At 41.6% G+C, this 72089-nt stretch overlaps 2 protein-coding genes and 1 pseudogene across 3 annotated transcripts; all 3 read left to right on the top strand.

The window, feature by feature from the left end:
* The first annotated feature begins 15021 nt into the window (after positions 1-15021).
* Positions 15022-17181, top strand: LOC147926875 (uncharacterized). Its single transcript, XM_087487222.1, has 3 exons — positions 15022-16113; positions 16918-17004; positions 17086-17181. The coding sequence occupies exons 1-3, from the start codon at positions 15022-15024 to the stop codon at positions 17179-17181; spliced, it is 1275 nt and encodes a 424-aa protein (XP_087343348.1).
* A 32615-nt stretch (positions 17182-49796) lies between these two features.
* LOC147926874 (uncharacterized) lies at positions 49797-63601 on the top strand (annotated as a pseudogene). The gene is made up of 10 exons (XR_015581658.1): positions 49797-49862; positions 50523-50840; positions 51703-52102; positions 52199-52347; positions 52431-52607; positions 52698-52847; positions 53630-53728; positions 61667-62503; positions 62836-62972; positions 63087-63601. The product of XR_015581658.1 is annotated as an uncharacterized LOC147926874 (transcript).
* Positions 63602-64396: 795 nt separating this feature from the next.
* On the top strand, positions 64397-65392 carry LOC104747187 (uncharacterized). The gene is made up of 2 exons (XM_010468770.2): positions 64397-64505; positions 64910-65392. Exon 2 carries the CDS (start codon positions 64912-64914, stop codon positions 65224-65226), a length of 315 nt encoding a protein of 104 aa, XP_010467072.1. The 5' UTR covers positions 64397-64505; positions 64910-64911; the 3' UTR covers positions 65227-65392.
* Positions 65393-72089: the final 6697 nt, after the last annotated feature.

Raw genomic sequence — 72089 nt, 5'->3', positions numbered from 1 at the left:
GCTGTTGCTGGAAACGAAGGGGGAGCTTCTGGGGGTGTTGTTTTCCACGTTTCTCAATTCAATCTTCCTGTTCTTGAGGTGAGTGCTTGACCATGGTTGATCTAAGCATGAGATCTCCTTTGTTTTTGTGTGATTCCTTGTTATTTGTGGTGTTTGCTTGCTTGGGTACATTGTATTTGTGATTTCTAGTGAATTCCGAGATGGTTAGACGTGTTTGGAAGTCGATTCTGTGTTGATTGGAATCGGAGTTCGTCGCTGAGTTTCGCGCAGATCGTGTCTGCAGAAGAGGCATCGTTCGATACCACTTTTGTGGAGCATCGATCGGCACCGTCTCGAGTAGCATCGATCGGCACCATTCGAGCATCGGTCGGCACCAGTTTCTGTAGCATCGGTCGACACCGATTGAGCATTGGTCGACACCGATTGAGCATCGGTCGACACTAGTACTTGCCGAGTCTTATTTTCCTGGTTTGATGTATTGATTATGTTATTGTTGTTTGTTGACTTGGGAGTCTCATATGCTTGTGTGTATAACCCAGTAGATGGGAGGACGGCCTCACTAAGTATTTATGATAATACTTACGCATCTCAATTGTTGTTTGTGGTGTGCAGGTAAAGGCAAAAGTGTGATCGTGGAATCAAGGCGATGATGAAGGGATGTTCTAGAGGCTTGATTGATTGTGGTCTAGCTGTTGTTAGGTTGCTAGATTAAGTCATTGGAACATTGTAGGATGTTAGCTTTTGGTTATTTCCTTGTTTGGATTATGATGTTTTTGGTTATTGGATTATATATGTTGGAATTTTATTGGAGTAATGGAATTGTTTTATTTGGTTATCTGCGGTTATTGATTGTTGTTAGGATGTTAGTGGGTATGGGACCACTAGTAAATTAAGGTATAAAAAAAAAAAAAAAACGGGAAGGGTTGTTTCATATATGATGATTTATTATATTTAAAATTTTAAAACTAAAAGTAGATGATAGGAGAATAAAACATTTAATATGAAACAAATCTTCTAAATATCTATATTAATTATAGAACATTATATATGGATAATTATAATATTTTAATTGTGTTTGGTTATTAGGATAGTAGAGAGTATTAACTAAACTTGTTTTGATATGAATATAAAACTTGTTTGGATATGAATATAAGCATTTAATGGCATTCACTGGTAAACATATTTTTGAGCAAAAAATGATATACTTTTATAGATACGTTTTAAAGTTTACCGTTGTTCTTATTAGACTCCTATTTTTTTTTTTTTTCAATAATTGAAATATCAAATTGAACTTGTTTTTAATTTATCAGACATTACCATCCTAAAAGTAAGGTTTAATTTTGTACTTACTATCACTCTCTCTGTTTTTTTTTTTGTCATTCTAGTTTGTTTCACACAGATTAAAAAAATAGATAAATAGAATATTATATCTTTGTTTGACTATTAAAATTATGTAATATTTAATATTTTATTTATTTAATAAACGGTAAATCAGATCATTTCTATTAAAAATGAAATTGAAAAACGAAAACGAGAACTATATTGAAACAAAAAAATTATGCCTAGAATGACAACTATTTTAAAACAGAGAGAGTAATATTTAATGTTTTTTTTAAGTGGGTGATGGAGTTATAACTCTATATTTATAGATGTATATATACATATAACCATTTAAATTCTTCACTAAGAAAATTATTTCAAGTGTTAATTAATATGTATATTAAAAATTAGTTCAAGTGTTAATTAATAAATATATTAAAAATTATTATAATAATTTATTGTGAAGTAATCTTATATAATAATGTGATGTGTTTGACAAAAAAACAACAGTAATATCATTTAAATTTAATAATATAAATCAAGGCAAAAGTTTAACGTTTCATAGTATAGTTTTAACAGTGTTTTAAACACAAGATCCCTAAATCTATAATATATAGAATTATTTTGTAAGAGATTCTTAGAAGACTATCCTTTAAATTATAATGTAAAATTCCATAATAATAAAGTTTCTTAGAATGAAAATATTATATGTGGAAAATAAAAATTTTAATACAAAGTCAAGAAATTATGTGTACATGTGTCAAGCTCTCAGTTGCTTATGTGACAGTCTATAAGAGAAAGTTTTAGAGTGATTCTCTATTTTATTATATAAGATGAATAAAGATGGATTTTATAATATTACTAGAATTTGATTTTAATTTAAAACTTTTTTATTAATATTAATTCTTGAACTCGAATATAATCATTCATAATTTTGAGGTTAAATCTTTATAAAAATATGTCATTTGGTAATATTAAGAAAACTAGGGATATTGATGACTACTTCAAAATCTTTTATCATTAAGAGAGTTTATTTCTTATTCATATTTCATCAAAACATTTTTTAAAGGTTTTGATGTTGATCGATTGTTGATCTAATTGTATATATTATTTATGATTAGATATTGATAATAACATAATATTATTCTGTATAAATTTGAATATACCGAATCTCATGAATATTTCTTAGAGTAAAGGTAAAATATAATACCATATCATATCATTATAACATCTTTACCAAGCTTGCTTTAGCCATTAAAGTAATTGCAACGTACCATAAACGACCAATTTATGAATGTGCCTATTTTATCCCACTTTCCATGATTATATGGTCAAACAGTTAAACCCGACTTATAATAATCTATTTAATAATGTATGTCATTTATTTTTCTACAAACTCATTTGTTTCACACAATTATGAGATGTCAGAGATTTCAAACACTTTTAACTATAATTCTTTTGTCATTATTGATGATGCACTCCTTTTGACATCTACTTTTTTTTCACCTTCTATTGACTCACATATAACACATATTAGACTGTAAAATGATTTTCAAGATATATTATAACTAGTTTCTCTTTAATTACTATCTTTTAATACTTAAATTTGGATTAGAAACATTTCATTCAATTTATGAAATAACAAATTTGTTTTCCTTTTGATCATGTTATAAAATAATATTTCACTTTTAATTTTATTTTTCCTGTTTAAAATTTTATAAATACAATTACATATCATTAATCAGGCTTTACGCGAACAATTGTGGTGGCAGGAAGCACAAATGGTCGTCAGGGTCAGGCCCGTGTTGCCGGAACCTTTGCATATTCCGGAAATGTTAATTTGTTGTCAAGTTGATGGTTCGTGGAAATCTACGGAACCGCATTCAGGTTTAAGTTGGTGGTGTGGTGATGGTGAGAGTAAGACTTTAGTCTTGGGTGCAAGACATCAACGTTGCAGTGCGTCTCCTCTTCATTCGGAGATGGAAGCATTATTATGGGCGATGGAGTATATCCTTTCCAGAGGCATTGCGTGTTAGAGGTTCGAGACGGATTCTGCAGAGGTATTTTCAATGGTGCAAGCTCCGGAGGAGTGGCCGGCCTTCTCTACGCTTCTAGATGAGTTCTAGGTGCTTAGTGCCTCCTTCCCTCTTTTCACCCTTTCTAAAATCTCAAGGACGTCCAATGTGAAGGCTGATTGTTTAGCTCGTTCTTCTAGATTGTTATTGTCGGAAACGATTTTTGTAAACAACTTTCCTCCAGTTTGGGCAACCAATCTAGGAGTTTTATTTTAATTAATGTTTGGTTGAAAAAAAAAGAAAAAACAATTACATAATTTTTTTTTTTTGTCAACCATTGGGCCACAACTGGCCATAATTTTTTTTTATTCTACCATAATTTTAAATTTTACTTCCATTCTAAAACTCAATAATACACAATGACATAGAAAAAATATGATTCTACCATAGATTTAATTTTACTTCCATTCTAAAACTCAATAATACGCAATTACATAAAAAATATTATTCTACCATAAATTTTAAATTTACTTCCATTCTAAAACTCAATAATACATTTTAAATTTTAAATTATGATCAGTTTAATAGAAAATTTTGATTATATTATTACCACTAATAAAAAATTATAGTATTGTTTTTTTTATTTTAATATTTTATTTATTTTCCATAATTATTTTTATTTAAACTTTCTATTAATTATAATTAACATAAATATGCACTAAATGAATATTTTAAATTTATTTTAAAGAAAATAAAATGCTTAGGTGGATGTTTTTGTAGCTAGAAATTGAAAGGACCGACCTTTTTTTAAAATAATAAATAATAATATAATATAATAATTATACTACAACTAGTGGTTCTATATCCACTAGCCACCTAACCATAATCACAACCAACAGCGGAATAACAATACCAATAACCAATAAATAATATCCAATAAATATAATAACCAATATATTATTATCCAGTATAAAATCCAATCATAAACTAATAATCCAACAGCATATATCAAATAACCAGCAATTCTAAACAATGTTCTAGGACTCAACTCTAGCAACCTAACAGAAGCTAGACAACCAAGCGAACCACTAGAACATCCTCCTCTTCATTGCCTTGATTCCACGATCACACTTTGCCTTTACCTGCACCACAAACACATATTGCAATGCATGAGTATTTGATAAACACTCAGTAAGGCAATCCTCCCATCTACTGGTCTATACACACAAGCAATAGAGACATCTCTAACCATCAAACAACATTCAAAATAAACAATAACAAACCAGGACTCTGCATCGACCGATACCAACATGCATCGACTGACACCAGATGGAGGTAGCGTCGACCGACGCAAGATCTGCGTCGACCGATGCAAGATATGCATCGACTGACGCATGCTCGACATAACACGAAAACCCTAGAGTTTACGCGCCATCCTCGCATTGCATCGGTCGATTCCTCCGAAGCTTCTCGCCGGATCTTCGTTCCTATAACCACAAAACTTGATCCCAAGCCACAAGAAAGCTTCCTAATGTCTAGAACAACGATCTAACAAGTCTAACAACACACAACAAACAAATTAGAGAGTTCTCTAGCTTAGATAAGCCATGGTCCTGCACTTACCTTTGCCAAGACGAATCTGAACCTAACACAAGAAGAAAACGCTTCTAGGAAGCTCCCACAACGATCCCAGCTACAAATCTCACCAAGAAACGTCACCAACCTCCAAGAATCTCCCAAAAACGCTCAAGAACTCTCACAAAGATTTTTCTCTCTTTCTCTTTCTCAAAAACGGCCACAACCAAACGAATGAGACAAAAATAGTGTTAAGGGTTTTTTCTTCACCCAAAACGCAGCGTTTGACTTAAGTCAAAACGCAGGAACCTGACCTTGCATCGACCGACACAAGATATGCGTCGACCAACGCAACTCCCAAACCGGGATTTTGGTTCACGGATGTTACAATTCTCCCCCACCAATCTAGATTCGTGCTCGAATCTTGAACAACCATCAGCCAAGGACTCCCGTGCGACCGTCTCCACGGCCCGCACTCCTCCGACCGATCTACAGAAGGTCACCTCTAGGCGATAGACTTACGCTCCAGGCGTCATTTGCTCTGGACTTATGGACTTTCCTTTTTCTCATAGGCCTAAACCTTGAGTTTCATTGGCTCCTCATCAGACCTAAGTCTGCATGCCAAATGTTGGCTCCTCATCGGGCCTAAACCTGCATGCCATAATATATAAGGAAAAATCCAAACTCGTCTCTTGGGTCGTCTCCCTAAAGCGCACCTCCAGACCGTCGTCCGAAGTCGATATACCAACCATACTCCCAAGCCAAAAAGTCTCTGAATATGGCAGTACTAGGAGAACCTAAGTCCTCCAAGAGCCGCGAGCAAACAATTCTGAACACGTTTGAGTCCTATCCCTATCAAGGTTTCCTTCCCGTGGCTTGCGTAAAACATCTCAATGTCCTACCAACCACATATCCCCTCACTGGAATACCTCATGACCACACAAGGATCATATACATGCCACAAGGGCCGCCACAAAGGCCAACAAAATGTCCTAAAGAGGACCGCCACCAAGGTTAAACAAAATATCCTAAAGAGGACCGCCACCAAGGCCAAACAAATGTCCTAAAGAGGACCGCCACCAAGGCCAAACAAATGTCCTAAAGAGGACCGTCACAAAGACACTCTGGCTAAAAAGCTCCTCACAAAGACCATCTGTCCCGAAGGACCGTCACAAAGACCATCTGCCCCGAAGGACCGTCACAAAGACACTCTGGCTAAACAGCCCGCCACAAAGGCCAAACAAATGTACTAAAGAGGACCGTCACCAAGGCCAAACAAATGTCCTAAAGAGGACCGTCACAAAGACACTCTGGCTAAAAAGCCCGTCACAAAGATCACACAATGTCTAAAAAGACCGCCACACACTGGCACACTGACTCAAAAGTCCGCCACTAAGGCCACAGACAAGCCCCTCCAAGGCTCTCCACCGCTAAAATGGACAAATTCTAACTCCCGTAAAACTTTCCATATTTAGCACTTTCCATTTTTGGAAACTTTCCACTTTTGAAACTTCTATTTCAGGAAACTTTCCTCCAAAACCCCGCCTCACGGGAACTTTGTACCCTGAACACCACCTCATCTTGTTACTGAGTCGCACAACCAACCATCCCAAGCGACCGAGTAACAAGAGAGATGGGCTGGAATACTCCATTCCCGCTCCAGCCACGGATTACAGTTGGGACCAGGCTAAACAAGCTCAAGTCGCGGCTTGCTTCTCATACCACTTCTTGAACCTTGCCTTCATCTTTGCCTCAGGTTCCCAAGTCTGCTCCTCAACACCATCACAGTCCCACAGGACTCTCATCAAAGGAATCTTCTTCTTCCGAAGTTCCTTGATCCTCCTCTCGAGAACCCTCACTGGTCTCGCCTCCAATGTCATGTTAGGCTGAAGATCCTAAGGAATCTTAGCCAACACCTGCTCACCCTCACAGAAACACTTCCGCAACATAGACACATGGAAAACCTTATGGAATGCATGCATCACCTCAGGTAACTACAATCTATATGCCACTGGTCCAACCCTCTCAATCACTCTGAATGGACCCATATACCTCGGACTCAACTTAGTCTCTGACAATGACCTGTTCGGACCCCGCAACATGGCCATCTTGAGGACACTCTGTCTCCTACCTGAAACTCAAGATCTCTCCTCCTCCTATCGGCATAACTCCTCTGCCTATCCTGAGCCTGCTTCATATTCAGCTTGAGAACCCAAATCTTCTCTGAGATCTCCTGAACAAAACTAGCACCAAACATGCTCCTCTACCCCACCTGAGTCCAGCATAATGGTGTACGACATGGTCTCCCATACAAAGCCTCATAAGGAGCCATCTTAATACTCGCCTGATAACTGTTGTTGTAAGCAAACTCTACCAGGTTCAGGTGATCTGCCCAATGGCCACCCCAATCCAATACACACATCCTCAGCAAATCTTCCAGCGTCTGGATCGTCCTCTCAGACTATCCATCTGTCTGGGGATGATAAGCTGTACTCATATGCACCTTAGTGCCCATCTCTGCCTGAAATGTCTTCCAGAACACCAAAGTGAACTTAGAATCTCTCTCAGACACAATGCTCCCTGGCACCCCATGCAATCTGACTATCTCTCTCACATACTACTTAGCCAAGACCGCTGCTCCATCATCCTTGGGCACACAAACCCGACCGTGCACCAAGATAGTACCATTATCTGAGACCTGATACTCTGAATCCACATCCTTAGAGGCATTCACCAGCTCCAAATCCTTCTCCTGAGCCAACCACACCCTACTCAGAAGATCTGCTTTATCTACTGCTTCAAAACCCAACAGTTCCTATGAAACAGCACACAAGCTCAAAGCACTGATCTCCCCTACCAGAGACTCCATCTCCTGCTCCTGAGCCGAGGCTACCCTCTTCCGACTCAGAGCATCTGCAACCGTATTAGCCTTACCAGGATGATAGGCTATCTCCAAATCATAATCCGCCACAAGCTCCATCCACTGCCTCTGTCTCAAATTCAGCTCAGGCTGAGTGAATATATACTTCCGGCTCTTATGATCTGTAAACACCTGTACCTTTGCACCATAAAGATAAGATCTCCAAATCTTCAGGGAAAAAACTACAGCACCCATCTCCAAATCATGAGTAGGATAGTTGCCTTCATGCACCCGCAACTGCCGCGAAGAATAGGCAATCAACTTCCCATGCTGCATCAGAACACACCCCAAACCAACTCTAGATGCATCTGTATAAACCACATAGGGTTCTCCCTGCTCAGGCAAAGCCAACACTGGCGCAGTAGTCAACATCTCCTTCAGGCTTGCAAAGCCTTCCTCACACTCCTCTGACCAAACAAAAGGAACATCCTTCCCTATCAACTTAGTCATAGGACGTGCTCTGCTCGCAAACCCCTGCACAAATCTCCTGTAGTATCCTGCCAACCCAAGAAAACTCCTGATCTCTGTGGCATTTTGCGGTCTAGGCCAATTCCTGATAGGCTGAATCTTCTCTGGATCTACAGAAACCCCCTCTGCAGAAACAATGTGACCCAGAAAGCCCATCTCACGCTGCCAAAAACTACACTTGCTCAACTTGGCAAACAACTTCTGCTCCCGCAGCTTCTCCATAACATCCCTCAAATGCACTGCATGCTCCTCAGGTCTCTTAGAATAAACCAGAATATCGTCGATGAAAATGATGACAGACACATCCAGAAACTCCTGAAACGCGCTGTCCATCAATCTCATAAATGCTGTTGGCGCGTTAGTCAACCCGAAAGGCATCACCACAAACTCATAATGCCCATACATAGTCCTGAAAGCAGTCTTCCTCACATCCGCCTCATCTATCGGTATCTGATGATAACCCGACGCCAGATCTACCTTAGAGAACCAAGTAGCACCCCTCAACTGATCCAATAACTCATCGATCCTAGGAAGAGGGTACTTGTTCTTCACAGTGACCCGGTTCAAACCCCGATAATCAATGCACAACCTGAAACTTTCATCCTTCTTCTTCACAAACAACACCGGCGCTCCCCACGGTGATACACTAGGACGGATGAATCCCTTACTCAACAAATCCTCTAGCTGCTTCTTCAGCTCTGCCATCTCTGCTGGAGCCATCCTGTATGGAGCCTTGGATAACGGCATCGTCCCCGGTTCCAGTTTGATGGTAAAAGGATCCGACCGAGATGGTGGTAATCCCTGTAAAGACTGAAAGACATCCTCAAACTCCTCCACTATTGGAATAACCGTAGACTTCCCCACTGACTCTGGCATATATATAGTAACCAGATAAGCCTCACGGTCCTTCTCGATCATCTTCCCAGCCTTAATGGCTAAGATCACGAGACTCCCCGAAGTCGGTCTAATACCCTGAAAAACCAACTTCCCTCCTGAACGCTCAAACTCCACTTTACCTTGATGGCAATCCAAATGCACCCTATGCCGATGCAACCAATCTATCCCGAGAATAACATCATATAGCTCCACTGGACTAATAAGCAAATCCGCTGGCCACGACTCCCCTGCGATCTGAATATCAATTCCTCTAGCTCGCCCAATCACTCTCAGGAACTCACCTCCCGCAGCCCTGACAACTCCTACACGCTCTCCAGGATCCCCGCTGATCCCCGCACACTCTGCACTGTCCGGAGTAATGAAGCTGTGGGAAGCTCCAGAATCAAACATAACATGGGTTGAGAACCTAACACTTTATCACAGGAAATATATACAATTTGAACCTACTAAAATTCACAAAGTTTAAGTACCAGAAATTATACCTGTGATCGCCCCGGCATTGGTTTCACCAGTCTCTGCTATCGTGTAAACACGTGGCGTCTGCTCAATCCGCGCCACCTGCTGACCTCCAGGCTGCACCTGCTGCAACGCTGCCACTGCTGCCGGCTGCAACATGGGACAAAAAGGCCTGATGTGCCCTGTCTCCCTACAATGATAACATACCCGAGGCCCTGCCGTCGGAGCACTCCTCTTGGGACTCCTAGCAACCATGTGATCCTTGCTCCCACAACCGAAGCAACTCGCACCACTCGGCTTCTGCGTAGCCTCCCATCTCCTCTTGGTTCCCTCTGCAGACCTACCGCCCCTGCTGGAACCACCCTGCTGCTGAGCCTTACTAGGCTGAACTGCTGGAGCTACCGCCACTGACTGTGCCCGGATATCCTCCTCAATCTCTGCTGCAGTCTCAACCAGCTATGCACGCGTAGCATAACTCCGCCCTCTACAGTGAACTCTCAAATCATCACGTAGAACCCTCAAGAACCTCGTGATCTGAGCCTCCTCAGACTCCAAAGCCCGACCCCCATAACAAAGAAGTTGGCTGAACTCCAAGTCCAGCTCCCACACTGACCGTTTCCCCTGAGACAACTGAAGGTACTGCACCTCCAACCGATCCAATGCCTCTCTAGGAAAATACTTGCGGTTGAACTCCAAGACGAAGTCAGCCCAAGTCATCTCCCGCTGCAATCTCCTAGCAGCCACTGATCTCCACCACAACTCAGCATCACCACTCAAATAGTAGACCCCTATGTCCACCCAAAACTCCTCAGGACATCTCAGAGTATGGAAGTTACGTTCCACACTCGTCCTCCACGCATCCGCAACAGTAGGATCTGTACCACCCGAAAACCTCTCAGTGAACAGACCCTTCATCTCGTTGAGCATAGAAAAATAACGTCCATGAACTCCCACATCTGCAGCCACTGGCTGCCGCTCCTCCGCCACCACTGGTGGCACTACCTGAGCCTGAGCCGGTACCACTGGTGGTAACTGCTCCAACACCTGTGCTAGCAGAGCCGCAAAGTTAGTACCAGGGACTCCTCCCGCTGGAACTCCCACACCTGGAGCCCTAGCATCACCGGCCACTGGAGCATCAACACCGCCCTCTCCTGCCACACTCACGGAATCCCCCAGACCATCCTGCGACTTGCCAACACCCTCAGCTGTCACACTCTGGTCCTCGGTCTCACTAACCACTGGGACTCTGCCCCTACCACGACCACATCCGCGTCCACGACCACGTCCGTGTCCACGACCTCGACCAGCCACAGCATCCTCTCTAACCATCTGCACTACCATGAACAGAATTCTAAGCAAACAATTTCCAATACAACACAGAAACATAAACTCACCGTGGAATCACACAATCGGCTCGAAGAGGATGTTCTAGGACTCCATGCCACACACAATTGACTAACTCACATAATCAATCAAAAGCATTCAAATCCCAAACATCTACAACAGAAACCTAGTGAACCCAAACCTAGAACCGTAAGGGCTCTGATACCAAAATGAAAGGACCCACCTTTTTTTTAAAAATAATAAATAATAATATAAGAATATATTATAATAACTAAACTACAACTAGTGGTCCCATATCCACTAGCCACCTAACCACAATCACAACTAACAGCGGAATAACAATACCAATAACCAATAAATAATATCCAATAAATATAATAACCAATATATTAATATCCATTATAAAATCCAATCGTAAACTAATAATCCAACAGCATAAATCAAATAACCAGCAATCCTAAACAATGTTCTAGGAATAAACTCTAGCAACCTAACCGAAGCTAGACAACCAAGCGAAACACTAGAACATCCTCCTCTTCATTGCCTTGATTCCACGATCACACTTTGCCTTTACCTGCACCACAAACACATATTGCAATGCATGAGTATTTTATAAATACTCAGTAAGGCAATCTTCCCATCTATTGGGCTATACACACAAGCAATAGAGACATATCTAACCATCAAACAACATTCAACAATCAACAATAAAAAACCAGGACTCTGCATCGACCGATACCAACATGCATCGACCGACACCAGATGGAGGTTGCGTCGACCGACGCAAGATCTACGTTGACCGATGCAAGGTTAACTTGCATCGACCGATGCAAGATATGCATCGACCGACGCATGCTCGACATAACACGAAAACCCTAGAGTTTACCCGTCCTCGCATCTCCATCGACCGACGCACAAAGTGCATCGACCGATGCAATGCCGAGCATCGTTTTCCTCCAAAGCTTCTCGCCGAATCTTCATTCCTACAACCACAAAACTTGATCCCAAGCCACAAGAAAGCTTCCTAATGTCCAGAACAACGATCTAACAAGTCTAACAACACACAACAAGCAAATTAGAGAGTTCTCTAGCTTAGATAAGCCATGGTCCTGCACTTACCTTTGCCAAGACGAATCTGAACCTAAACACAAGAAGAAAACGCTTCTAGGAAGCTCCCACAACAATCCCAGCTACAAATCTCACCAAGAAACGTCACCAACCTCCAAGAATCTCCCAAAAACGCTCAAGAACTCTCACAAAGCTTTTTCTCTCTTTCTCTTTCTCAAAAACGGCCACAACCAAACGAATGAGACAAAAATCGTGTTAAGGGTTTTTCCTTCACCCAAAACGCAGCGTTTGACTTAAGTCAAAACGCAGGAACCTGACCTTGCATCGACCGATGCAAGATATGTGTCGACCGACGCAACTCCCAAACCGGGATTTTGGTTCACGGATGTTACAGAAATGATTATATATAATTACAATATCAATTGAGATTCTAATCATAGTTCTTGTCTTCATGACCTAGGAAAATATTTTATTTGTCTCTTATAATTATGTGTCTTAACCATATGATGCACATATATGTAAACGAACTAAGCATAAACGATACATGAAAGAAAGTTAGGTACGAATAGGTAATAATATTATTCCAAATTCAGTGTTTTACTTCATATATATCAGGTAGATACTCTATTCTTTTTTTTTTTTTTATTATAGTTTTTTTGTATTTTTTATGGTTGAATAATAAAACTAGAGTCTCGTTAATCCCTAATTTGTTTGCTCCCTACTTAATGCTTTTCGAATTATGATCGAGGGGTAGATGTTCTCTATAGATAGAATATTTGTTTTTGGAACAATATAATTAGGCCATTACAAACGAAGCCGTTGTACTGGTGATGCAAGACATGAAAGGATGTGTGAAAGTGTAGAGGAGTGGAGAAATTGAAATTGAATGGTATGCGTTACAACATCGGATGGTGAAACGACATGGATCGAGGGTCAAGGAGAAGAGAAATATGTGAAGCTGGAACGTCCTTTACACTACCGTCGAGAAGATTAATCATGTTGAATCCATATGATTTAAAAATAGTGCTGGGCCTAGAAATTTTGGATAAAATAGCGCTAGGCCTACAGAATTTGGAAAAAAATTAATGGATCAGTTTGTTATTTGTATGATTGTTTAAAGGGCTTATTAGAATCTGTAAAACCCACAAAAATAAAGAAGAAGTGGCTGACATGGCAGCACCAGAAGTGAGTAAAGGTAACTTTATATATATAGATCCCTGTTTTAAAATAGGTCAACAAATCAGAAAATTAAAAAAAAAAAAATTTGAAGATTTTTAAACTTCTAACTATGATTTCTTTTCATAGATCTGTTATGTGAAGGCTGAAACTATGAGAATAACAAGTTAAAAAGACTAATAGGTGAGAAAAATGAGGAGGCGGCTTTAAAATTAGGGTTTACAGTGGTTACAGATCGATATACAGAGAGAAAGAAGATGAAGGTATTTTCGTCATTTTGTATTAACTAAAAGACCTGTAAAAAAATAGCAAAACGAGAGTATGGGACTCGAACTCGTGAACTATGGGCTTTAGTTGTAGATAAAAACCGCTGGACTAACCTAAACTCTCGAGTATATGTTACAAATGCACATGTATATACATAAAACTCCTAAAACTAGTTCCCGATTAATTCATGATTTAAATCCGATTTTCCGATTAATCGCTAGGCCCTCACTCACCACCCGACTAAAGTCTAGCGATTTTAAAACAGAGATATAGATTATGAAAACAATGGTTTCACGATAAAACTATAGCTTTACAACACACTGTTTAAATAGTAATGCTATTCTATTTAAATAATCCGAAACAAAATCATTAATCAAAATTTGTACACCTATTTTTCCAAAAAAAAATATTTTTGATTGTCAGCTTAATTATTTTTTATTGTCAGCTTTATGTTGAATCTCTCTTAATTGCAACGAAGATAACTCACATATGACTTCGAGTACACCTTCAGGCATTAGCGACAATAATTGGAACAGTTTGTAAAATCATAAATGCAATCTGCTATATTAAAATATCAAATTGTATAAGATATTTTAATACATCACCGATTCACGTCCAGATCGGATCAGCTGGTTTGACCGGTTAATCCGCGTTCCAAAAACACCTCAGGTTTGGGATAGTGCTAATTGAAGATGCAGCATTTGAATAAGAGAATGTACTATTTCAGAAGAACAGAACACTAGTTTGAAATCAGAGTAACAAGTTTAGAAGAAAAGGAAACTAGCTATGACGGTTGACGACAAGGAAGGATCCATAAGCAAGAGGTTTCACAAAAGGCTTAGAAGGCACTAGATGCTTCTAGAAGATTGAAGAGTTTCCTTGTAACATCTGCGAACCAAATTTCCGGTTTAGGGGTGCATCGGTCGATGTAATAGGTGCATCGGTCGATGCTATTGATCAAGGTTATGTTCGAGCTCGGCCGTACTGTATGGACGTCCGTACACTCTTGCAATAAGGTCGAGCCTCTTGAAGACATAAGATCAAGGGAGGAGAGGAAGTTCGGTCCATCAAGCCCATTAAGTGTTCTAGAACACTCTAATCTAGCCGTTGGAGATCGGTGAGAAGAAGGAAGAGTCACGGGTGCACAAGTTGACTTAGGAGACGTCACTATCGCTAGGGAAACGTTCCTTCCTCTCTCTTAATGTCGACATCTTATGTTTCTATTCTTAAAAAGGGGTTGTAGACATGTGTTGTAAGAGATAATTCTATTGGAACCTTATCTTCTCATTATTCTCTTTGTTCTTCACCAAACTCTCTCGAACTCTATCATTCTCTTCCGCTAATTCTAACATGGTATCAGAGCTTGGTTTTCGTTCTTGACAAACCAACTCTTCTCTTCTATTCTCTTCTTTATTCTCTGCTTGCATTCTTGCTGTTCGTTTTTTGTTTTATCTCTTCTATCTTGCGTTTATCCGCTGGACAAAAGGTTTACCCGGAGGTCCATAGCACTCGGCGATGGAAAAATCTAAGCCTATCACTACACCAGTTGTTCTCAAGGGAACAAACTATTTGCTGTGGACAAGAACCACAAGAACTGCTCTTGGAGGTCGAGGACTTTGGAGCCATGTTGAAAAAGACTATGCACCTAGGGAGATCTCTAAAGAAGGTGGCAAAGTAACTTCCGAGGTGGAAGAAGAGGAGGCTGAAAGGAAGGAGAAATGGTTTCAAGAAGACCAAGTAGTGCTTTCAGTCCTCCAAAACTCACTTGATGCTCCGATCCTTGAGGCATACTCGTATTGCGAGACGGCGAGGGAGTTGTGGGAGACACTCAAGAATGTATATGGTAATGTCTCTAACTTGACTCGAGTTTTTGAGGTCAAGAAAGCCATCAATGAGCTCAATCAAGAAGATTTCAAGTTCACTAAACATCTTGGTAAGTTTCGAGCACTATGGTCCGAACTTGACATGTTGCGGCCAAGTACACTCGATCCAGCGGTGCTGAGTGAGAGGAAGGAGCAAGACAAGGTCTTTGGTCTTCTCCTCACCTTGAACCCATCTTTCAATGACCTCTTGAAACACATCCTTAGGGCTGACAAACTACCCTCCTTTGAAGACATTTGTTCTCAAATCCAAAAAGAACAAGGATCACTCGACTTGTTTAGTGGTAAGGGGGAGCTTGCTACGGCTAACAAAGGAGTGTATAGGCAAGAGGACAGGAAGGTGTGGATATGTGGCCACTGCAAGAAGCGAGGTCATATGAAAGACAAGTGCTGGATTCTCCATCCCCATCTCAAACCGGCCAAGTTTAAGGCTAACCTCTCGAAGGATGCGACTAATGACAAGGGAGCCGGTTCATCGAGGCAGGGAGATGAGGCAGCAATGACCGCAGCCTATGGAGAGGTGGTGAGGAAATCAGACCTTGAGGCACTCATTCGCTCCATTGCCTCACTCAAGGATTCTGGTATCTCTTTCTTTACCTCTAAGCCGAGTAACTCACTTGTTATTGACTCGGGTGCTTCTCACCATATGATTAGTAACCCAAATCTTCTAGATAACATAAAACCGGCCTTAGGTAACGTTATTATTGCAAATGGAGATCGAATTCCGGTAAAAGGAGTAGGGGACTTGAAACTATTTGACAAAACCTCAAAAGCTTTCTTTATGCCTACTTTTACATCAAATCTTTTATCGGTTAAGAGAACTACTAATGATTTGAACTGCTACACCATCTTTGGTCCTTATAGTGTTCATTTTCAGGATATTAAGACGGGAAAAGTTCTTGGAGAAGGAGATGGGAAAGGAGATCTCTATGTACTAGAGAAAACCTCACCAAATTTACCTACTTCACTTAAGTCTTGTTTTGTTGTTAATTCGGATAGTATGTGGCATGCTAGATTAGGCCACCCTCATTCTCGTGCTCTTGCTTTAATGTTACCGAATGTTTCTTTTGATAACTCAAGTTGTGAGTCATGTATTCTTGGTAAACATTGCAAGTCTATTTTCCCTAAGTCTACTACTATTTATGAGCATTGTTTTGATCTAGTGCATTCTGATGTGTGGACTTCACCATGTCTTTCTAGAGATAATAACAAATACTTTGTGACTTTTATTGATGATAAATTTAAGTACACATGGATTACTTTGTTACCATCAAAGGATAGAGTGTTTGATGCCTTCATTAATTTTCAAAATTATGTTACTAATCATTTCAATGCCAAAATTAAGGTACTTAGATCAGACAATGGTGGGGAATATACAAGTCACAAGTTCAAAGAACATTTGCCTAAGCACGGCATCCTACAACAAACGAGCTGTCCATATACGCCGCAACAAAACGGTGTGGCCGAGAGAAAGAATCGACACCTCATGGAAGTTGCATGATCAATGATGTTTCATTCACATGTGACAAAGAGATATTGGGGTGATGCGGTGATGACTGCATGTTACTTGATCAACCGGACACCAACCAAAGTTCTTAACGACATGTCACCATTAAAGGTATTAAACAAATTTAAACCATCTCTCGATCGCTTACGGGTTTTTGGTTGTGTTTGTTTTGTGTTAGTGCCTGGAGAGCAGCGAAGTAAGCTTGATGCTAAAAGCACAAATTGTATGTTCATTGGCTATTCCACGACTCAAAAGGGGTACAAGTGCTATGACCCAACCACAAGTTGATTATATGCCTCTCGAGATGTTCGGTTCATGGAAAACGTTGGCTACTTCGATAACAAGGATTGGAACAGCCACAAGGATCTCTCCGACTCACCAAATGACCGAGCCTCCAGCTTAAAGTTTCTCCTAGAAAATCTAGGTAACACGTCTCCACCGACGGGTTCTACGCGGCCCGACCCACCTCCGACATCTACCGAGGGTGAGCCAGACATTGCTAACGTCCCAGAGGACGCCTTATCTCCAGACCATGTTCTTCCTGAGCCGGACTCAAATATGGACGGCGACCATGGTGCTCCTCTACCAGCTACTGAGGAACCCTCGGACATCGCCTCTACGGACGAAGGCACTCTTGGATCACATGAAGTAGTGCCATCTACTCTACCTGTCTTACGAAGGAGTGAACGTCTACAGGGAGGCGTGTCGTCTTCACAACCTATCTTGCGAAAGAGTGAACATGTTAAGAATAGGCGCGTCTACTACAACAGTCAAGCCGTAGCTCACCCTATCCAGGCTGTTTGTTCGCTTGAGCTGCTTCAAGGTGATCACTAAGCTTTCTTTGGCCAAGTTGATGCTCACTGGGTTCCCCAAACCTATGACGAGGCTAAAAATCACAAGGAATGGATAGACGCTGTCGAAGATGAACCGGTGCCATGATCCGGAACCACACGTGGGACAAAGCCGATCTTCCCAAAGGCAAAAAGGCTGTGAGCTCTAAATGGGTTTTCACCATCAAGTTATTAAGCATAGGCGCCATTGAACGACATAAAGCTCGGCTGGTCGCCCGTGGCTTTACCCAAACGTATGGCGCAGACTACACGGAGACCTTCGCACCAGTGGCCAAACTCCATACAGTTTGGGTTGTGCTCTCTCTCGCGGTCAATCTCTCGTGGGACTTATGGCAAATGGATGTCAAAAATGCGTTTCTTCAAGGCGAGTTAGACGAGGAAGTTTACATGACGCCTCCTCCGGGCCTTGAAAACTTGGTTGCTCCCGGGAAAGTCTTGAGGCTTCGCAAGGCTATCTATGGCCTCAAACAGTCTCCACGCGTCTGGTATCACAAACTGAGCTCCACCCTTAAGACTCAAGGTTTTCGAAGATCGGAGGCTGATCACTCTCTTTTTACACTTAAAACCTCTCTTGGCGTTGTGGTGGTGCTCATCTATGTTGACGACATCATTGTGACTGGAGATGATAAGGCTGGTCTCCATGACACCAAAAAGTCTCTCAAGTATGCTTTTGACATTAAGGACCTTGGAGAACTCAAATACTTTCTCAGGATTGAAATATGTCGCTCTCCGGAGGGGCTCTTTCTTTCCCAACGAAAGTATACGTTGGATTTGTTGGCGGAAACTGGCAAGCTTGGTGTGTCTCCGGCTCCTACACCACTTGATAAAGACTACCAGCTCAAGCGAAAGGGGGAGAGCATTCGGGCAAAAGAAGGCAAACCAAGAGAACCTATGGACGAGCCGTTCCTGGACGTCACGCGTTATCGGCGGCTTGTAGGTAAGTTAATATACCTTACCATCACACGACCTGACATATGTTATGATGTGAATCAGGTTAGTCAACACATGAAGGCTCCAAGCAAGTATCAATGGAGCATGGTCGAAAGGATTTTAAGCTACCTCAAGGGCAGTCCGGGTCAAGGCATTTGGATGGGTAAGAATGATAACACCGAGATAGTGGGATATTGTGATGCGGAATACAATGGAGATACATTGGATAGGAGGTCAACCACTGGATATTGTACTTTCATTGGTGGAAATCTAGTGACATGAAAGTCAAAGAAGCAAAAAGTGGTATCTTGTTCAAGTGCTGAGGCCGAGTTTCAAGCAATGAGGAAGTTAACAAACGAATTGACTTGGTTAAAGGGGCTGCTCAAAGATCTTGGTATTGACTCAAAGCAACCGATCACAATGCATTTCGACAATGAGGCTGCAATTCACATAGCCACCAACTCTGTCTTCCATGAAAGAACCAAGCACATTGAAAGTGAATGCCACAAAGTTCGGGAGAAGGTTGAAGAAGGAGTGGTATTACCGTGTCGCACTCGGAGTCAAGATCAGTTGGCTGATATCCTAAGGTTTGTGATTACATTCATAACAAACTTGGGCTTGTAGACATCACAAGAACTTGATCGACTTCTCTAATCCGTGGACAGCACACTCTTTTTCCCTTGGCTTAGTTTTGTCCCATGAGGTTTTCTAAGTCAAGGTTTTTAATGAGGTGCTGCTTCACGGGTTCCAAGCTTAGTCATTGCATTCGTCTAAGCTTGAGGGGGAGTATTGATCAAGGTTATGTTCGAGCTCGGCCGTACCGTATGGACGTCCGTACACTCTTGCAATAAGGCCGAGCCTCATGAAGACATAAGAGCAAGGGAGGAGAGGAAGTTCGGTCCATCAAGCCCTTTAGTGTTCTAGAACACTCTAATCTAGCCGTTGGAGATCGGTGAGAAGAAGGAAGAGTCACGGGTGCACAAGTTGACTTAGGAGACGTCACTATCCCTTGGGAAACGTTCCTTCCTCTCTCTTAATGTCGACATCTTATGTTTCTAATCTTAAAAAGGGTTGTAGACATGTGTTGTAAGAGATAATTCTATTGGAACCTTATCTTCTCATTATTCTCTTTGTTCTTCACCAAAACTCTCTCGAACTCTATCATTCTCTTCCGCTAATTCTAACAGATGCAAGGTTGGTTTTTCTGCGGACGAGTTAAGTTAAACGCTGCGTTTTGGGTTAGGAAAACCCTTAACTCGAGCTTTTGTCTCATTAGGCGAGTTTAGCCATTTTTGAGAGGAAGGAAAGAGAGAAAAGGTTCTTAAGTGTTCTTGAGGATTTTGGGTGATTTGAGACTGTTCCTGTAGAGATATGTAGCTGGGATCGTTGTACGAGCTTCCTAGGAGCGTTGTTTTGCTTGTTTAAGGTTCAGAATCTTCTTGGCAAAGGTAAGTACATGACCATGGCTTATCTAAGCTAGAGATCTCTCTGATTTGCTTATTATGTGTTGTTAGACTTGTTAGATTGTTATTTGGGACGTTAGGAAGCTTTCTTGTGGCTTGGGATCGAGTTTTGAAGTTGTAGGAACGAAGATCCGGCGAGAAGCTTCGGGGAAAACATGATGCTCGGCATTGCATCGGTCGATGCACCTTGTCCGTTGGTCGATGCAAGTGCGAGGACGGCGTGTAAAACTTAGGGTTTTCGTGTTATGTCGAGCATGCATCGGTCGATGCAGTGCGAGTGTCGATCGATGCAAGTGCATCTAGCATCGGTCGATGCAACCTTGTGTCGGTCGATGCATCTCCATCTGGTGTCGGTCAATGCATGTTGGTGTCGGTCGATGCAGAGTCCTGGTTTGTTATTGTTGATTGTTGGTTGATGGTTAGAGATGTCTCTATTGCTTGTGTGTATAGCCCAGTAGATGGGAGGATTGCCTTACTGAGTGTTTATAAAATACTCATGCATTGCAATTTGTGTTTGTGGTGCAGGTAAAGGCAAAGTGTGATCGTGGAATCAAGGAAATGAAGAGGAGGATGTTATAGGGACTTGATTGGTTGTTGTCTAGCATTGCTAGGTTGCTAGAGTTTAGTCATTAGAAACATTGCTAGGTTGATGGTTCTATGATTCTTGTTGTTTGGTATTTAGATATTGATTATGTTATAATACTGGTTATTATTCTATTGGTTATTGGATTATTGGATATTTATTGGTATTATAATTTCTGCTATTGTTTGTGATTATGGTTAGGTGGCTAGTGGATATGGGACCACTAGTTGTAGTTTTATTATACTTATTATTATTTATTTAAAAAAAAAAAAAAAAATACGTCTGCTCGTTTCAGTTTGGTATCAGAGCCCTTACTGTTCTAGGTTTGGGTTCATTAGGCTTTGTGCTGTAGATGTTTGGGATTTGCATGCTTTGATTGATTATGTGAGTTAGTCAATTGTGTGTGGCATGGAGTCCTAGAACATCCTCTTCGAGCATACAGTGTGATTCCATGATGAGTTTGTGTTTTTGTGTTTTTGTGTAATGTTAAGATTGCTTGTTGGCCTCTGTTCTTGGAAGTGCAGTGGTTAAAGGTGTTGAGTTGGTGGTCGTGGACGGGGACGTGGTCGTGGTCATGGTCGTGCGGGTCCCAAGGCTAGAGAGTGGGTGGTCTAGAGTTCCACGAGGAGGTACGTCAGAGGGTCGCAAGCGTATGTGGAGGGACCAGAGGGGGTTAGCCGGTGAGCGTGCCGGAGGTGCTGGGATCCCAGGTGTGGGGTTGCAGCAGGTGGAGCCCAGGGTCGAGATGATCGCTTGGCGGATCTGTTGGCTTGCTGTTGGAGCGGTTACCGATAGGGGTACCAGTGCAGGCTCCAGTTGTATTACATGTAGCGTGGTGCAGCCGAGGGCTGCGGATGTTGAGGAGTTTTCATCCTATGTTAAGAGGATGGAACCGTTGTAGATGACCGGTATGAGATTTTTCTCAAGAGGTATCGGGCCTAGAGAGGCGGATAGGTGGATATATGCAGTTAAAGCAGATATTTTGCAGCTTGGTGGTTCATCCAGTTGGATATTAGAAGTTGAGTGGGCAGGTATAACATTGCAATGTTATACTCGGACTACAGGAGGTACTTTTGATCGGGAGATGTTTATAGTCGTTAAGGATTGTTGCTCCTGAGGGGATGGTGATTCCCCTGAATACCGATAGCTCGAGGGGCTGAGGGCTCCGAGAGTGGCAGAGGGGATGATGTTCCCCTGATACCAAGATCTTGAGGATTGTGGTCCCAGAGTGAGACGGTATAACTCGAAGACGCTGGTCTGAGAGTGAGATCGGTATGGCTTGAAGGTAGCGACCTAAGGGTGGAAGAGTTGGGAGCAAGCAATCTGTAGAACGTGAGTATAAACACAATGACAGAATGTAGACCTCGAGAGTGATGGTGGTTTAATCTTGGATTTTAGGATTATGTTGGCCGGTGGGCCAGGGTTTTATGACCGGTGCGGTCATGAATGTGTGGCTGATGTGCCAGGATTGGGTGGCCGGTGGTGCTGGAGTCTCGGGGAGGAGAGCTGCAGCAGGTATAAGCCAGCAAGCGCATGGTTGCCAGGTACATAAGATTCACGAAAAGCCTTCATGGTAGGATAAACTAATCGTTGCGACGATGGTGGATGAAGTTCATTGGAGATGGACAGGGTTGCTCGATTCAAGGTTTTTGTAAGCTTGCTGGGGAGAAACAAGTCAAGTAGGTTAAGTTAGTCGGCTTGCAAGGCGTTTGATGTGGTGAATCGGAATATGAATACTTATGGTTTGGTAAGCTTACTGGAGGTTCTTATACGAACAAGCGGGTTGATATTCAGGTGGCGGCAAGTTGATGTCGGCATACTTGAGTTTTGTTAGTAGAGCTGAGGAAGTAACTAGAGGATTTATGGAGCAAGGGATTCATCCATCCTAGTGTATCACCGTGGGGAGCGCCGGTGTTATTTGTTAAGAAGAAGGATGGGAGTTTCCGCTTGTGTATTGACTAACGAGGTTTGAACCGGGTCACTATGAAGAACAAGTAACCTCTTCCTAGGATTGATGAGTTGTTGGATCAGCTGAGAGGTGCTACTTGGTTCTCCAAGATAGATCTGGCGTCGGGTTATCATCAGATTCTGATAGATGAGGCAGATGTGAGAAAGACTGCATTCAGGACGAGGTATGGGCATTATGGGTTCGTGGTGATGCCTTTCGGGTTGACAAACGCGCCGGCAGCGTTTATGAGGTTGATGAACAGTGTGTTTTAGGAGTTTCTGGACGTGTCTGTCATCATTTTCATCGACAATATCCTGTTTTATTCTAAGAGTCCTGAGGAGCATGCAGTGCATTTGAGGGCAGTTCTGGAGAAGCTGCGGGAGCAGAAGTTGTTTGCCAAGTTAAGCAAGTGCAGTTTTTGGCAGCATGAGATAAGGTTTCTAGGTCACATTGTTTCTGATGAAGGAGTTTCTTTAGATCCGGAGAAGATTTAGGCTATCAGGGATTGGCCTAGACCGCAGAATGCCACATAGATCAGGAGTTTCCTTGGTTTTGCAGGTTATTACAGGAGGTTTGTACCGGGTTTTTCGAGTAGGGCACGCCCTATGACTAAGTTGACAGGGAAGGATGTTCCTTTTGTTTGGTCAAAGGAGTGTGAGGAGGGCTTTGAAGGCCTTAAGAAGATGTTGACTGCTACACCAGTGTTGGCTTTGCCTGAGCAGGGAGAACCCTATGTGGTTTATACTGATGCATCTAAAGTTGGTTTCGGGTGTGTGTTGATGCAGCATGGGAAGGTGATTGACTACGCTTCGCGGTAGTTGCGGAAGCATGAGGGCAACTATCCTACTCATGATTTGGAGATGGCTGCTGTAGTTTTTGCCCTGAAGATTTGGAGATCTTATCTTTATGGTGCAAAGGTACAAGTGTTTACCGATCATAAGAGCCTGAAGTATATATTAACTCAGCCCGAGCTGAACTTGAGACAGAGGCAGTGGATGGCGCTGGTGGCAGATTATGATTTGGAGATAGCATATCACCCTGTTAAGGCTAACACGGTTGCAGATGCTCTGAGTCGGAAGAGGGTAGCTTCTGCTCACGAGCACGAGATGGAGTCTCTGGTAGGAGAGATCAGTGCTTTGAGGTTGTGTGCTGTGTCACAGGAACCATTGGGTTTGGAAGCAGTTGATAGAGCAGATCTTCTGAGTAGGGTGCGGTTGGCTCAGAAGAAGGATTTGGGGCTGGTGAATGCCTCAAAGGATGTTGATTCAGAGTATTAGGTCTCAGCTAATGGAACTATCTTGGTGCACGGTCGGGTTTATGAGCCCAAGGATGAGGAGTTGAGGCAGGAGATCCTGAGAGAGGCTCATGCGAGCAAGTTTTCTATTCATCCAAGAGAGACTAAGATGTACCATGATCTCAAGAGGTACTATCACTGGGTCGGGATGAAGAAGGATGTAGCTAGTTGGGTCGCGAGGTGCGATGTGTGTCAGCTAGTGAAGGTTGAGCATCAGGTTCCTGGCGGGTTACTGAAGAGCTACCCATTCCTGAGTGGAAGTGGGATATGATTACTATGGACTTCGTGGTGGGTTTGCCATTGTCTAGGACGTTTGATGATAAAGTCAGCATATTTTCTGGCCATTAAGAAGACTGATGGAGCAGCGGTCTTGGCTAAGAAGTATGTGAGGGAGATAGTCAGGTTGCATGGGGTGCCGGTGAGTATTGTGTCTGATAGGGATTCTAAGTTCACTTCGGTGTTCTGGAAGGCATTTCAGGCACAGATGGGCACCAAGGTGCATATGAGTACAGTTTATCATCCCCAGACCGAGAGACAGTCAGAGAGGACAATCCAGACGCTGGAGGATTTGCTGAGGATGTGTGTGTTGAATTGGGGTGGCCATTGGGCAGATCACTTGAACCTGGTAGAGTTTGCTTACAACAACAGCTATCAGGCGAGTATTAAGATGGCTTCTTATGAGGCTTTGTATGGGAGACCATGCCGTACACTGTTATGCTGGACTCCGGTGGGGGAGAGGAGCATGTTCGGGGCGGATTTTGTTCAGGAAACCTCAGAGAAGATTCGGGTTCTCAAGCTGAACATAAAGGAGGTTTAGGATAGGCAGAGGAGTTATGTTAATAGGAGGAGGAGAGATTTTGAGTTTTAGGTAGGAGACATAATGTACCTCAAGATGGCCATGTTTCGGGGTCCGAACAGGTCATTGAAAGAGACTAAGTTGAGTCCAAGGTTTATGGGTCCGTTCAGAGTGATTGAGCGGGTGGAACCGGTAGCATATAGGCTGGAGTTGCCTGAGGTTATGCGTGCGTTCCACAAGGTATTTCATATTTCTATGTTGCGGAAGTGTCTCCATGAGGATGATCAGTTGTTGGCTAAGATTCCTGAAGATCTTCAGCCTAACATGACTTTGGAGGCGAGACCAGTGAGGGTTCTCGAGAGGAGGATCAGGGAACTTCGGAAGAAGAAGGTTCCTTTGATGACTGTGATGGTGTGGAGGAGCAGACTTGGGAACCTGAGGCGAGGATGAAGGAAAGGTTTAAGAAGTGGTATGAGAAGCAAGCCGCGACTTGAGCTTGTCTAGCCTGGTCCCATCTGTAATCCGTGGCTGAAGCGGGAATGGAGTATTCCAGCCCATCTCTCTTATTTACTTGGTCGCTTGGGGTGGTTGGTTGTGCGACTAAGTAACAAGATGAGGTGGTGCTCGGGGTACAAAGTTTCTGTGAGGCGGGATTTTTGGAGGAAAGTTTCCTGAAATAGAAGTTTCCAAAAGTGGAAAGTTTCCAAAAGTTGAAAGTGCTAAAAATGGAAAGTTTTATGTGAGTTAGAATTTGTCCATTTTTAGTGGCGGAGAGCCTTGGAGGGGCTTGTGTTGCCTTAGTGGCGGACTTTTGAGTCATTGTGCCCGTGTGTGGCGGTCTTTTGAGATATTGTGTGGCCTTTGGGGCGGGATGTTTAGCCGTGTGTGGCCTTTGTGGCGGGCTGTTTACCCATTGTGTGGCCATTGTTGCGGGCTGTTTAGCCGTGTGTGGCCTTTGTGGCGGGCTGTTTAGCCAGAGTGCCTGTTTAGGCGGTCCTTCGGGACAAGTGGTCTTTGTGATGGTCCTTCAGGACAGATGGTCTTTGTGATGGTCCTTCGAGACAGATGGTCTTTGTGACGGTCCTTCGGAACAAGTGGTCTTTGTGACGGTCCTTCGGGACGAGTGGCCTTGTTGGTGGTTCTGTTTAGGACATTTGTTTGGCCTTCGTGATGGTCCTGTTTAGGACATTTGTTTGGCCTTGGTGGTGGTCCTGTTTAGGACATTTGTTTGGCCTTGTGGCGGTCTTTGCGGCATGTATATGATCCTTGGGTGGTCACGAGGTATTCCAGTGAGGGGATATGTGGTTGGTAGGGCATTATGTTTACTTACGCGAGCCACAGAAAGGGAACCTGGATAGGTATATGACTCAGACGTGTTCAGAATTGTTTGCTCGTGACTATTGGAGGACTTAGGTTCTCCTAGTACTGCCATATTCTGAGACTTTGTGGCTTGGGAGTATGGTTGGTATATCGACTTCGGATGACGATATGGGGGCGCGCTGTAGGGTGGCAACCCGAGAGACGAATATTGGACTTCCTTATATATTATGGCATGCGGGTTTAGGCCCGATGAGGAGCCAACATTATGGCATGCAGACTTAGGTCTGATGAGGAGCCAATAAAAACTCAAGGTTTAGGCCTATAAGTAAAGGAAAGTCCAAAATTCGAGAGCAAATAATGCCTGGAGCATGAGTCTATCGCCTAGATGTGACCTTCCGTAGATCGGTCGGAGGAGTGCAGGCCATGGAGACGGTAGCACGGGAGTCCTTGGCTGATGGTTGTTCTACATTCGAGGACGAATCTTTGTTGGTGGGGGAGAATTATAACATCCGCGAACCGAATTTCCAATTTAGGGGTGCATCGGTTGATGCAATAGGTGCATCGGTCGATGCAAGATTGGTTTTTCTGCGGAGAAGTTAAGTTAAACGCTGCGTTTTGGGTTAGGAAAACCTTTAACTCGAGTTTTTGTCTCATTAGGCGAGTTTAGCCGTTTTTGAGAGGAAGGAAAGAGAGAATAGGTTCTTGAGTGTTCTTGAGGATTTTGGGTGATTTGAGACTGTTCCTGTAGAGATCTGTAGCTGGGATCGTTGTAGTAGCTTCCTAGGAGCGTTGTTTTGCTTGTTTAAGGTTCAGAATCTTCTTGGCAAAGGTAAGTGCATGAACATGGCTTATCTAAGCTAGAGATCTCTCTTATTTGCTTGTTATGTGTTGTTAGGCTTGTTAGATTGTTATTTGGGACGTGAGGAAGCTTTCTTGTGGCTTGGGATCGAGTTTTGTGGTTGTAGGAACGAAGATCCGGCGAGAAGCTTGGATGAAGACACGATGCTCGACATTTCATCGGTCGATGCCCCTTTTGCGTCGGTCGATGCAAGTGCGAGGATGGCACGTAAAAACTAGGGTTTTTGTGTTATGTTGATCATGCGTCGGTTGATGCAGTGCAAGTGTCGATCGATGCAAGTGCATCTAGCATCGGTCGATGCAACCTTGTGTCGGTCGATGCATCCCCATCTGTTGTCGGTCGATGCATGTTGGTGTCCGTCGATGCAGAGTCCTGGTTTGTTATTGTTGGTTGATGGTTAGAGATGGCTCTATTGCTTGTGTGTATAGCCCAGTAGAAGGGAAGATTGCCTTACTGAGTGTTTATAAAATACTCATGCATTGCAATTTGTGTTTGTGGTGCAGGTAAAGGCAAAGTGTGATCGTGGAATCAAGGCAATGAAGAGGAGGATGTTCTAGGGACTCGATTGGTTGTTGTCTGGCATTGCTAGGTTGGTAGAGTTGAGTCATTAGAAAGATTGCTAGGTTGCTGGTTCTATGATTCGTGTTGTTTGGTATTTGGATATTGATTATGTTATAATACTGGTTATTATTCTATTTGTTATTGGATTATTGGATATTTATTGGTATTGTAATTTCCGCTGTTGTTTGTGATTGTGATTAGGTGGCTAGTGGGTATGAGACCACTAGTTGTAGTTTTATTATTATTATTATTATTTATTATTTAAGAAAAAATGGGTCTGGTCGTTTCATTCCTATATACGAAGAAAAAGGAAACATGGAAAAAGAGGACAATTTCCTAATCCATGAAGAAAAAGAAAATTATCCAAGTCCTATTAGAAATAGAATAGGCAGTTTGCTTGTTGTATAGCATAAGTCTAGTTCTATAAATAGGGTGTAAAGACTGTTGATAAGCCTTATTACCAACAAGAGAAAGATTACCTAGTCATTAAGTTTTAGTTTTAAGAAAACCAAAAAGCTAAGAACTTAAAGAGAGCTTGAAGTTTCTTTATGGTTCTAAGATTTGTTGTATAATCTTATAAAGAGAGTTTTGAGAGAATTGAAAATTGTTTAGAACAAAAAGAGAGTTTAAAAAAACCATTGTCTTATTGTTTGGATCGATCAAAGAACTAGTAGTTCACACTTTCAATTGGTATCTGGTGTCGATCGACACCAAGATCCAGATCATCAACGACACCAGCTTGCTGGTTCATGACAGCCTGCTCGTTGACAACAGGTTCAGCAATCACGTTTCCTTCCGCATCAAGCTTTTGGCCCTGCTCATTGTGCAAGTGGCCCTCTTGATCCCTCAAAACACCAGCCTCATCACGCATCAGAATGATCGTATTAACCATCTTTAGAGATTTGGCTGCTTTTCTGTTCTCACGCTCAAGTTTTCCCAACTCTTGGTTTGACAAATTTACACTAGGACCAGACTTGTTGCTCCTTGTGTGAGGTCTAGGAGGCATGCACCTGAAACACACAAGAGAGAAGAAAACAAAAGCGTGTTAGTTTGAAAATAAAAAGAAAAATTTAGACAAAATCTAAAACTCAAATCTAATGGTAGATCAAAGAGTCCCCGGCAACGGCGCCAAAATTTGATATGCTCAAATTTACCCTAGAGCTACTCTCTCAAATTAAGAGATCACTGCATTACTTAGGGATCAAATTCCACAAGGACTCAATACTACACAATAAATTATAGAGTTTTATAATTATGCTAAACAGATTAATTTGAATTAAAATAAAAGCAATGCAAAATATTAAATAAAAGCTGTTGTAAATTCAGGAAAATCAAAAAGTTAGGCCTAGGGAATTTCTCAGGAAATTATGAAATATTAAATCAGGAAATAAATAGGATTCAAACAATTAAGAACAGATTTAGAACTCTAAACACTTTTGTAAATTAAATCAGTTCTCACTGCAAATAATATCTAAATTTAAAACCAGAAAATCCAAATCTCTTTGAAAATTCTAGGTAATAAATAAGCTTTAAAAACAAGTTTAGATTGTTTCCAAAATTATTAAATCAAATCTCTTTGCAAGAAATCATTTTGCTCATCAAAAGGTTTTATCAGGAAAATCAATTATATTCTCATATCAATTTATTTTCCTAAAGTATTGATTCTAGGTGACCAATCAAAAATTAATATGAAGAACAACCTAAGATGAAGATCTAGATAGATAAAGAATCCTAAATAAACAGATCTAATAATTCATAAAATCCCTGTGAAAAACCCTAAACCTAACAAACAAATTACTCAGACATAATCAATGAAGAACAAAACATCTTTCTGAATAATAAGCAATTAGAGATTAAAAGAGTAAAAGGGAGTTCAAGAATTCTTCTCTACAAAGCAGATTTGATCTCTCTCTCTCCAAAAGCTCTCAAAAATCTCTCAGGGTTGCAGGAAAAATAAAACTTGATAGAATAAAACTTGAGGGTTTGGAAAACCTAAAAACTATATATATATGTCCTAAAACACGTCAGGGACTAGTCTTGCAAATATGGAAAACTTTGGGCAACTTTGTAAAACTTCCAAATTTGGCTCTCTCGTCGGTTTGGACTGGGTGTCGATCGATGCTAAGGCAGTGTCGATCGACACCATCTCCTCTGATCGATTCCAAGTTGATTTCTTGCGGATTATTGCTCCAAACTGATCCAAATTGCTCCACTTTGCTCCTTTCATGCCAAAATCCTAGAAAACCTGTAAAGACTCAAAAACATCCTAGAAAACAAATCAAAAGACTCTAAAAGACTCCTTATATCATGGTCAAAAACCACAAAAACTATGATATATCAGTATCAAAGCAACACTTGTCCGAAGTACTACAAGTGAGATATTGTGGACAAGATGGAGAGCTACAGAGATCTTGTTAACAACACTAAGGTTATGTTGGACGATGGGAATTATGGATTCTGGAAGTCGAGGATCAAATCCATAATAGGAGGTATTGATCGTCTTACTTGGAAGACAGTTATTGAAAAGTGGGGGGAACCGACAATTAAAAATGAAACATGCGTATAAGTACAAAAACCTGAAAAGGATTGGACTGATGAAGAAGAAAAGAGATCAAAATACAATTCAGAGCCCTAACTGCTATTCATTATAGTGTAGGCAGAAAACAGTTTGAATTAATTCAAGAATGTAAAACTGCAAAGGAAGCATGGGACAATGGCGGATCCAGAATATTAGTGGGAGTTATTGGATTGTGGTTTTAAAGGAATCTGGTATTATTCAATTGTGTATTTGGTAAAATCCATTAAAATCTGCCGTTATTGGATTATGTATTTGTTTTGTGTATTCTAAATTATGTTTAACACACTGTTATTCAATATGGATTTGATTTTGTATCATTTTGGGTTTCATTGTACTTTTCTTCAATAAACGTAAACAAACAAAATCTAGCATTCTTCTTTCTCAGTCTCAGAATCGATGAAAGAAATACAAGCAGATTCGTCTCCCCGAGCTACTAGAATTTGCTCCCGTCAAGTCATCTTATACCCCTCCTCGGCTATTCTAGAAGCTTTTGGAGAACAGTCTCGACACCGGAGCCACCATTATAGAGATCAATCTCTTACTCTGAGCCTACGGATGAAGGCTACTTTCAGATCGTTGACAATGGTTGTGCCATTACCCATAATTTTAAAGTATGATTAAATTTCTGACGTATTTGATGATTTGGATGCGTAATACCGTAAAATTGGATTTGGGATTCTAATTTTTTTGTCTATTGAATCTAGATATTTATATTTGCCTTTAATTTGATAAAAACTAACATTTTTCCTATGTTTCTCATTAATCAAACGTGGCTTGCGTTAAAAGGGTGAATTTTTGCTATATCTCTAACGTGTTCTGGGTTTAATTTAGGAGTAGGCAACATAAAGGATCCATCCACATGCCTCTCTTATGGACTATGTTTCTTGATTTTGTTTCATAGTTTAGTTAGAGCTCATATTAAGTGTGTTGAATCTTGGCTTCTGTGTTGTTTACAGAGAAAGCATGACTACTTTAAATCTGTCCAGAGTCAAGCTTGCTCTTATAGTCCTATATTTGAACAAAGCTGAGGCTATAGATAAGATATGCAAAGCTATTCAGTATGGTTCTAAACTCTTGAGTGTTGGTGAGTAACATGGTATTGCTCAAACAGTTGACAAAAACACCAATTTGGGTACTATTTCAGATATCAGAAGAGGCTTACCTTTTACCTTATTTGATTCTCTCAGCCTCTCCTGAACTACTGCCAAGGATAAGAGCAGCTGTGTTGTGTTTGACATTTAATATTAGGATTAGCTGTCTATGAGATTAGCTGTCTATGAGATTCTGTCTTTCTGGTTTCTTGTCTCTCAGAACAACTGGCATAACCCATACAATGTTACAATTATGTAGATCGTTTTGTTTAGCCATATATCTTGTGGCTCTTATTAGGTTTTGCTTTTTCTTCATGTAGATTTAAGCTCTTCAGTCTGAATTTGTTTCCTGTATGTTTCTCACTCTCATGCCACTTACAGGCTGTAACTGTAACATCCGTGTTCCGGGATTATATTTTGGGTTGTGTTGAATAAACCAAAGAAGTAGATTTTAATTAATTTCGATTTAATTATCGGTTTAATTAAATTCTGGTTTAATCTAATTAAACCAAAAACCCTTAATCTCCCACATAAATCACGCCCCTCTCTATTTCTTTTGCTATTGTCGACATTGTTATCTGAGAGAGGGAGAGAAAGAGAGAGAACTCTTGGTTATTTGGTGTAAAGTAGGAAGAGAAGGAGATCAAGCTTTTTCCTTAGAGTAAGAGAGAAAACAGAACTGTCAGGGTTTGGGAGAAGGAGGTTCCGACTGCTCAAATAGTTTCGGAAGGTATTGATTTTTGGTAGGGTTGTAGCTAAGAGATTTTTCGTACACTCTTTTTTACAGAAGTGAATTTGAGTTAATATTCTAGGCGATATCGGCAGTTTCGTGGGGTATTTATTTTCAGTCACGGATTGAGACCAGCAGGTGTTTCGAGATCGATTTGCGGTTTCATCTGAGATCCGATCGTGCTGAAATTTTTTAGGAAGCTTCTGGACGTCTAGACCTTGCTTTTCTCCTGAGATATTGGAAAGTTAACGGTTCGTCTTCGTGGTTTTACTTGTGAGGTTGTTCTTTTCTGATTTTTCTGGCAGTTTGTTTTCAATGTTTGTTTGTTGTTGTGATTGGTTGTAGGAGCGAGTTTGGTTATTCTTGGATATTGGAGAGCTTCTCTTCTGATTGTAGTTATTTTTGTGAATCACTTGTTAAGGTGAGTGCGGGACCATGAGCTTATCTAAGCGATTTTATTGTATGATTTGTTTTGTGTGATAATGTGTAGGTGTGTTGAATGTGTTGTTGGGTGTTCTATTTGATGACTAGTTTGTTATGTTTTATTTGTGGTTGTACTCCTTATTTGCTTGTGTGTATAGCTCGTAGATGGGAAGATCGCCTCAATGAGTATTTCTGGTAATACTCACGCATTTCATTGTGTTTGTGGTGCAGATAATGCATGTGTAGCGTGGAATCATGGCAATGAAGGGGAAGATGATCTAGGGTCTCGGTTATGTGTTGTGGGTCTTGTTTATGTGTTATTTGTTGTTGGAACCTTGTTAGAAGCATGTTAGGATGATGGATTTAATTGGTTATAATTGATATGGTATTTATATTAAATTATATGTTGGTTATTGATAGTTTGTTGGTTGGTTATAATTAAATATTATGTGATATTTAATTATATTATTATAAAAAAAAACGGGTCGGGTTGTTTCAGTAACATCCGCAAACCAAATAGTGAAATTTAGGGATGCGTGTCGATTGACACCAGTGGTGTGTCGATCGACACCAACTTTTTCTGGTTCGACCAGATTATTTTTATCGATTTTGGGTTGGTTTGATTTAATTGGATTGTCTAAACCATGTATTTAAGAGGAGGAGCGACCCAAATCGAAGGTTTTGAGTGTTTTGTCGCCGTTTGAGAGAGGAAAGGAGAGAAATGAGAGAGCTTGTGAGTTAAGAGGTTTTGGGCTTGTTCTTGGTGATTTTTGGTGAGTTCTGTTGCTGTGGAAGGGAGTGCTGTTTCTGGGAATGAAGGAGAAGCTTCTTAAGGTGTTGATTCCATTGTTTTTGAGCCAAATCTTCCTTCAAAAGAGGTGAGTGCTTCACCATGACTGATCTAAACCTGAGATCTCTTTTGTTTTGCTTGTTCTTTGTTGTTTGTGGTGTTTGCTTACTTGGGTTGGGTTTTTTCATGTTTCCCCTAGGTTCCTGAAGTGTTTGGGAGAGTTTGGGGCGGATTGGAGATGGTTTGGAACGGAGGTTCGACGTTCTGCTTCGAGCAGATCGCGTCTACGAAGTCGGTGTCGATCGACCCATATTGGTGTCGGTTGACACCATGGAGTTGTGTCGATCGACACTAATGGTCAGTGTCGGTCGACACCAGCAATCAGTGTCGGCCGACACCAACCTAGTATCGGTCGTCACCAATCATATCCAACACTTGATTTTTATTGGTTTGATGCGTTGTTTGTGTTTGTTTGTTTAGCTTAATAATGGAATCTCAGTTGCTTGTGTGCATAGCCCATTAGATGGGAGGATTGCCTCAATGAGTGTTTATGACAATACTCATGCATCTCAATTTGTGTTTGTGGTGCAGGTAAAGGCAAAGTGTGATCGTGAAATCAAGGCGATGAGAAGGAGGATGTTCTAGAAGCTTGATTGATTGTGGTCTAGCTATTGTTAGGTTGCTAGAATTGAGTTGATGGAACATTGTAGGATGCTTGAATTGGGTTATTGATTTTGTTGGTTTATTGGATTATTTATTGGAATCTTTATTGGTTTAATGAAATTATCTGGTTATCCGCTGTTGTTGATTGTTGATAGGTTGTTAGTGGGTATGAAACCATTAAAGAAACAAAAAACGGAAAAAGTTGTTTCACAGCTATATGTCCACGATGGTTTGTATGAAAGAAGTGTGCATCATGTTGTTAATTATTGTCGTTGACAAATACATCATTGTAAGAGGTATCGTAGTACTATTTGTGGTGGTTTTGAGTTACTTAGCAAACTTGAAACTTGTCTTCGTACTTTAATTCTTAGACGAGAGAATATAAAATTGTACTAGTAATGACTTTCAAATAGTCCACAACACAACTTATGGGTAGTTATTTTATTTTTTATTTAACTTAAAAAATAAGAAAGTCTACTAGTAATGACTTTCAAATCCATCAGTTATGTTTTTCAAATCCACTAGTAATAACATCAAATCCGCGGTTAATGCATTAGAAAACCATTGAACTTTAAAATTCACTAATAATTCAAATCCATTAAAAACTTCCATCCAATAACACTTTTTTATTCTGCATGGGCATATATTTATATAATTAATAATTTTAAATTAAAATAAAATTAAATATTAAATAAAACTAATTTTAAACACATTTACTATATTTTATAAATATGAAATCCAAGAGGACATCAGATTTTTTTCATCTTTCCTTCACATGACACCAATTTTTTGGTTTCTAAATTTACTCTACTACATATATCATATAAAATTATTGATTTAGTTAGTTATAAATCTCAATAAACATCTAAGTTATCCATAAATGTACGATTTGAATTTACATTTCTAAAATATCACAAAATTTAAATTCTATATAAAATTAAAAACAAAGAAGATAATAAAATATTTAATAAGTTACTAATTTTATTAACATACTTTAATTCAAATGTAACAGATTAAAATGATGATTTAACTTTTTTTTTGAAAGTTAAAAAGGAATTAGAAATAAGAATTGAATGAACATAAATTGATAGTGTATCATCCGTGAACCAGAATTTCGGTTTAGGAGGTGCATCGATCGATTGTCGATGTAAGGTTGGTTTTTGCGAGACGACTTAAGTTAAACGCTCGTTTTGTTGCGTTTTGGTTTGGAAGAAGCCATTAGGTCGAGTATTTAAAGGGAACTCGACGTGTTTGGCCGCTTTTTCTCATCTTTCCAGAGAGAAACGTTCTTAAGAGAATTTGGAGTTTGGTGCTTATTCCTGAGAGATCTTTCCTGTGGAATGGAGATCTATAGCTGGGTTTGTGTAAAGAGCTTGTTAGGAGTGTATATTCATTGTATTAGAGTCAGAATCTACTTTGGCAAAGGTGGATGACCATGGCTTATCTAATGTTGAGATTTCTCTCATTTTCGTGTTTATGCGTTATGTGGTTGATTCCTTGGCTTGTTAGAATGTTTTTGAGTCACATGGGGATTTGTGAGGCTTTTTTGTGGCATTGTATCGAGTTTGATGTGTTAGGAACGAAGATATGGCGAGATGTTTCGGGGAAGACGATGCTCGTCATGTGCGTAGATCGATGCACTATGTGTGTCAGTTGATGCAGTGCGAGGATAGAGAGATAAGACCTGGGAGCATCGGTTAATGCCATGTGGAGGTGTCGATCGATGCAATTAGGGATTTCGCGAAATGTCGAGCATGCATTAGTCGATGCAGTGTTAATGTCAGTCGATGCAGTCGAGTCTTGCATCGGTCAATGCAAGGTTGGTGTTGGTCGATCAACCCCAGTCAGTGTCGATGCAATGGTTTGGTGTTGGTTGATGCAGCTTTCTGGTTTTTTTGTTGATTGTTGTTTGATGGTTGGAGATTCTCAATTGCTTATGTGTATAGTCCAGTAGACGGGAGGATGGGAGGATTGCCTCACTGAGTGTTTATGACAATACTCATGTATCTCAATTTGTGTTTGTGGTGCAAGTAAAGGCAAAATGTGATCGTGGAATCAAGACGATGAAGAGGAGGATGTTCTAGTGGCTTATTGACGTGTTGTCTAGCTTCTGTTAGGTTGGTAGAGATGAGTCATTAGAATGTTGCTAGGTTGATGGTTTATTGGTTTATGACTCTGTCTGGTTGAATTATTCAGTTATTGATTTATTAGTTATTGGTTCAATTGTATTGCTTGGTTATTTATGTTGTTTGATTTGAATGTGGATAGGTGGTTAGTGAGTATGAGATCACTAGAGTATTATTATATTTTTTAAAAATGGGTCTGGTCGTTTCAGTTTTGGTATCAGAGCGCTTACAGTTCTAGGTACGGGTTCATTGTGTTTACGTTGTTGATGTTTAGGATTTGCATGTCTTTGATTGATTATGTGAGTTAGTCGATTGTGTGTGGCATGGAGTCTTAGAACATCCTCTTCGAGCCTACAGTGTGATTCCACAGTAAGTTATGTTTTGTGTATAGTTTAGATTGCTTGCTTAGCCTTCTGTTCATGGTAGTGCATATGGTTAGAGAGGGTGTTGTTCCTGGTCGTGGATGCGGACGTGGTCATGGTCGTGGTAGGGGTAGAGGCCCGGCGGTTAGTGATATCGTGGATGAAAGTGTGACAGTTTAGGGCATCGACGAGTTGTAGGGCTTCAAGGAGGGGTCCATGAGTGTGGCTGGTGGAGGTGCCGATAGGACCAAAGGCGCCGAGGGAGTCGGTGTGGGCGGTGTCGGTGCCGGGTTGGCTGGTGATGCTAGGGCTCCGGATGCCAGAATCCTAGTAGGTGGAGCCCCTGAGGGAGGTGTTAACCTGGCGAGCTTGTTGACGCAGCTGTTGGAGCGGTTGCTGGGAGTTGTACCGGCACAGGCTCAGGTGGTACCGCCTGTGGCGGCGGAGGTTCAGCAGCCAGTGGCAGCGGGTGGAGGAGCTCATTCTCGGTATGTCAGTATACTGACAGAGATGGGGAGAATGAGTATGGTGCATTTCTTTGGTGGTACTGATCCTACTGCTGCGGATGCGTGGAGGATGGGAGTTGAACGTAACTTCAAGTCATTGAGGCGTCCATAGGAGTTCTAGGTGGACACAGGGGTCTACTTGGCAGAGGATGCCCACTTGTGGTGGAGATCAGTGGCTGCCAGAAGGGTGCAGAAGAAGATGTCTTGGGTTAATTTTGGAGAGGAGTTCAACCGCAAATACTTTCTCTATGAGGCACTAGACCGGTTCGAGGTGTAGCTCCTGCAGATATCTCAGGGGACTCGAACTGCGGGAGTTGGATGTCGAGTTCAGTCAGCTTCTGATGTATGGGGGCCAGACGATGGAGTCCAAGGAGGCACAGGTTTGGAGGTTCATGAGCGCCATTCGGGATGACTTGCGGGTCCACATCAGAGGGCGGAGATATGCTTCTAGAGCCAAGCTTGTTGAGATTACAGCTGCGTTTGAGGAAGATATCCGGGCATACGCAGTGATGGTGAGTCTAGCAGTCCAGCCTAGGAAGGCTCAACATCCTGGAGGTTCCGGCAAGGGCGGCAAGCCTGCACATGAAACCAAGAGGAAGTGGGAGGCTACACAGAGGCCGAGTGGTGCAGACCAAGAGGAAGTGGGAGGCTACACAGAGGCCGAGTGGTGCAGGGTGCTAAGGGTGCGGTAGCATGGACCAAAAGGTGGCTAGCTATCCCCACAGGAGTTCCACGCCGGCAGCTCAGACAATGGTTTGTGTGTGTTTACATTGTTGGGAGCATAGGCACATCAAGCCCAAGTGTCTCAAGTTGTATCAGATAGCGGTGGCAGCAGTGTAGAACGAAGTGCAGTCGGGAGTGAAGCAGGTGGCACAGATTGAGCAGGCACTGCGGGTGTACACGACCGCGGAGATCGATGGTACCAGTACCGAGGCTATCACATGTTTAATCTCTGATACTTATACTTTTTGAATTTCAATAGGTTCAAATTTAATGAATTGCGTGTGATAAAGTATTAGGGTTATTAGTACATGAGACTTGTGTAGGGATCTTATTGGTGGGAGGGTTTAGGTCCCACGTCATGTTTGATTCTGGAGCAACCCATAGCTTAATTACCTCGGAGTGCGCAGAGAGCACAAATATAAGATGAGATCCCGGAGAGCGAGCGGGAGTTGTGAGAGTTTTGGGAGGCAGGTTTCTGAAAGTCTTTGGATGGGCGAGGGGAGTTGATATTCAGATTGCAAGAGGTTCAAAGCCAGCAGACTTTCTTATCATTCCCATGGAGCTATATGATGTTATCATGGGGATGGATTGGTTACATCATCACATGTTTCATCTGGATTGTCATAGGGTTAGGGTAGAGTTTGAGCATCCAGAAGAAAAATTGGTATTTGAGGAAGTGAGACCGACTTCAGGGAGTCACGTGACCATTCAGGTCGGGAAGTTGATCGAGAAGGGACGTGAGGCGTACCTGGTTACAATTTCTATGCCGTAGTAAGTGGATCAGTCTTCAGTTAGCGGTATTCAGGTGGTTGAGGAGTTTGAGAATGTGTTCTAGTTGTTGCAAGGGTTACCACCTTTGCGGTCTGATCTCTTCATGATTGAGCTGGAACCAGGGACGACGCCATTATCCAAGGCGCCTTAGAGGATGGCTCCAGTAGAGATGGCAGAGCTGAAGAAGCAGCTGGAGGATATTTTGGGCAAGGGTTTCATCCGTCCTAAGCGTCTCACTGTGGGGAGCGCCGGTGTTGTTCGTTAAGAAGAAGGACAGGAGTTTCCGCTTGTGCATTGATCATCGGGATCTTAACCAGGTCATTGTAAAAAAAGAAGTACCCTCTACCCAGGGTCGAAGAGTTGTTGGATCAGCTGAGAGGTTCTACTTGGTTTTCCAAGATTGATCTAGCGTCGGGTTACCATCAGATTTTGATAGATGAGGCAGTTATGAGGAAGACTGCATTCTGGACGAGGTATGGGCATTATGAGTTTGTGGTGATTCCTTTCGGGTTGACTAACGCGCCAACAACATTTATGAGATTGATGATCAGCGAGTTCCAAAAGTTTTTGGATGTGTCTGTCATCATTTTCATCGATGACATCCTGGTTTATTCTAAGAGTCCTGAGGAGTATGCAGTGCATCTGAGAGCAGTTTTGGAGAAGCTGCGAGAGCAGAAGTTGTTTACCAAGTTGAGCAAGTGTAGTTTCTAGCAGCTGAAGATGGGTTTTTAGGGTCACATTGTGTCTGCTGATGGAGTTTCTATAGATCTGAAGAAGATTTAGACCATCAGAGACTCATCTAAACCGCAGAATGCCATGCAGATCAGGAGTTTTCTTGGGTTGGCAGATTACTACAGGAGGTTTGTGTAGGGGTTTGCAAGCAGGACACGGCCGATGACTAAGTTGACAGGAAATGATGTCCCTTTTGTTTGGTCACAGGAGTGTGAGGAGGGTTTCGCAAGCCTGAAGGAGATGCTGACAACTACGCCACTATTGGCACTGCCAGAGCAGGGGGAGCGCTATGTGTTTTATACAGATGCATCAAGAGTTAGTTTGGGATGTGTGTTGATGCAGCATGGGAAGGTGATTGCCTATGCTATGCGGCAGTTGTGAAAGTATGAGCACAATTATCCTACTCATGATTTGGAGATGGCTGCTGTAGATTCGCCCTGAAGATTCTGAGATCTTATCTTTATGGTGCAAAGGTACAAGTGTTTACTAATCAGAAGAACCTAAAGTATATATTCACTCAGCCTGAGCTGAACTTGAGGAAGAGGCAGTGGATGAAGCTAGTGGCGGATTATGATCTGGAGATTGGTGTTAACCCTGGTAAGCGGGCGGCTTCGGCTCAGGAGCAGGATATGGAGACTTTGGTAGGAGAGATTAGTGCATTGAGTTTGTGTGATATCTCTCATGAGCCGTTGGGTTTGGAGGCGGTTGATCGAGCAGATCTTCTGTGTAGGGTGCAGTTGGCATAGGAGAAGGATGTGCGGCTGGTGAATACCTCTAGAGATTTTGATTTGGAGTACCAAGTCTCTGCCAATGGTACCATACTTGTGCACGTCGGATCTGTGTGCCCAAGGATGAGGAGTTGAGGCAGGATATCCTAAGGGAGGCTCATGCGAGCATCTTTTCTATTCATCTAGGAGTGACTAAGATGTATCGTAACCTTAAACGGTCCTATCACTAGATCGGGATGAAGAAGGATGTAGCTAGTTTGGGTCGCGAGGTGCGATGTCAGCCAGCTAGTGAAGTCTGAGCACTAGGTTTCGGGCGTCTTGCTGAAGAGTTTGCCCATTCTAGAGTGGAAGTGGGACATGATCATGATGGATTTTGTGGTAGGTTTGCGAGTGTCTCGGACCTATGATGCAATTTGTGTCATTGTAAACCGATTAACTAAATCGGCACATTTTCTGGCCATCAAGAAGACCGATGGAGCAGCGGTCTTGGCTAAAAAATATGTAAAGGAAATAGTCAGGTTACACGGAGTGCCAGTGAGTATCGTGTCTGATAGAGATTCCAAGTTCACTTTGGTGTTTTGGAGGGCATTTCAGATAGATGGGCAGTCAGAGAGGACGAATCAGACGCTGGAGGATTTGCTGAGGATGTGTGTGCTGGACTGGGGTGGCCAATGGGCAGATCAACTAAGCTGGGCAGAGTTTGCTTACAACAACAGCTACCAGGCGAGTATCGGGATTGCTCCTTATGAGGCATTGTATAGGAGGCCAAGTCGTACACCGTTATGCTGGACTAAGGTGGGGGAGAGGAGCATATATGGTGCGATTTTTGTTCAAGAGACCTTAGAGAAGATTCAGGTTCTGAAGTTGAACATGAAGGAAGCTTAGGATCGGCAGAGGAGTTATGCCAATAAGAGGAGGAGAGATCTTGAGTTTCAGGTGGAAGATAGACTGTACCTCAAGATTGCCATGTTGCAGGGTCCAAACAGGTCATTGTCAAAGACTAAGATGAGTCCAAGGTATATGGGTCCATTCATAGTGATTGAGCGGGTGGGACCGGTAGCATATAGGCTGGAGTTGTTAATGTTATGCGTGCGTTCCACATGGTCTTCCATTTGTCGATGCTGCAGAAGTGTCTTCACTAGGATGACCAGTTATTGGCCAAGATTTTCGAGGATATTCAGCCCAACATGACCCTGGAGGCGAGACCGGTGAGGGTTCTCGAGAGGAGAGTCAAGGTTCCTTTGATGAGAGTCCTATGGGACTGTGATGGTGTGGAGGAGCAGACTTGGGAGTCAGAGGTGAGGATAAAGGCAAGGTTTAAGAAGTGGTTCGAGAAGCAGGCTGCGACTTAAGCTTGTCTTGCCTGCTCCCAACTGTAATCCGTGGCTATAGCGGAAATAGAGTATTCCAGCCCATCTCTCTTGATACTTGGTCGCTTATGGGTGATTGGTTGTGCGACTAAGTACCAAGATTAGATGGTGTTCAGGATAAGAGATTTCCGTGAAGCTTTTGTTAAAAGAGGAAAGTTTCACAAAGTAAAAGTTTCTAGAGGTAGAAAGTTTCCAGAAATAAAAAGTGCTAAAAATAGAAAGTTTTATGCAAGTTAGAATTTGTCCATTCTCCACGGTTGTGAGCCTTGGTGGGGCTTGCGTGGCCTTTGTGGCGGACTTCTGAGTCATTGTGTAGACCGTGTGTGGCGGTCTTGCGAGACATTGTGTGGCTTTTGTAGCGGGTCGTTTAGCCAATTGTGTTGCGTTTATGGCGGGATTTTTAGCAAATGTTGCCTGTTTAGGCGGCCCTTCAGGATGTATGGTCTTCGTGACGGTCTTTCGGGACGTGTGGCCTGTTTAGGCGATCCTTCGGGATTTTTGGTCTTTGTAAAGGTCCTTCGGGACAAGTGGTGTTTGTGATGGTCCTTCGGGACAAGTGGTCTTCGTGACGGTACTTCCGGACGAGTGGTCTTTGTGAAATTACTTTGGGACGAGTGCTCTTCGTGATCGTCCTTCCAGATGTGTGGCCTTGGTGGCGGTCCTTGTTAGGACAACTGTTTGGCCTTTGTGGCGGGCTAGTTTAGGACATTTGTTTGGCCTTGGTGGCGTTTATTTAGGCATTTTGCGGTCTTTGTGGCGGTTCTGTTTAGGATATTTGTTAGCATTAGTGGCAGCCTTGGTGGCATGTTGATGATCTTTTTGTGGTCATGAGGTATTCTAGTGAGGGAATATGTGGTTGGTAGGACATTGTGATGTTTTATACGAACCATGAGAAGGAAACCTATGTAGGAGATAGGACTCAGACGCGTTCAGATTGTTTGATCTAAGGACAGTTAGTCATGAACGACTCTTGGAGAATTTTAGTTCTCCTAGTACCGTCATGTTCAGAATTGTGCATCGGTCCATGAAAGGTTGGTTTTCGCGAGACGACTTAAGTTAAACGCTCGTTTTGTTGCATTTTGGTTTTGGAGAAGCCATTAGGTTGAGTATTTAAGGGGAACTCGACGTGTTTGGCCGCTTTTTTTCATTTTCGTAGAAATAAAAGAAAAGTGAGAAACGTTCTTGAGAGAGTTTGGAGTTTGGTGCTTATTCCTGAGAGATCTTGCCTGTGGAGTGGAGATCTGTAGCTGGGTTCGTGTTAGGAGCTTGCTAGGAGTGTGTATTCATTGGTTTTAGAGTCAGAATCTTCTTTGGCAAAGGTGAGTGCATGACCATGGCTTATCTAAGCTTGAGATTTCTCTGATTTTCGTGTTTATGCGTTATGTGGTTGATTTCTTGGCTTGTTAGAATTGTTTTGAGTCACATGGGGCTTTGTGAGGCTTCATTGTGGTATTGGATCGAGTAGGATGTGTTAGGAACGAAGATATAGCGAGGAGCTTCGGGGATGATGATGCTCAGCATGTGCGTCGATTGATGCACTATGCGCGTTGGTCGATGAAGTACAAGGATGGAGAGATAAGACCTAGGAGCATCGGTCGATGCCATGTGGAGGTGTCAATCGATGCAATTAGGGATTTTACAAAATGTCTAGCATGCATCGGTCGATGCAATGTTGGTGTCAATCGATGCAATCAAGTCTTGCATCGGTTGATGCAGGGTTGGTGTCGGTCCATGCAACCCCCATCAGTGTCGGTCGATGCGATGGTATGGTGTCGGTCGATGCAGCTTCCAGGTTTGTTTGTTGATTGTTGTTTGATGTTTGAGATTCTCAATTGTTTGTGTGTATAGCGTAGTAGATGGGAAGATTGCTTCACTGAGTGTTTATGACAATACTCATGCATCTCAATTTGTGTTTGTGGTGCAGGTAAAGGCAAAGTGTGATCGTGGAATCAAGGTAATGAAGAGAAGGATGTTCTATTTTCTCATTTATGTGTTGTCTGATTTATGTTAGGTTGCTAGAGATGAGTCATCAGAATGTTGCTAGGTTGTTGGTTTATTGGTTTATGACTCTGTTTGGTTGAATTATTCTGTTACATAATTATTGGTTATTGGTTTAACGGTATTGCTTGGTTATTTCCGCTATTTGGTTTAAATATGGTTAGGTGGTTAGTGAGTATGAAATCACTAGATTATTATTATATTAAAAAAATGGGTCGGATCGTTTCCGATAGACAATAAAATAGAATAAGGAATATATATCAATAATAACAAAGAATAAAAACATGTAGGAAAGACAAAACAGTAAAAAGGAAGCAAACAAATAAAGTGAAAAAAACAAGAAAGAATTTACAATGTGGGGCATTGTGACACCCCAGTATCAGAGACTTGCAGAAAAGTTTCACTACAAGAAAAATCAATATTCATAGCACACGATAAATGCTATGGTACGTGTTTAATAGCGTTTTCATAAATGCTATGTTATCGGCAGATATCTTAGGTGTCACCTCTATTATAGCGTTTTTGACATGTGCTATTATATGTCATTCTTTTATAGCACAAATCAAATGATATAATATAGTTTTCCGTAACACATATTTTCTGCCATTTTATATTATGTCATAGCATTTTTATTTTGCTATATGGAAAATATTAAATTTTAATTTGATTTTTATAATTTAAATATTTGACCCCAGTTTTGCAGACTTATTTAAATGGATTGATATAAAAAAAATTATTTCATAAATATCATCAACATACATAACATTAATTTAAACAAGTCTTACATATCATACAAGTAATTGTACTATGCTGCCAAGTTTTATCCAAAAAAGCTAACATTAAAACTTATAAGGATTGAGACAAACTTGCGATATCTTCCGTCTCTTCTCCTCTATCTATTTCGCCTTCCCATCAAAAGCAGTACACATGTCTGAAGAACTGTTCCGGTTAGCATTCCCATCCATATTCCCTGTAATCATGTGTATCCACAATACTAAGGTGCTTTTGTGGTAAAGTAAAGAAAGATATTCACGAATCCAAAACATTGAAAGATAGAATAAAGACATTTTAGCTCAAACTCAAATATCTGAGACTTATGGATGAGTAGAATCAACATTAAGGTTTTCTATAAGACAAGTAGAGAATCAGATAAACAAAGCATTCACCATTCTGATAATCAAAACAAAGCATTCACCCTTCTTAAACAGCTATCACAACTTATCCATACAATGGTGCAAATAAGAATGATAATAGATGGGGTAACATCCAACGAAACATGCAAACATCCACTAATGGAAAGGTAATAAGATATATATAATTACCTCTACATGGGCTTGTCACCAGATTCTGGCCATTCCACAATCTCTGCAGGAGGGTTTTACTGAAAATAATTTCTTCTGTTACGTCTGATCAAATGGAACAATAAAGTCAGATGGGCTAGTCCTGTATCAAACAAAACAGCAGTGCATGAACATTAAGTAGAGCAATTCACTGCCAAGCATCAGACAAATAGAGACAAGCCTTGAACATGAAACTGAACACATGAACCAGCAGGATATCAAACAACTAACGATTCACCAATTGATGTTTCATAAACCAAACCAATTAAACAAGTTTGATGCTTACCTTCACTATCAACCATCTCTCGATGCAAAAACCTGTAACATAGTTAAACGTTTAGACAAAACAAGAATAATCACACTAATGTACTAACTAACCATTCAAAATACTAACATGTCTTGTGATTAAAATAATAGAGAAGCTTCTCTAACTCTAGAACTTGGAGCACACAAGAAGAAACGAAACAAAGTTCAGCAGTTTTAGAAAAGAGAAGCTTCTCTATCTCCATTAAAAGATGACAGTACACACCAAAGCTCCTAAATTTGGGTGAAAAACAACAAAGCTAAGAGTAAAAAAATCCTACAAACTTTTGGACTGAAGAAGCAGAGAAATTCAAAGAACCATAAATAAACCCATGTAAGAAACACCATGGAAACAAACCAAGTTCTTAGATCCTCACCTGCAAACCATAAATAAACCCAAAGAACTTTATACCTTTATTACTTAGCTTGGCCGTCCAATCAGATGAGAGTAGAAGAAACACCATGGAAATAAACAAAGTCCTCTTCACATCCTCACCTGCAAAGACACCAAAACGACACCTGCACAGACACCTGCACCACACCAACGATTCTAAGAACCATTATTAGTTTTTGAAGTCTAAAATAACAGCCAAAGTTCAAACCATAAATCCCACATGTATCAATCTTAAAATCCAAGTGAAAAAGCTTCATACCTTCTTAGACACTTCTTTCGTTAAAGCAATTGAAGATGTCTCTGTATACCTTCTTCATACCAAATTAAACGAAATCAAAAACCAATACAAAAGTAAACCTAAATTGCTCGTATTTAAGCTATAAGAAACTTCATCCGTTAAGCTTAATCAAAGCTTGCTTCATCATCCACTCATCCCCAATCTTCATTCTTGTCAACGAATCCCTAATGTAAAACCTCATATCGTCTCTACAAGTTTTATCACTAGGCTTCAAGACAAAAAATACCTCATTTGAAATCTACGAAATCAAGCTCGTAAATACAAATTCATCATTAAAGATAGATGGAGATTAAGAGGAATTACCATGGCTGCTTCTGGGTTTCTATAGAAACGGATTTTTGTGCAGTGGAGGTAGCCAGATCTGGAGTTAAGGTGACAAGAAATGGTGGAAGATGAGAAAGGAGGACTGAGTTTCGGTTGAATCGGGTGGGTTTGGTGTCGCGGCGGCGGAGGAAGACGACAATAAGAGAAGAGAAAAGAACTCTGGAGACGAAGAGGAGATCTGAATACGATGAGAAGAGGAGATCTGAAGAGGAAAAGAGATTTTGAGACAAAGAGAGAAGAGAATATATGGAGTCGAAGAGGTGAAATTAGAAGGAAAATAAAATAAATAATGGTTTTTTTTTATATTTTTGATTACATTTAAGCAGAAAATAATTTTTTTTTGGCTAAGTATCACCCGCTTTTTGTGGTTTTTGGTTCCGACTCCCAAATTTAGATTCCCGCTTAGTCATTTTTAGGTTTAGCGTTTTTATAACGCTATTATATAGTCTCATTTTTTTTATATTATCAATGATAGCATTTACGAAAACAACGCTATGCTTTTCTGCTATCAATGCTAATATTTCTTGTAGTGTTTAAAAGAATTGATTTGGCCATCTATGTCACCAATGTACACTTATCTTTTCTATCAAAGGTACTGAGAGAATTCCAGAGTTAAGCGGACTTGCAGAAAAGTTTAAAAGAATTGATTTGGCCACCTATGTCACCAATGTACACTTATCTTTTCTATCAAAGGTACTGAGAGAATTCCAGAGTTAAGCGTGCTTGAGCTGGAGTAGTTTCAGGATTGGTGACCTTCCGGGAAGTGGTTGTTGGAACTGTGCTAGTGAGGAAAAAGCACAAAGAAAGATCATGTGGTGATTTCTAGGGACAGGAAACAACTTTTTAAAACCTCCCGGACGTAGCAAATTACAATCATCGAATCAATCTCTCTAAACTCAGCATGGGACACCTTGAAACCAAATGGGCTAAGGGATAGCAATAACCAATGGTCACATAAATAAACTTTAAAGTAGTGTGGGGCATGTGCCCCACCCCATGACACTGTAGATCTGCCCCTGGCATGGGATATCCTATAGGTTTATTACGAGGGAACGACAAAAGTGCAGAGCTCAAGAAAAGATATGCTAGCTTCTAGGTTTAAAAATCTTAAAATGGAAGAACATGAGTCTACTTCTGATTTCAGTTCAAAATTAAGTAGTTTAGCACAAGAATTAGTAACACTAGGAAAGAAGTACAAGGATCAAAAACTAGTTAAAAAATTCTTGAGATGCTTACCTACAAGATTTATGGCATACAAGACTGTATCTCATAATACAATAAATCTCAGCTTTGTAGAGGTAGTTGGAATGTTGCAAGCACATGAGATGGAGCTAGAAGGAGTAAAACAGCACAAGGGTTTAGCTCTGACTGTGAGTGAAGATATAACTGAAGCAAGTAATGAAAATCCAGTAAGTTTGCTTGTGCGTAGGTTCGATGGAGCGCTAAGAAGGGTAGAGTAGGGGCAAGGACAGAAAAGGATGACATCTTTTAGAAAAACCACTGAGGATAGTAAAGCTCCCAAGAAAGAAAATATGCAATGTCATGAATGAAAGGGGCTTGGTCACTTTCTTCGAGAATGTCCAACAATCAAACTACAAGAAGCAAAATGTGTGTTATGCAAAGGAACATGACATACTCAAGACGTATGTATGAAAAAATCTAGAAATTGGAAAGAAAAATATTTAGTGAGCATTCAGAATGTATCTGAAGATGAAAGTATAGAAAAAGATCTCTTGAATTTAGTTGCTATGGTAGGGATTACAGAGTTTGCTAATTGAGAAGAAGTGACTCATTCAAAATCAGAAGGTGAGGAGGAACTTGATATCATACAAAGCTACAAGGAAGTACGAAAAACACTCATAACCATAGGAAAAGAAAATCAAGAGCTTATAAAATAAAAGGCACGTCTTGAGGCTCTAGTTATATCTCTGCATAATGAATTAATAGATGAAAAAGAAGATTGCCAAGTATTTTCTAGATCTAATGAAAGAAAAGCTGATTTTATCTGCAAAGGCAGATAAACTTGAAGAAGAACTATGTGCAGAAAAGAAAAAATATGTTGGATTGCAGTCTGAACTTGACCTTCAACGAAGGAAGATTCACATATTTGCAAAAACAAAGCAGCTTGACAAGATTCTAAGCTATGGAAGAACCGAAAAAACTCATCGAGGCTTAGGCTTTACTGAAAACAGAGAGAGCAAGTCAATGTATACTAATTTTGTATCAGCCAAAGTCTGTCAACCATAGTAGACACGTTGGAGACTATACCTGTCAAGTCAATGAGTTGTTACTTCTGTGGAAAGATTGGTCATTTTAGGCGTTATTGTTATAAATTTTGGGAAAAGGTTGATTGAAGCGTCAAGGAAAGTTCTTCTGAAATGGGTTTAGGAGACAAGTTTGGATGAAAAAAAATAATTTATATCAACCAGCATCAATACCTATCTCTAAACTAGGGTTCAGTGTAATATAATCACTTAAGAACATGAAGATTCAGATCTTTGATTTTTTGATAGTGGATGCTCACGACATATGACATGAACCAAAAGCAATTTGCAAGATATTAAGAAACTAAAAAGAGGAAATGTTACTTTTTGTGATGGAAATCATGGAATCATTCAACGAAAAGGCACACCTCAAAATTCAGAACTACCAAAGCTTATCTGATAAGTATCGGTCAGCTATGCGATGAGGGGCTATCAGTATTATTCACTAAGATTGATAACAAAGCCATAGATGATTCAGGAAACATCAAGTTGTATGGAGTAAGATCAGGAAATAATTACTACATGTGGGAAAAATACTCATAAAAGTGTTTCAGTGCTCAGGGAAATATGAATATATGGCATCAATGACTTGATCATATGAATGTGAAATATATGGTAAATGAATATATGGTATCTAGGGAAATATGAATATATGATTTCTAGGAAAATATGAATATATGCCACGACTTAAAGGAGAAGATGGTATGGTATGTGGTCCTTGTAATTAAGGAAAACAAGTCAAGATTTAACACAAAAAGGTTCAAGATTTTCAGTCAAAATCGATATTAGACTTGGTTCATATGTATTTAAAGGGACAAATGCAGGTTGAAAGCATGGCTGGAAAGAAGTATGTGTTTGTATTGGTGGATGATTTCTCAAGATAAACATGGGTGCGATTTATTCGTGAAAAAATCAAATACGGTTGATAGTTTCAGAATTTTGGCACTTCAGCTTTTAAATGAACGTGGAGGTACCAAGAAATTTGAAGTGATCATGGTGGAGAGTTCCAGAATGAATCCATGAAAGAGTTTTGTGAAAAACATGGGATTGCTCATCAGTTTTCAGCGCCAAGAACTCCACAGCAGAATTGTGTGGTAGAAAGAAAGAACAGAACACTTTAGGAGATGGCACGCGCAATGATTCATGGGAATCAAGTTCTTAAAAAAGTCGGGGCAGAAGCGTTAAACAGAACGTGCTACATTGTCAACACAGTATATGTTCATTGAGATACTTCAAAGACACCATATGAATTATGGAAAGGAAAGCCTCCAAATCTGAGCTACTTTCATGTGTTTGGGTGAAAGTGTTATATCTTAAATGACAAAGATTATTTTGGTAAGTTTGATTCAAGAAGTGATGAAGGGATGTTTCTTGGTTATGCTAAAAGCAGTACGACCTTCAGAGTTTACAATAAACGCACAGGCCTGATCATGGAATCAGTTAATATGGTTTTCGATGATCACTCTGTTGCCAAAGGGGTAGATGATGGTTCAGACAGTGATACAGAAACAAAAGCTTCATTTGAATAAGAAAAGAATGACTCTGAATCAGACATATCTAGCATGAAACAGAAAGAAACTCAGCGAGTTCACAAAAATCACTCTGTTTCAAATATCATTGGAGGCATAGATGAAGGAACAAAGACTAGAGGAGTACAAAGTGACTTTAAAAAGATGACTAGTCATTTTGCAACTCTGGAAACAGTGTTCTATGAATGTTTTGTGTCCATGATTGAACGTAAGAATCATTTAGAAGCTATTCTAGATGATTTATAGATAATTGCAATGGAGGAAGAACTAGAGCAGTTTGAAAGGAATGATGTTTGGGAACTGGTTCGTAGACCAACAGAGGTGAATATCATCAGAACTAAATGAATTTTCAAAAACAAAATTGATGAAAATGGAGTGGTTGTTCGCAATAAAGCAAGGTTCGTAGCACAGGGTCACACACAAATTGAAGGAGCAGATTTGAGGAAACATTTGATGTAGTGACAAGACATGAGTCAATATGACTATTCTTAGGTATGGCATGCATACTAAACTTCAAAGTATACCAGATGGATGTAAAAAGTATTTTCTTTAAGGAATTTTACAAGATGAGGTATACGTTGAACAACCAAAAGGTTTTGTAGATCTAGTTAAGCCTGACTATGTTTATAATTTGAAAAAAACTTTTTATGGAATGAAGCAAGCGCCTAGAGCTTGGTATGAAAGGCTGACAAGTTTCTTTATGAAAAATGGTTATAATAGAGGAAGTGTTGACAAGACTTTGTTTGTTTTAGAGCAAGAAATTGACATCATGATAGTTCAGATCCATGTGGATGATATTATTTTGGGAAATACATCTAAGGATTTGTGGAACTTTTTTGTGAAAAGCATGACACAAGAATTTGAGATGACTCTTGTTGGAGAATTAAATTATTTTCTCGGGTTATGGATCACTCAGACGGATCAAGGAACTTTTATCTCTCAGAGTATACTTATGCTAGACAATTACTGAAGATGTTTCAGATGGATAAGTGCAAAGAAGCAAAAACTCTTATGAGTACTTCAGTGAAATTATCAAGGGGTGTTTATGGTAAAGATGTGGATGTCAAGCAGTACAGAGGAATGATTGGAAGTCTGTTGTATCTGACCGCTAGTAGGCCAGATTTATGCTTTAGTGTAGGCATGTGTGCTAGGTATCAATTAAATCCAAAACATTCACATTTAGAAGCAGTCAAGAGGATTATCAAGTATATGAAAGAGACTGTTGATCTTGGTGTTTGGTATTCTAAAGGATCAAACAAGAGTTTGGCTGGATATTGTGATGTTGACTATGCAAGAAGTGTTAGTGATAGAAAAAGCACAAGTGGAGGATGTTTCTTTCTTGGCAATAATCTAATTGCTTGGTTAAGCAAGAACAAAATTCTGCATCTTTTTCTACAGCTGAATCAGAATATATTACAATGGGAAGCTGTTGTACTCAGTTACTATGGATGAAGCAAATGTCAGTATATTATAGAATGGATTCAGGTATGTTGTAAATATACTATGATTACAAGAGTGCAATAGATAATTCAAAGAATCTGGTTCAACATTCAAGAACAAAGCACATTGATGTTAGACATCATTTTATTAGAGAACTCGTTGAAAGAAAAAAATTTTGATTGAGCACGTTGACACCAAAGAATAGCTAGTTGATATATTCACAAAAGATTTGGACTTTAATCGATTAGCCATCTTAAGAAACTCGATTGGAGTGTGTGAGATGTGAATCACATGAGGAGTGATTCAACAGATTATACAAGAAGAATATAAGGGTTTGATAAAAGCGTTTTGATACAGCACAGTATGGTTCAAAATGGTTTATTATGCTGGGTTGAAGAATATGATTGTGGTTTGGAGAAAACCGGAATTGATGCTTAGGATATTCAAAAGATTTTCTTGAGATTTGAGTAAATATTTTTTATTTCGAATTTTCTAAAATTTTCAAAAAATGAATCTTTTGTTAAGATTTGGAAGCAAAAAGTTGGAGAGAAGAGAGATACAAAGTTAAAAAAAAAAAACTTCATCAATTGTCGATTGTGTAACAACCATAGAAACGAAGAAGAAGAAGCAAACAACATGGTGAAGGCCAATGCAATGGTTTAATCCGAGGAACAAAAAGTTCTTAGTCCGCTCGAGGTGATGGCGACAAAATCGACCTCAGCTAATCGATGAGGCAAGTGATGTTGAAGAGGTCCTTCCAAGAATCGTGTCGTATGGATTTGATAGTGAGGATGAATCTTTCAAGGGAGAATCTGAAAAAGATCAAGCCAGTCAAGGGATTGAGAAACCAGAAGAAGAAAACCCTAATGCTGCAGAGGTGGAATCTCTTGGTACTCATGATAAAGGAAAGGGCAAGGAGGTAGCTTTGAACTCTGTACAAGAGCAGTTTGAGCGCAATGATGAGAAACAGAGAAGCAAGAAGCATAAAGCTACTAGATCAGATAAAAAGGAGGCTGCTCCTAAGGCAAAACGGCGAACAACTAAAAAACTAGCACCAGGAATTTTCACTCAAGATCTTGGTTTCAGTCAGATGTCTTTGTTTATAGGGCTGCTCAAACAAGGTACACTAAATTATTTTCTAGAAAGATTACGGCTAAGACAACTTGATATGAATCAAAAGGATGAATGGGGTATTCTGAGTAAAATTGTGAATCTAGGATTAGTCTCGTCTACGCGATTGCTTTCGACTTATGTCAAAGAGATTATATGTGAGTTCTATGCAAACTTGCCTGCTGAAGGATCTAAGGATGGTGTACGAGTATTTGTGCGAGGGCGTTGGTTTGGATTTTCTCGCACGAAGAAGCTGGTAGAAAGGGAGGCACCTATCAGCTTCTTCGTGGGAACAAGGATTTTAACTGGAATGATAAATGTGAAGTCGCCTTTCAATAGCTTAAGATTTATTTGACTAGCCATCCGGTCCTAGTCAAATATGAGGAGGGGGAGACACTATACCTCTACGCTTCTGTTTCCAGTTTGGCAGTAAGCGGAGTGTTAGTCAGAGACAGCAAAGCTCTTAACGTTTCCAAGGTTGGGTACCTGGTTTCGGTGTTGTTAAGAGCTTTGCTGGTATAGAAAATCGGCTTTTGATATAGTTTCTCCCCCTCCTCAAAAGCCGATTTTCTATACCAGCAAAGCTCTTAACGACACCAAAACCAGGTACCCAACCTTGGAAAAACTGTCCTTAGCCATTGTGGTTGCTGCGAGGAAATTTCGACCATACTTCCAGTCACATTCGGTGGTTGTATACACCGATCAGCCACTATGAACTGTCATTCACAGTCCCCTTCAGGCCAGAGGAATAGTGAAGTGGGCAATTGAACTGAGTGAATATGACATCACCGAGCTTTCGCCCGAACTTCAACAGGACATGCCCAAAGAAGAAAATTGGATATTATATGTTGACGAATCATCATCCCAACAAAGATCCGGTGTGAGAATTTTTTTCTGATCTTCGACAGGAGAAATCTTCGAGCAGTCGCTCAAACTCGGTTTTAAGGTATCCAGCATTAAAAGCGAGTATATAACTGACCACTAATAACTAGTAATCTTAAAATCGGAAAATCCAGAAAAAACTGCTATTAATTTGTATCTCGGTAAACCAGCCGGGTTATGATTCACAAAAATCTAAATGATTTTGAGAGTAAATAAAGGGTTTCATTATTTTAGAAGTCGGAATACTTATACGTATCTCAAACGGCGACAAACACAGGATTAAAATCTGTTGCTAAGAACTTTTAATATTTTGTTAGTGTTCTTTTGGTTTTATTTGGATCTAGAAACTTTAATCACTTTATTATTAGAGAAATACTCCTCAATAGCACTAATTTATGTTTTTCTTCCGAAGTTAGCACTTACTCTCAAATATTCCACATTTAGCACAAATTTAATATAATTAAGTACTTTTAATTTAAAAAAACTCTAAAATATCAATATCTTTGATCTCTCTCGTTTTCGCTTTGTTCTCGTCGCCGAAGACCATCTCCGCCGTTCGTTGTCACTGCCTCACCGGAGTCTCCATTTATTCCATCTCAATGGATCCAAGATACCATTGTCTTTGTAGCTTTAAGTTTTGTGTTTGGAAATTTTAGATTGTGAAAGATGGACTCAAATACAACAGTTCATGTGCCGTAAGCTTATGGATTTGCGTTTATCATCAAGCACGAACGTATCCTTCAAAAAAGCAACAGGTGAGTTAGAGTGAGAGTTTAGTTTTACATCTCTTTTTGTCACTTTGATTCAGTTTTGAAATATTGAATGAGAAATTGAGAGTATTTTTTAATGGATTATGTTTGGTTTTGAAATTTCTAACAATGTTTATTCTTTGATGAATCACATGTCCAAAGTGGATGGGTGTTATGCGAAGTCAGCAGATATTAACACCAAAGTTGTTGCATACCAAGTGTTTGTTATAATGTCATTGGGAACAAAGTAGTTGGTAAAAAGTAAGAAAGTTTGTTGTGGTCGTTGATTTTGATGTCTTCAACTCTTCGGTTTGTAGTTCGTCGGTTACAAAGTGGCTTAGTATTGTTGATGAGGCAAAGTATGGTGGTGGTGGTGGAGGATCGTCTGGTTCTAGTTATCCCCGTTTTGAGATTTTTGTATATTTAGGAATAGCTTCCTAAAATTCAAGAACGCATTCCTAAACATTATGTAATGCTTCCTAAATATTATGAAATTCTTCCTAAATTCAAAGAAATAAATTTTTGAATCTTCTATTCATGTGTTGCCTTAATGTATCAAAAATTACTCCACTATAATGAATTTTCTGCACTTAATTGTTTTCAATCATTATGAGATTTATGCATCATCACTTTAAAATGTAATCTTCATATAAAATTTCAACCATTATTTTTATGAAAAAGCATCCTGAATTTCATAGTGTCCTTCTTGAATATTAATGTAACTTTCCAAAATTTGTATAATTGTGTTTCTAAATCTCTATTTTTGTGTGTTTTGCTTCAATGTGTCAAATATTATAGATTGCTCCATTAGTGAGGGGTAATGATTTCATTTTTGTGCATATTCTGATGTTTGGAAATCTAAACATTTTTTATGAAAGTCATCATGAAGTTCAAGAAAATCATTTCTGAATTTCATAGAATTCTTCCCAATTTTCATACAATCTTTCCTGAAATTCATAGAATCCTTCCTGAATTTCATACAATCCTTCTTGAATTTCAAATAATCTTTTCTGAAATCTGAGAACCGAGTGAAGAGAAATCAGAAAAAACCTAAGTGAGTTCAACATGTTAATCGAAACATTCGGTGAATCAAGTAAAGATGGTGAAGTAGCGGATAAAAAGGAACAAGATTCAAAGGAGGAAGAAGAAATTCAACGGAACATGGGGCAAGAGAGAGAGAGAGAGAGAGAGAGAGAGAGAGAGAGAGAGAGAGAGAGAGAGAGAGAGAGAGAGAGAGAGATATAGAGATATCTAAGTATGGGATGAATCATGTTGGTGGAGACTAAAAAGAAACGAAATAAACTTTAATTTTATGAATAATTTAGATTTTTTTTTCAAAATTGAACATATATAAATTTGTGCTAGTTTTGGAACATTTGAAAATATGTACTAATTGTGGAAGAAAAACTTAAAAGAGTGCTTTATTTTGGTCAATTGCCCTTATTATTATCGTTAAATTTCATATTTTGTGGTCTAAATGTGGTCTAATCTGGTTAATCCAATGATCATCCAGTAACCCGAATGTTAATCTAGCTCACAATCCCATTTAGGTTTAAAAACATTGAAAAATAATGTCAAGAGAAGAAAAAGCAACCTTCCTAGGCCACGAAAAAAGCCTTTTGGGCCGTGAAAGTGACTTTTAAATTTTGTCGGCAACAAAATTGGTTCACTTCACTAGTGTGATACTTTATCTCACTAGTTTACTATTCTTTTTGGAATTTAAAATTTCATGCTCTCTTGGACTTGGTCCGGTTGTCAAATCTTCCACATGACTCCATTATTTATAAGATTTAGGGTGATTTATGCAACTTGTGAGTCTTATTTAAATTTATACATTTTTGATAATTACAAAATTCATATTCATTTGGACTTTAATTAGTGAAAGGACCAACCTTTTTTTTAAAAAAAAATAATAAAAATAATTATAATATAATAAATAAACAATAGCTAGTGGTCCCATACCCACTAGCCACCTAACCACAATCACAACCAACAGCGGAATAATAATACCAATAAATTTCCAATAATAACAAATATTACAACATACTCCATATCCAATAACCAACCATCAAAAAACATGAAACCAGCAACCTAACAATGTTTCTAATGATCCAACTCTAGCAACCTAGCAATGCCAGACAGCATCAAACCGAGTTCCTAGAACATCCTCCTCTTCATTGCCTTGATTCCACGATCACACTTTGCCTTTACCTGCACCACAAACACATATTGCAATGCATGTGTATTTTATAAACACTCAGTAATGCAATCCTCCCATCTACTGGGCTATACACACAAGCAATAGAGTCATCTCTAACCATCAACAACAAGCAACAAACAACAATAAACAAACCAGGACTCTGCATCGACCGACACCAAAATGCATCGACCGACACCAAATGGAGGTTGCGTCGACCGATGCTTCCAATGCATCGACCGACGCTCCCAATGCATCGACCGACGCATGCTCGACATAATACGAAAACCCTAGAGTTTACGCGCCATCCTCGCATCTGCGCGTCAAACGTCCTGGACACTGGCAAACCCACCACGAAATCCATAGTAATCATATCCCACTTCCACTCAGGAATGGGTAAACTCTTCAGCAAACCGCCAGGAACCTGATGCTCAACCTTCACTAGCTGACACACATCGCACCTCGAGACCCCACTAGCTACATCCTTCTTCATCCCGACCTAGTGATAGTATCTCTTGAGATCACGGTACATCTTAGTCGCTCCTGGATGAATAGAAAATCTGCTCGCATGAGCCTCTCGCAGGATCTCTTGTCTGAACTCCTCATCCTTGGGCACACAAACCCGACCGTGCACTAAGATAGTACCATTATCTGAGACCTGATACTCTGAATCCAATCCTTTAAGGCATTCACCAGCCCCAAATCCTTCTCCTGAGCCAACCGCACCCTACTCAGAAGATCTGCTATATCCACTGCTTCCAAACCCAATGGTTCCTGTGAAACAGCACACAAGCTCAAAGCACTGATCTCTCCTACCAGAGACTCCATCTCCTGCTCCTGAGCCGAAGCTACCCTCTTCCGACTCAGAGCATCTGCAACCATGTTAGCCTTACAAGGGTGATAAGCTATCTCCAAATCATAATCCGCCACAAGCTCCATCCACCGCCTCTGTCTCAAATTCAGCTCAGGCTGAGTGAATATATACTTCAGGCTCCTATGATCTGTAAACACCTCTACCTTTGCACCACAAAGATTTGATCTCCAAATCTTCAGGGCAAAAACTACAGCAGCCATCTCCAAATCATGAGTAGGATAGTTGCCCTCATGCTTCCGCAACTGCCACGAAGCATAGGCAATCACCTTCCCATGCTGCATCAATACACACCCCAAACCAACTCTAGATGTATGAGTATAAACCACATAGGGTTCTCCCTGCTCAGGCAAAGCCAACACTGGCGTAGTAGTCAACATCTCCTTAAGGCTTTCAAAGCCCTCCTCACACTCCTTTGACCAAACAAAAGGAACATCCATTCCTATCAACTTAGTCATAGGACGTGCTCTACTTGCAAATCTCTGCACAAACCTCCTGTAGTAACCTGCCAACCCAAGGAAACTCCTGATCTCTGTGGCATTCTGCGGTCTAGGCCAATCCCTGATAGCATGAATCTTCTCCGGATCCACAGAAACCCCCTCTGCAGAACCAATATGACCCAGAAAACCCATCTCACGCTGCCAAAAACTACACTTGCTCAACTTGGCAAACAATTTTTGCTCTCGCAGCTTCTCCAGAACTGCCCTCAAATGAACTGTATGCTCCTCAGGACTCTTAGAATAAACCAGAATATCGTCGATGAAAATGATGACAGACACGTCCAGAAACTCCTGAAAGACGCTGTTCATCAATCTCATAAACGCTGCTGGCGCGTTGGTCAACCCAAAAGGCATCACCACAAACTCATAATGCCCATACCTCGTCGTGAAAGTAGTCTTCCTCACATCTGCCTCATCTATCGGTATCTGACGATAACCCGACGCCATATCTACCTTAGAGAACCGAGTAGCACCCCTCAACTGATCCAACAACTCATCAATCCTGGGAAGAGGGTACTTGTTCTTCACTATAACCCGGTTCAAACCCCGATAATCAATGCACAACCTGAAACTCTCATCCTTCTTCTTGACAAACAACACCGGTGCTCCTCACGGTGATACGATAGGACAGATGAATCCCTTACTCAACAAATCCTCTAGCTGCTTCTTCAGCTCTGCCATCTCTGCTGGAGCCATTCTGTAAGGAGCCTTGGATAACGGTGTCGTCCCCGGTTCTAGTTCAATGGTAAAGGAATCCGACCGAGATGGTGGGAATCCCTGCAAAGACTGAAACACATCCTCAAACTTCTCCACTACTGGAATACTGCTAACCGTAGACTTCCCCACTGACTCTGGCATAGATATAGTAACCAAATAAGCCTCACGGTCCTTCTCGATCATCTTCCCAGCCTGAATGGCTGAGATCACGAGACTCCCGGAAGTCGGTCTAATCTTCTGAAAAACCAACTTCCCTCCTGGACGCTCAAACTCCACTCAACCCCGATAGCAATCCAAATGCACCATATGCCGATGCAACCAATCTATCCCGAGAATAACATCATATAACTCCACTGGACTGATAAGCAAAACCACTGGCCATGACTCTCCTGCGATCTGAATATCAATTCCTCTAGATCGTCCAATAACTCTCAGGAAATTGCCTCCCGCAACTCTGACAACTCCTGTACGATCCCTGGGATCCCTACTGATTCTCGCACTCTATGCACACTCCGGAGTAATGAAGCTGTGAGAAGCTCCAAAATCAAACATAACATGAGACTTAAACCCACCCACCAACAAGGTCCCTACACAAACCTAATGTGTTGAGAACCTAACACTTTATCGCAGGAAAAACATAAAATCTGAACCTACTAAAATTCACAAAGTTTAAGTACCAGAAGTTATACCTGTGATTGCCCCGGCACTGGTTCCACCAGTGTCTGCTGTCGTGTAAACCCGTGGCGCCTGCTCAATCTGTGCCACCTGCTAACTTCCAGGCTGCACCTGCTGCAACGCTGCCATTGCTGTCGGCTGCAACTTGGGACAAAAAGGCCTGATGTGCCCTGTCTCCCTACAATGATAACATACCCGAGGCCCTGCCGTCGGATCACTCCTCTTGGGACAACTAGCAACCTTGTGATCCTTGCTCCCACACTTGAAGCAACTCGCACCACTCTGCGTCTGCGTAGCCTCCCACCTCCTCTTAGTTCCCTGTACAGGCCTACCACCCCTGCTAGAACCACCCTGCTGCTGAGCCTTACTAGACTGAACTGCTGGACTAGCCACCACTGACTGTGGCCGGATATCCTCCTCAATCTCTGCAACAGTCTCAACCAGCTCTGCACGCGTAGCATAACTCCGCCCTCTACAGTGAACTTTAAATCATCACGTAGAGCCATAAAAAATCTCCTGATCTTAGCCTCTTAGGGCTCCATAGCCTGACCCCGATAACATAGAAGTCGATTGAACTCCAAGTCCAGCTCCCGCACTGACCGTGTCCCCTGAGACAATTGATGGAACTGCACCTCCAACCGATCCAATGCCTCTCTAGGATAATACTTGCGGTTGAACTCCAAGACAAAGTCAGCCCAAGTCATCTTCCGCTGCACTCTCCTAGCAGCCACTGTTCTCCACCACAACTCAGCATCACCTCTCAAATGGTAGACCCCTATGTCCACCCAAAACTCCTCAGGACATCTCAGAGTATGGAAGTTACGTTCCACACTCGTCCTCCACACATCCGCAACAGTAGGATCTGTACCACCAGAAAACTTCCCAGTGAAAAGACCCCTCATCTCTTTGAGCATAGACAAATAACGTCCATGAACTCCCACATCTGCAGCCACTGGCTGCCGCTCCTCCGCCACCACTGGTGGAACTACCTGAGCCTGAACCGGTACCACTGATGGTAACCGCTCCAACACCTGTGCTAGCATATCCACAACGTCAGTACCAGGGACTCCTCTCGCTGGAACTCCCACACCTGGAGCCCTAGCATCCTCAGCCACTGGAGCATCAACACCGCCCCCTCCGGCCACACTTACTGAATCCCCCGGAACATCCTGCGACTCGCCAACACCCTCAGCTGTGACACTCTGATCCTCGGTCTCACTAACCTCTGGGACTCTGCCCCTACCACGACCACGTCCGCGTCCACGACCACGTCCGCGTCCACGACCACGACCAGCAACAGCACCATCTCTAGCCATATGCACTACCATGAACAGAAGACTAAGCAAACAATTTCTATTATAACACAGAAACATAAACTCACCGTGGAATCACACAGTCGGCTCGAAGAGGATGTCCTAGGACTCCATGCCACACACAATTGACTAACTCACATAATCAATCAAGACATGCAATACCAAACATCACAACAGAAACCTAGTGAACCCAAACCTAGAACCTTAAAGGCTCTGATACCAGAATGAAAGGACCAACCTTTTAAAAAAAAAAAAATAATAAATAATAATTATAATATAATAAATAAACAACAGCTAGTGGTCCCATACCCACTTGCCACCTAACCACAATCACAACCAACAGCGGAATAACAATACCAATAAATTTCCAATAATAACCAATATTATAACATACTCCATATCCAATAACCAACCATCAGAAAACATGAAACCAGCAACCTAACAATGTTTCTAATGACCCAACTCTAACAACCTAGCAATGCCAGACAGCATCAAACCGAGTTCCTAGAACATCCTCCTCTTCATTGCCTTGATTACACGATCACACTTTGCCTTTACCTGCACCACAAACACATATTGCAATGCATGTGAATTTTATAAACACTCAGTAATGCAATCCTCCCATCTACTGGGCTATACACACAAGCAATAGAGTCATCTCTAACCATCAACAACAATCAACAAACCACAATAAACAAACCATGACTCTGCATCGACCGACACCAAAATGCATCGACCGACACCAAAATGCATCGACCGACACCAAAATGCATCGACCGACACCAAATGGAGTGCAACGACCGACGCAAGATCTGCGTTGACCGATGCAAAGTTAACTTGCATCTACCGATGCTCCCAATGCATCGACGACGCATACTCGACATAACACGAAAACCCTAGAGTTAACGCGCCGTCCTCGCATCTGCATCGACCGACGCACAAAGTGCGTCGACTGATGCAATGCCGAGCATCGTTTTCCTCCGAAGCTTCTCGCCGGATCTTCGTTCCTACAACCACAAAATTCGATCCCAAGCAACAAGAAATCTTCCTAACGACCATAACAACGATCTAACAAGTCTAACAACACACAACAAGCAAATTAGAGAGTTCTTTAGCTTAGATAAGCCATGGTCCTGCACTTAGCTTTGCCAAGACAAATCTGAACCAAAACACCAGAAGAAAACGCTTCTAGAAAGCTCCTACCACGATCCCAGCTACAAATCTCAACAGGAACAGCCTCATATCTCCATAATTTCTCAAGAACGCTCAAGAACAGTTTTCTCTCTTTTCTTTCTCTCAAAATCGGCTACCCACGACTAATGAGACAAAAGAACGATTTCAGGGTTTTCCTTTCCATTTGCCCAAAACGCAGTGTTTAACTTAAGTCAAAATGCAGAAACTTGAACCTGCATCGACCGATGCAATATCTGCATGGACCGATGCAACTCCCAAACCGGGATTTTGGTTCACGGATGTTACAATTAGCATATATATCATGCAATCAGCTCTGTCTTGGCAAGTCGAACTCGAGTTCTTATATTTTATTGGCATGACCAGTTGCTTACCTCGTTTGTCATCTGGAACAGACCGATGTATTAGAGTGACAATTACCAGCTGTTTTTCTTTTTTTTAAATTCCAAAGTCGCTTATCATAATTTTAAACATTATGAGGATGCCTCGGGACCTACTACACGAGGATGCCTTCACGTAGACTTGTCTAAGGCCTATGATAGTTTGAATTGGCAATTTCTTCTCAATATCCTGCTTGCAATTGATCTCCCGCCTCAATTCATTGGATGGATCGAGGAGTGCTTCACAACTCCGACTTATAGCATTGCTTTTAACGGGGAGCTTATTGGTTATTCCCTGGGAGGAAAGGTCTCAAGCAAGGAGATCCTATCTCTTCCTTACTTTTTGTTCTCGCTATGGATGTTTTGGCAAAACAGTTGGATAAAGGAGTAATGCAGAATGTCTTTGGAATCCATCCTATGTGCTCAGCGCCTATCATTACGCATCTGAGTTTTGCAGATGATATACTCATCTTCTTCGATGGTTCAAAATCCTCCCTGCTGGTATCTTACAAATACTGGATGATTTTAAGAGTGCTTCAGGTCTCGGCATTAATAGACAGAAGTCAGCGCTTTTCTTGGATGGAGGCGAATCCCAGGAACATCAAGATATTGCGGATTTAGTGGGTGTTCAGCAAGGCTCTTTCCCAGTCAGGTACCTTGGAGTCCCGTTGACATCCAGAAAACTCCGCAAACAAGATTACCAGCTTCTTATAGACCGGATCCGCAAGCGCTTCTGTGCTTGGAATGTCAAGTTCTTATCCTTTGCGGGATGTCTTCAGCTCCTCCACTCTGTAATATACTCTATCATTACTTTCTGGGCCTCCATTTTCATCCTACCCAATCAATGTATGGAAAAAATAGAAAGTATGTGCAGTGCTTTTCTATGGGGAGGTGCTCTGAACTCAGCTAGAGGAGCAAAGGTTTCTTAGGATTTTGTGTGTACTTCCAAGGAGAGTGGAGGGTTAGGTATGAGGAGACTCACTCACTGGAATAAGGTTCTGGCACTAAAGCTAATCTGGATGATTTTTACTATTGGAGGTTCACTCTGGGTTGCTTGGGTCAGGAGAAATTTGATTGGTTCTCGCTGTTTTTGGGACTTGGATGCCAATGCCTCGGGTAGTTGGACATGGAGAAGCCTATGCAAACTCTGTCCCCTAGCCAAATATTTTCTAATATGTCGAGTGTCTTCAGGTATCACTTGTAGCTTCTGGTCGGATAACTGGACTGATCTTGGTCCTCTGTTGGAAATCACTGGTGAACAAGGTCCAGGGTTACAGTTCTTGCCAGAAATGCGACAGTAGCGGATGCCATCCGCAATGGTTACTGGTGGATATCTCACTCGCGTAGCAGGAATCCCATCATCACTCTTTTGAAACAATGCCTTCCCTCTCCTTTTGTCGTTGACTTAGAAGAGGAGGCTGAAGACGATACCTACATGTGGAAAATTGGTAATGCTGATCCCACTAACCACTTCTCCACAGCAAAAACATGGGATTCTTTATACCCATCTGCTCCCAAGGTTGAATGGTTTGATGCGGTATGGTTCAAAGGTCGTATACCAAAGCATGCATTCATATCTTGGGTGAATTCAAGGAATAGACTTCACACTCGGGATAGACTCATTCGATGGGGTTTAAATGACCCATCTATATGCTTACTATGCGGTATTGAGGATGAAACGAGGCAACATTTGTTCTTCGATTGTTCTTATGCTGCAGAGGTCTGGAATTTCTTCACCACAAGGGCTAGAGTTGCAGCCCCTACTCTGTTTGAAGCTAGAGCAAGATGGCTCAAGAAGCCTACTCGCGACACGAACATCACTCTCATCCTTCGCCTCACTTACGAAGCATCTGTTTACATTATCTGGAAGGAGCGTAACTCAAGACTTCACAATGCAATCTCTCGCCCAGCTTCAGTCCTAATCCAAGAGATCAAGACCATCCTTCGCTGCCATCTGGATCCCCTATCCAGAGCTCAAAGACGAATCGATCCTTCCCAGTCTTTCCTTGTAACTTGGTTTGGAGTGTTTAACTAGTCTCATTGTTGTATTTTAATTATGTCATAGGTGTTGCTCTTATAGGAGGCACCTCCACTTGTATTGCCGATATCCCCTTTGAAGAAGATGAATGAAAAGGTATGAGTTAAAAAAAAAAAAATTTAAACATTAATTTGTGTAGCTACATGACTACACTTAGTGACTTGGATAACACTTAGGTAATGGATAGAAGTTTTTTTATTGCAGTCGGCTTGAATTAACGATAGCCAAGTCAAAAGTTCCAATAGAATATTCGTATTACCGATGGCCAAGCAAAACTTTTGTACCCTCGAAAAGTAGTTTCTACGTAGTAGAAGTACTCTGCTTGATGCAATCATGCTATACTTACTCTTGTTCAGTGCATTTAGATTTTTCTTTATCTCTCTGTCGGTAGAATTTTGAAGAAGGATCCTTAACGAGTATCCATAGTGGATGACTATTCTGTCCAAAAAATAATCTGATATGATAATAATGTTCCAGTAAAGGAATTTTATGTGCTTAGAAAAATATTTTTAAAACTAGTGGAGTTGTCATTTACATTGATTCAAATATAGTTACAATTACAATGAATCCAACAAAGAACCATAAAGGGCCCGACGTAACACGTATAGATACTTTGATACTTATCTCCTAATAATTACTACTTTGTTTATATTGTGATAACTTTCTTTAACTTCTACTTTTTGGATAAAACTATTGCCTTCTTTTTATCCGACTGCGTTGTAGTTTTTTTACTTTTCTCGTTTGCTGCCCTCCTCACTTTCTATAAATAGAGGGCATGCATCGTAACATTTTATTCATCACTTGTTTTAGCATACTAAGAGTTATATAATAAGAAGTTGAAAAAATGGCTTCCAAGGCATTGATTCTGTTGGGTCTCTTCGCAGTTCTTCTCGGCAGTCGGGTACGTAAAGATATTTTATACATTTCGGTCTACTTTTAGAAAAAGAATCAATATATGTTCGTGAGGCTGATCAAACTTGAACTAACGTACTATCATTTGTTAAATTTATCCAATTATTTTGTGATTTTGTCCGTTACATTTTGTGGACTACTAAATGCAAGACTGACTTCACTTAAGTGACATGAATGGAGTCATGTACGTACCATTTAGAATTACTGTGAAATTGATGTTTAGAAACTGTATATTCAATGTTGCAAATACTAATTTATAAAACTAGAGACCCGAAATTATGGATTTAATTATATCTATGTCTTTAAAGCAAAAATACAACATTGAAATCAGTAAGAGGAATGCACATGTGCACGTGTTTAACAATATCTTTGAAATAATGTTATTTTGGGCAGACATGGTGAAGCCGGAGAGTGAAGAAACAGTTCAACCTGAAGGTTATGGCGGTCACGGAGGAGGAGGCGGAGGACACTACGGAGGAGGAGGAGGCGGAGGACATTACGGAGGAGGAGGAGGCCACGGACATGGAGGAGGAGGCCACGGACTTGACGGATACAACGGAGGACATGGTGGACACGGAGGAGGATACAACGGAGGAGGAGGTCACGGAGGAGGAGGATACAGCGGAGGAGGAGGCCACGGAGGTGGAGGACACCACGGAGGAGGAGGCCACGGGCTTAACGAACCTGTTCAGACTAAGCCCGGTGTTTAAAACTCTATAACACTATAATATTTTCATCACCATGCATGCATGGTTCCACTGATATATACACTTATATGTGTGTATGACTATAAATAAACCATGGTGAGTTTGTAATGCAGTCCCTTCAGAAATTTTGGAATAATGTTTCATAATATTAATTAGTTTCATTTATAAACCATGGTGAGTTTGAGGGGAAAAAAAAAAAACCATGGTGTGTCCTTTCACACACAAAAAAAAAAATTCGTTTCTAGGTCAAATTACTCTCTTTCGGTTTTCTTCTGTCATGGAGTTATTATTCCGTTAAGAGTGGCGAATGGAGTTATTAGTCTTAGTGTTGGAGAACAAAAAAATGGACCCGACCATTTTTTTTTTAAATAAATAATAATAATAATAATAATAATAATAATAAGTAAACTACAACTAGTGGTCTCATATCCACTAGCCATCTAACCACAATCACAATCAGAAAATATCCAATACTAATATCTAATAAATATCCAATGATAATCCAATAGTTATAACATAAACAATATCCAAAATTCAACCAACATGAATTATAGAACCAGCAACCTAACAATGTTTCTAATAATCTAACTCTAACAAGTTAGCAATGCCAGACAACAACCAGTCGAGTCCCTAGAACATCCTCCTCTTCAATGCCTTGATTCCACGATCACACTTTGCCTTTACTTGCACCACAAACACAAATTGCAATGCCTGAGTATTTTATAAATACTCAGTAAGTCAATCCTCTCACCTACTGTGCTATACATACACACAAGCAATAGAGACATCTCTAACCATCAATCAACAATAACAAACCAGGACTCTGCATCGACCGACACCAAACATGCATCAACCGACACCAGTTGGGATTGCGTCGACCGATGCATGATATGCATCGACCGATGAAAGGTTCACTTGCGTCGACCGATACTCCCATTGCATCGACCGATGCATGCTCGACATAGCATGAAAACCCTAGGTTTTACGCGCCATCCTTGCACTTGCATTGATCGACGCACAAAGTGCGTCAACCGATGCACATGCCGAGCATCGTTTTTCTCGAAGCTTCTCGCCGGATCTTCGTTCCTACAACTACAAAACTCGATCCCAACCCGCAAGAAAGCTTCCTAACTTCCCAAATAACAAGCCTAACAACACATGACAAGCAAATCAGAGAGATCTCCAGCTTAGATAAACCATGGTCATGCACTTACCTTTGCTAAGACGATTCTGAACCTCAAACAAGCAAGAAAACACTTCCAGGAAGCTCCTATCCCTAACCAGGTTATGGCAGTACTAGGATAACTACAGTTCCCCAAGAGTCGCGAACAAACAATTCTGAACACATCTGGGTCCTATCCCTAACCAGGTTTCTTTACCGTGGCTCGCGTAAAACAACACAATGTCCTACCAACCACATATCCCTTCACTGGAATACCTCATGACCACAAAAGGATCATATACATGCCACAAGGGCCGCCACAAAGGCCAAACAAATGTCCTAAACAGGACCGCCACCAAGGCCAAACAAATGTTCTAAACAGGACTGCCACCAAGGCCAAAACAAATGTCCTAAACAGGACCGCCACAAAAGCATAACAAATGTCCTTAACAGGACCGTCACAAAGACCACTTGTCCCGAAAGACCATCACGAAGACCACTTGTCCCGATGGACCGTCACGAAGACCACTTGTCCCGAAGGACCGTCACGAAGATCACATCCTGAAGGACCACCTAAACATGCACATTGGCTAAACAGCCCGCCATAAAGGCCACACAACTGGCTAAACAGTCTGCCACCAAGGCCACACAATTGGCTAAACAACCCGTCACAAAGGCCACACAATTGGCTAAACAGTCCGCCACAAAGGCCACACAATGTCGCAAAAGACGGCCACACACGGGCACAATGACTCAAAAGTCCGCCACTAAGGCCACACAAGCCCCTCCAAGGCTCACAACCACTAAAAATGGACAAATTCTAATTCTAATACAACTTTCCATTTTTGGAAGCTTTCCACTTTTAGAAACTTCTATTTCAGGAAACTTTCCCTCAAAACCCCGCCTCACGGAAACTTTGTACCCTGAGCACCACCTCATCTTGTTATTTAGTCGCACAACCAACCACCCCTAAGCGACCAAGTAAACAAGAGAGATAGGCTGGAATACTCTATTCCGGCTCTAGCCACGGATTACAATGGGACCAGGCTAGACAAGCTCAAGTCACGGCTTGCTTCTCATACCACTTCTTAAACCTTGCCTTCATCCTTGCCTCAGGCTCCCAAGTCTGCTCCTCAACACCATCACAATCCCAAAGGACTCTCATCAAAGGAATCTTCTTCTTCCGAAGTTCCTTGATCCTCCTCCCGAGAACCCTAACTGGTCTCGCCTCCAATGTCATGTTAGGCTAAAGATCTTTAGGAATCTTAGCCAACAGTTGATCATCCTCACGGAGACACTTCCACAACATAGAAATATAGAAAACCTTGTGGAACGCACAAATAACCTCAGGAAACTCCAGCCTATATGCTATTTGTCCCACCCGCTCAATCACTCAGAATGGACCCATAAACCTCAGACTCAACTTAGTCTCTGTCAATGACCTGTTTGGACCCCGCAACATGGCTATCTTGAGGTACACTCTGTCTCCTACCTGAAACTCAAGATATCTCCTCCTCTTATCAGCATAACTCTTCTGCCGATCCTGAGCTTCCTTCATGTTCAGCTTGAGCACCCGAATCTTCTCTGAGGTCTCCTGAACAAAATTTGCCCCAAACATGCTCCTCTCCCCCATCTGAGTCCAGCATAATGGTGCACAACATGGCCTCCCATACAAAGCCTCATAAGGAGCCATCTTAATGCTTGCCTGATAACTATTGTTGTAAGCAAACTCTACCAGGTTCAGGTGATGTGCCCAATGGCCACCCCAATCCAACACACACATCCTCAGCAAATTCTCCAACGTCTGGATCGTCCTCTCTGACTGTATATCTATCTGGGGATGATACGCTGTACTCATATGCACCTTAGTGCCCATCTCTGCCTGAAATGTCTTGCAGAATACTGAAGTGAACTTAGAATCCCTGTCAGACACAATGCTCGCTGGCACCCCATGCAATCTGACTATCTCTCTCACATACTTCTTACCCAAGACTGCTGCTCCATCAGTCTTCTTAATGGCCAGAAAATGTGCTGACTTAGTCAACCGGTCCACAATGACCCAAATAGCATCAAAAGACCGAGACACTGACAATCCTACCACAAAATCTATTGTGATCATATCCCAATTCCACTCAGGAATGGATAGCCCGACTGGAACCTGATGCTCAGCCTTCACCAGCTGATACACATCGCACCTCGCGACTCAACTAGCTACATCGTTCTTCATCCCGACCCAGCGATAGTACCTCTTGAGATCACAGTACATCTTAATCGCTCCTGGATGAATAGAAAACTTGCTCGCATGAGCCTCTCTCATGATCTTCTGCCTCAACTCCTCATCCTTGGGCATACAAATCCGACTGTGCACCAAGATAGTATCATTATCTAGGACCTGATACTATGAATCCACATCCTTTGAGGGATTTACCAGCCTCAAATCCTTCTCCTGAGCCAACCGCACCCTACTCAGAAGATCTGCCCTATACTTCCTCCAAATCTAACGGTTCCTGAGAAACAGCACACAACCTCAAAGCACTGATCTCTCCTACCAGAGACTCCATCTCCTGCTCCTGAGCCAAAGCTACCCTCTTCCGACTCAGAGTACCTGCAACCGTGTTAGTCTTACCAAGGTGATAAACTATCTTCAAATCATAATCTGCCACCAGCTCCATCCACCGCCTCTGCCTCAAGTTCAACTCGGGCTGAGTGAATATATTTCTTCAGGCTATTATGATCTGTAAATACCTGCACATTTTCACCATAAAGATAAGATCTCCTAATCTTCAGGGCAAAAACTACAACAGCCATGTCCAAATCATGAGTAGGATAGTTGCCCTCATGCTTCTACAACTGCCGCGAAGCGTAGGCAATCACCTTCACATGCTGCATCAACACACACCCCAAACCAAATCTAGATGCATCAGTATAAACCACATAGGGTTCTCCCTGCTCTGGCAAAACCAACACTGGCGTAGTAGACAACATCTCCTTAAGGCTTGCAAAGCCCTCCTCACACTCCTGTGACCAAACAAAAGGAACATCCTTTCTTGTCAACTTAGTCATCGGGCGTGCCCGACTCGCAAAGCCCTGCACAAATCTCTTGTAGTAACCTGCCAAACCGAGGAAACTCCTAATCTTTGTAGCATTTTGCGGTCTAGGCCAATCCCTGATAGCCTGAATCTTCAACGGATCTACAGAAATCCCCTTTGCAGAAACAATGTGACCCAGAAAACCCATCTCACGCTGCCAAAAACTGCACTTGCTCAACTTAGCAAACAACTTCTGCTCCTGAGCTTCTCCAGAACTGCTCTCAAATGCACTGCATGATCTTCAAGACTCTTAGAATATACCAGGATATCGTCGATGAAAATGATGACAGACATGTCCAGAAACTCCTGGAACACGTTGTTCATCAATCTCATAAACACTGCTGGCGCGTTAGTCAACCCGAAAGGCATCACCACAAACTCTTAATGCCCATACCTCATCCTGAAAGCCATCTTCCTCACATCTGCCTCATCCATCGGTATCTGATGATAACCCGACGCCAGATATACCATGGAGAACCAAGTAGCACCCCTCAATTGATCCAACAACTCATCCATCCTGGGAAGAGGGTAATTGTTCTTCACAGTGACCAGGTTCAAACCCCGATAATCAATACACAACCGAAAACTCCCATCCTTCTTCTTGAAAAATAACACCAGCGCTCCCCATACACTAGGACAGATGAATCCCTTACTCAACAAATCCTCCGACTGCTTCTTCAGCTCTGCCGTCTCTGCTGGAGCCATTCTGTAAGGAGCCTTGGATAACGGCGTCGTCCCCGGTTCCAGTTCAATGCTAAAAGGATCAGACCGAGATGGTGTTAATCCCTACAATGACTGAAACACATCCTCAAACTCCTCAACAGCCTGAATATTGCTAACCGTAGACTTCCCCCTTACTCTGGCATTGATATAGTAACCAAATAAGCCTCACGGCCCTTCTCGATCATCTTCCCAGCCTGAATGGCCGAGATCACGACACTCCCCGAAGTCGGTCTAATACCCTGAAAAACCAACTTCTCTCCTGGACGTTCAAACTCCACTCTACCCCGATGGTAATCCAAATGTACCATATGCCAATGCAACCAATCCATCCCAAAAATAACATCATACAACTCCACTAGACTGATAAGCAAATCCGCTGGCCACGACTCTCCTGCAATCTCAATATCCACTCCTCTAGCTTGTCCAATAACTCTCAGGAACTTGCCACCCGCAACTCTGACAACTCCTGTACGCTCCCCAGGATCCCCTCTGATTTCCGCGCTTTCTGCACACTTCGGGGAAATGAAGCTATGAGAAGCTCCATAATCAAACATAACGTGGGACTTAAACCCGTCCACCAACAAGGTCCCTACACAAACTTAAAGTGTTGAGAACCTAACACTATATCACAGGAAAAACATAAAATCTGAAACTACTGAAATTCACAAAGTTTAAGTACCAGAAATTATACTTGTGATTGCCCCGGCACTGGTTCCACAAGTCTCTGCAGTCGTGTACACCTGTGGCGCCTGCTCAATCCGTGCCACCTGCTGCCCTCCCAGCTGCACCTGCTGCAACGCTACCACTGCCACTGGCTGCAACTTGGGACACAAGGGCCTGATGTGCCCTGACTCCCTGCAATGATAGCATACACGAGCCGCTGTCGTTGGAGCACTCATCTTGGGACAGCTAGGAACCTTGTGATCCTTGCTTCCACATCCGAAGCAACTCGCACCACTCGGCCTCTGCATAGCCTCCCACCTCCTCTTGGTTCCCTGAGCAGGCTTGCCACCTTTGCTAGAACCTCCATGATGCTGAGTCTTACTAGGCTGAACTGATGGACTAACCGCCACTGACTGTGCTCGGATATCCTCCTCGATTTATGCCGCAGTCTAAACCAGCTCTGAACGTGTAGTATAGCTCCGCCCTCTACAATGAACCCTCAAATCGTCACATAGGACCCTCAAAAATCTCCTGATCTGAGCCTCCTCAGACTCCATAGCACGACCCCCATAGGATAGAAGTCGACTGAACTCTAAATCCAGCTCCCGTACTGACTGCGTCCCCTGAGATAACTGAAGGAATTGCACCTCCAACCGGTCCAATGCCTCTCTCGGAAAGTACTTGCGGTTGAACTTCCCTACGAAGTCAGCCCAAGTCATCTCGCTCTGCACTCTCCTAGCAGCTACTGATTTCTACCACACCTGAGCATCGCCAATCAAGTGGTGGACTCCTATGTCCACCCAAAACTCCTCAGGACATCTTAGAGTATGGAAGTTACGTTCCACACTCGTCCTCCAAGTATTTGCAGCAGTAGAATCTGTACCACCCGACAACCACTCAGTATCAATGCCACGCATCTCTCTCAGGATGGACACATAATGGGAATGAGCTCCCGCATCCGCAGCCACTGGCTGCTGCACCCCCACTGCCACTGGCGGCACTCCCGGTGCCTGAGCCTGTACCACTCCCGGTAACCGCTCTATCAACTGTGCTAACAAGCCCGCAAGGTCGACACCAGGGACTCCACCCGTTGGGACTCCCACACGCGGAACCCCCCCCCCCCCCCCGGCCACATTCATGGATTCCCCCTGGACACCCTGCGACTCGCTAACACCCTCAGCTGTCACACTCTGGTCCGCAGTCTCACTAACCGCTGGGACTCTGCTCCT

Source organism: Camelina sativa, chromosome 15 (genome assembly GCF_030686135.1).
Source record: "Camelina sativa cultivar CO46 ecotype springtype chromosome 15, ASM3068613v1".
NCBI classification, from domain to species: domain Eukaryota; kingdom Viridiplantae; phylum Streptophyta; class Magnoliopsida; order Brassicales; family Brassicaceae; genus Camelina; species Camelina sativa.
The sequence above is the reverse complement of the archived record's forward strand: the minus strand, read 5'-3'. Positions and strand labels throughout refer to the sequence as shown.

What these genes read in the sequence shown, in the direction of transcription:
- LOC104747187 (XM_010468770.2), top strand. Translation starts at nt 64,912, where the DNA reads ATGGTGAAGCCGGAGAGTGAAGAAACAGTTCAACCTGAAGGTTATGGC.
- LOC147926875 (XM_087487222.1), top strand. Translation starts at nt 15,022, where the DNA reads ATGGAAAAATCTAAGCCTATCACTACACCAGTTGTTCTCAAGGGAACA. An exon ending in CAAATGGAGATCGAATTCCG is followed by an intron (nt 16,114 to 16,917) that starts GTAAAAGGAGTA and finishes CATGTGACAAAG; the next exon opens with AGATATTGGGGTGATGCGGT. An exon ending in ACGACATGTCACCATTAAAG is followed by an intron (nt 17,005 to 17,085) that starts GTATTAAACAAA and finishes CCTGGAGAGCAG; the next exon opens with CGAAGTAAGCTTGATGCTAA.